The 56,147-nt window shown below is 34.0% G+C and overlaps 5 protein-coding genes across 5 annotated transcripts in view; 4 read left to right on the top strand and 1 right to left on the bottom strand.

Moving 5' to 3' along the window:
• LOC111630152 (protein slit-like) overlaps window positions 1-6,844 on the top strand; it is a 13,575-nt gene extending 6,731 nt beyond the window's left edge. Inside the window, exon 2 of the mRNA XM_023374204.1 lies at window positions 4,970-6,844. Within this exon, the coding sequence (XP_023229972.1) occupies window positions 4,970-6,813 (1,844 nt within the window). The 3' untranslated portion in view covers window positions 6,814-6,844. The remainder of the gene's footprint in view (window positions 1-4,969) is intronic.
• Window positions 6,845-14,880: 8,036 nt separating this feature from the next.
• Window positions 14,881-16,829, top strand: LOC111630176 (platelet glycoprotein V-like). The gene has a single exon (XM_023374237.1). It carries the CDS (start codon window positions 15,625-15,627, stop codon window positions 16,684-16,686), a length of 1,062 nt encoding a protein of 353 aa, XP_023230005.1. The 5' UTR covers window positions 14,881-15,624; the 3' UTR covers window positions 16,687-16,829.
• A 6,683-nt stretch (window positions 16,830-23,512) lies between these two features.
• On the top strand, window positions 23,513-25,240 carry LOC111630151 (leucine-rich repeat-containing protein 15-like; the record flags this gene model as incomplete). The annotated part of the gene is made up of 1 exon (XM_023374203.1): window positions 23,513-25,240. A coding segment is annotated over exon 1 (1,632 nt), but the record flags the coding sequence as incomplete, so codon positions are not given.
• Window positions 25,241-25,242: 2 nt separating this feature from the next.
• LOC111630150 lies at window positions 25,243-39,395 on the bottom strand (the record flags this gene model as incomplete). The annotated part of the gene is made up of 2 exons (XM_023374201.1): window positions 36,821-39,395; window positions 25,243-27,024 (listed from the first exon to the last, which is right to left on the bottom strand). Coding segments are annotated over exons 1-2 (4,140 nt in total), but the record flags the coding sequence as incomplete, so codon positions are not given.
• A 6,254-nt stretch (window positions 39,396-45,649) lies between these two features.
• Window positions 45,650-55,551, top strand: LOC111630149 (slit homolog 2 protein-like). Its single transcript, XM_023374200.1, has 2 exons — window positions 45,650-47,931; window positions 53,095-55,551. Exons 1-2 carry the CDS (start codon window positions 45,751-45,753, stop codon window positions 55,369-55,371), a joined length of 4,458 nt encoding a protein of 1,485 aa, XP_023229968.1. The 5' UTR covers window positions 45,650-45,750; the 3' UTR covers window positions 55,372-55,551.
• Window positions 55,552-56,147: the final 596 nt, after the last annotated feature.

Raw genomic sequence — 56,147 nt, 5'->3', positions numbered from 1 at the left:
GCTTTCCTTTTCTTGGTGGTAACCGAACCATGGGACTTGGCCGGGATGGCCGCCATAATCTCTTCCAAACTGGAGTTAATAAGTTCGAGAAGGCTCTTTTCTGGTTCATCCATGATAGGAGCACAAATAATAAGAACAAAGTTAACCCGACAATAGTAAATACACCGAAAAACAAGACACGCGACCACGCAAGCCCGACGCCGAACGGCTACAGACACGCCGAACGGCTAACAACAGTACCACGTGGCGCAGAGCAGTTCTTTGTTAACGGCAAAAACTTTAAGTAAAATTATCTCGAAAACCGTTAAAGATAACTTAACAAAATTTTTACACGACAAAAGGAACAACAAAAGACGTCGGAAAACGACAAGAATAATAACAAATGGCTCGTATAAAGCCCGATTGGCCCGAACAATACACAAAGTGCTGACGCCCGTAACACAAAATCTACCGAACGAAAAATGAAATTGTTTACACTTACAGAGTCCTTTCTTAATGCCCTGTCCAACGGTATCTAAATTTCAGCAATCTACACAAAAATTCCGAAGTTACCGCGAACTGAAAACGGAGCGCAGAACCAAGCATACCAACACGTCCGACTTTCCGAGTCGACTCTAGGTTTAAGTACCTGAACAATCCTGGCGACTTTCCAGGGATCTGGGTACCATAAAGAAGGGATGCGTTATAAAGGTTAATTAACAATGTCCAAGTTTGCGTCGTCATCAGGGCAGAATGATTCGAGTTTTTTAGAGAAGACGTCAAGAAAAATAGCAGCGATGCGTGGACTGGTAGGCTTCGATACAGAATCTCCATCCTTCTACGTTTGTTAGTATAAAGCTTCGTAACAAAACCACGGGGATTTCTCGACGCGCCGGTGAAGTAATCGCGCTAACTTTTGACTTTTCCATTTTTAATAGCGTGTTTGCACGACTGAAAATTTACATTCAGTTTTGAAACAATACTTAAAAATTACAGAAGCTTCCTAAGTGATTGGCAAGCAAACATAATATATTTACAACACCCGTTGTACTTGCAATGGGAAAACCGACAAAGTTCCTTATGACAAGACAATACACAATATGTACAAACAGAATAGATGCCCATGTTACTGAAGTGTCATAAGCGAGGGACACTCACGAACATTGATACTCGCAATGGGAGACCGACAACACCGACAAATATACGAAAAGGAGTGCATTAACATAAAACACTGAAATTTAATAAAACTATTTCATTTTACAGAAAATAAATCATGTATTCTACATCAAAGAAAAAACAGAATCCAATGCCAAAATATGCAAAGGGTAAACCAAATTATGTAAATGAAGTTGAAAAAAAGATATTCAAGACACTGATTCCTTCTTCACATCAGTTGAAGGAAATTAATTTATATTTAAATGAAAAAAATAAAAAAAGAATGGAAAGCTTAGAGAAACTGATTTCTACATCATCAACTGTAGATATAAAAAATGTTTTAAAACATCAATATAAACTACTAGGTGAGAAGAAGAGAANATTATCTATATATATAAAAATGAATGTATGTGTGTCTGTGTGTCTGTCTTATGTCCTTCATGCATTACCACACCGTTTATCCGATTGCCGTGAAACTTCGGGAAGTTTTTTTAATTTTTTAATACACTCCCGCGAAGTACATTTATCCTACGATAGATGACGCGCGTTTACACGATCATTCGCGCACAGCGTGTTCGATCGATTTAAAATTGTGAGGACCATTTCCCCCTTCAAAAAATATCTCTACATATGCATTTGTGAACTGTTATTTACGATATTTATAATAATTTTTGTTTAATCACTTTATTTCAACTTTCTTTTGCTAATTACGTATTCGCTCAAGCTTCGTTAAACCTTAACTGTACCCCGAACAACAACCGAAGTTGTAGAAAGAAATTCGCGTATTTTACCGATCTAGGTATCCCCTCTTTTCCAAATTTTAATATCGACTCAAAATAATTTAAAAAGACAAATTACAATAAAACGGTTTATTATCCAACTATCAGAAATTTTACAACGCGCCAAGGAAGAGAGAAAGGAGCAATTAAATAATTAAAATTATAAAGGATTAAAAAATATATATATATAAATGGGGAATATCGCACTTCTGACAATCGCTGCCAGTGTGTGAGGTAAATTTGGAGAATCCGTGCTTCTCGCATGGACAACTGAATGTGGCCGGTTCACGCGTTGGAAAACCTTCTGATTTATTCGTGTACGCACCAGACGGAAAAACAAAAAGTATCGTGTATCCACAAGCACTCCAATAAATAAATAGAATTGAAACGACACTTTGAAATGTTTTCCCGATGAAAACGAATAATAATAATAAGTTTCAATAAAAATGATAAAATGTAAATTGAATTCTTCCGCTTCCGCTTTACACAAGTTCGACTTAAGCCTGGACTCCACATTACCGGAATCCGCGACGTAATCGTAAAACTGAAAGCCAAACTGACGAAACTTTCAGTTTTATAACGTTCAGTTGAACAGAAACCAGACTGAAAGCAGAGTTAAAGATTATTTAACTTTTCCGTTTTCGTTCCGCGCTTCTGTCGTACTCCAACCAATAAAAACGCAAGGATTTGTGACGCGTAGTCACGCGCATTAGTCACGCGTAGTTTGATTGTCGTAATGGCGGAAGCTGTAGCGAAAACGATGAAAAAACAAATAGATTTGCAATTCTTCATCGAAGAAGTTAGAAAATACACACATCTGTACGGCAAAAAATGTAAATAATTCAAAGATTATTAACAATGAAATTCAAAGATTATTAACAATGAAATTGTTAATAATCTTTGAATTATAGCAAAATCAGTAGCGTCGTCCATGTTTGACTCTACGACAATTACAGAACTGATCAACAGATGGCGCATTTCTAGTGGTGTCGAGTTAAAACGAAAACATAACTGAAACGAAAACTCTATATGTTTCAGTTCTGTTTTTGAGTTTATGTTTTAAAGTAATGTGGAGTCCAGGTTTTACACTAGAAGATGAACTGAACATGAACTGGTTTACATTCTTCTTCCTAAACATTCATTTATAAACATTTCTACTTTAAATAATAAAATAACAGAATTGTCGTTTTCTAATTTGAGCGTTACGTCACAGGTACCGAAGAAACTCGTCGGCAGTGACGTTCCTTCCGCTTTCACTATTGTCGTTCGAATGTCGGGTGCTAATGTACGTCACTCGACGCAATTTGATACGTTCTGTTTGGGATGATGACGTTTGAATTTCTTAAGAGATTGAAATTTTCTCGTTATTTAACAATGTTTAGGTCTCGTCTGTGATGATGTACAATACACATACCAAATAACACTTCTACGCAATAAAGACAATCACTACTTATTGAAAGATCAGTCGTAAGATGAAGAATTATCTATTTATTTATTTAAACGCAAACGATCGAAAAAATAATTACCGATAGAAACTACAGTTAGCATTTAAGTCTGTAAATAACCGCATCTACTACAATTATTTCCTCATCTTTTAAATTACTTTCGTTTTCGGTTTTATTTTAAAGTTTGTTTCTCCGTATTCCTTTATCAAACTTCAACATCCTTCCTTTCGTTCGTAAAATTAATTAATTTTAGATGCAAACTGCCTGAATTTATATCAGTTTCTTACTCGAAGATGAATTTATTTTTATTTTTCAAATATAAATTATTTGCCAGAGTTTCGCATTTATATTGTACTTTAATTAACTTTATTAAATGCTTTAAATATTAAAAATGGTCGGAGTTTCCTTCACACGGGAAATCATTTCTGTTTTTTTTTAATTATTGCATTTTCTGTCTTCTTTACGTATCAAAAAAGGCATTTTTATTTTCTCTTAAGTTTGAGAAAAAAATAAGAATAATCCGCACGAAATATTTTACACTTGGTCATAAAATGAATGAAATTTCATTCAAAGAAATAATTTCCATTCGTACGAATATAAAACGAATAGAATTCATACATATTAATTTCATATTCGGTGATGAAACTTTTATTAAAGTAATTTAACTGCAGTCAGACAGAGACATTTTTTGTCACAAAACACGATTTATTAACACCATCCAGAAACGTCTTGCACACAGAAAATAAATATTATTTTATTTACAATATCGATTTGTTTAAAAGAATACCTCCCGTGTAATAAATGTGCGAACAGATTTTTTGTTTGTAAAACATTCATTTAATGTTAATCCGATATTGTTCCTTTCAAAGAAAGGAAAATAAACGAGGAAATTGAAATCCGTACACGTAATATTTCTGTCGGAAATGACGATTCGATGTCACTCATGTAATAATTTATAATGTTTTCAGTCAGTCAGAAGAAAATACTAACAGTAAGTTATTCGTAAATCGCGGTTTCGCTATTGTGTATTTTCCTCGACTGTTTTTGCACCTTTTCGTGTCGAATGAATTAGAATTTTCGTCGGACGAAATGAGGTTTGTTATCGTTTTTCAATCGCTATTTTTAGTGGTAAATTCTTGCCAAGAGTTTTGGCAACAATGGAAAAATTTTTCTTGTTCGTCATCGGCAAACAGCTGCCACTGATCAAATAACTTTTCCTCCGTTGAAATATTAGGTCAATCCTTATTAATCAAATGCGGCGAGGAAACGATTGACTCTCGTTTGATGCGATGCTTGAACGTTAAAAATGTACAAATGATAACATTTATAAATTGTTTTCTGTCGGGGATTGACTTTGGAATCTTCACTTTCGGATATGAAATCGAAAACATCCAGATATTGAACGAAACAAACCAGTATAACAGAAACTTCGAGAGCGCCTCGTTTATTAACATGTCCTCTCTGCGATCTGTCCAAATACGAGGCGTGAAGACGTCGGAACTTCTAAATTTAACATTTCGCAATGTTCCGTCTTTGACTTCATTGACAATCGAATACTATAACTTCACTTTATTTCCCAACAAACCTTTCCGAGAGTTAATTAATCTTTCCGAATTGTACTGTACATCAAGCGCGGTCTGTTAAGAGTTTTACCCGAAGATCTATTTTATAATCTTTACGGTTTGACAAAACTGGACTTAAGTTACAACAACATTGAATCGATTCACCCACTTGTCTTTAGATATCTCACTCCATTGGAATATTTGGATTTAAATTGGAATCGGATAAAAGATTTATCCAGTGACATGTTGAAAGGTCTTTCCAACTTAACGACATTTTCTATTACTAACAACCGAGAATTATCAGAAATTCCGTCTGGATTCTTTAAGAAACTGTTTAACTTGACTAAAATTAATGCAGAGTCTTGTTCTATTTCTTCACTCGAAGAAGATGTATTTTTTGACTTGATTAATTTGAAACTCGTCTATTTAGCTTACAACCAAATTGAACATCTCCCGCTAAATCTTCTGAGAAATAACAAACGACTGACACGATTTTCTTGTTGGCGTAATAAACTATCGTCGATTCCAACAGGAATTTTTCATGGGCTTTCTGAACTGCAATGGTTGAATTTGCGGAGAAACCGTTTAGAAATTCTTCCCGTAGACGTTTTTCAGAATTTGTCGTCATTGCAGATTCTCGATTTATCATTCAATCGTCTGACATTTCTACACGAAAACCTCTTCCTTCCATTGAGTAAGTTAACGCATCTCGATCTATTTCACAACAATTTCACTAAAATTTCTGGTAAGCATCCTTTTGGAAGCAGCAAGCATCTAACTTTTGTCCGTTTAATTAATGCGGGTTTGAAACAATGGCCAATGATAAATTGGACAGAATACAACTTAACTAGAGTCGATTTCTCAAATAATCGTTTTGAAACCGTCAAATTGCTAATTTACACGCCAAATCGCGTAACAATTCGTCTGTCTAATTGTAAAATCAGAACAATTTACATGGATGAGAGGAAATATGGATTTCAAATGCCAACTTATGATTTAAGTAATAACGAAATTACTTGCGACTACGAATTGCAGCAATTTATTTTTGCCCTTATGTCAAATATAAAAGTGGCAAAGAGGATGTTTCCAAATATAGAGAAGACGAAATGTTACGGAGAAGAAAGAAATTTGCTGGATAATACATCTCTCGTAGTCATAGGAAAGTATTGTCCGTTGAATTGCGAATGTTCTGCACATGATAATCACGTGATGGTGAATTGTTCCGGAAAGGGAATCGACAGAGTTCCCGAAGTTCTCGTCCCGAATGCCACGATTGTCGATTTGAGTAATAATTACATAAACGACTTGTCAGATGTCGATTGTGTGACGTGGAGAAACGTCACCCATCTGCATCTGAGTAATAACTCAATAAGTAACATTTCGGATTATGTTATTTTGCTAAACCTGAAATTTCTGTGGTTGGACGGAAACCGGTTAACCGAATTACCTTCCGGAGTAATGAATCTGATCGACGTTTCTTCGGAATTTAAGATTTATTTATCCAGAAACAATTTGAGTTGTAATTCTCATTCTCTGTTTACTAAAGAATGGTTGCTTAAAAACAGGAAGAAGATTGTAGATTTCTCCGATGTATTCTGCACCAGAAATTCGTCTTCTGTGTCTTTCGCCGAAATTGTTTTTAATGATCGTTGTAAACAAATTCCAGAAGATAATTTGACGTCGTCGGTAAATGTTTCGTGTACAAAATGCGTGTCTTCCGACGAAGTAAGTTCTGTTTTAGGATGGAAACTCGCAGTTTCTGTTCTTACTTCGTTGTTGTTATTAGGTGTGATTATTGTTGTTTCCATCGTTTATTATCGCAGAAGAAGAAATGACGAGAAAGAGCCAAAGACTGATCGAGACGAAGTGATTTTCTACAATGTTTACACTTGACGAATTCTGTAATTACGACAATTCAAATATATCTACTTTCATTAATTTAAGCATTCTGTTGCAATAAATTGTTATTATTTTGCATTTGTTATTACGGAAATGTATTACGTTTGTTTCAATAAATCTGTTTCAAATCTTAATTTTGTGTACTTTTGTGGTGAATTTTGACTACGAATTATTTTTAGAAACATAATTAGAAATAAAGCATCAGATTAAACACAAAGTTAGTTTTGAAATTAATTAATCAGGCACTGCTTATAGAAAATACAGAGATGAAAGCAATACTGTGACCACAGGGTCGGCACCTTTTCGGTTGCCTTGTCTTTAAGGACAGACACAGAAATCGGATTGGCCGCTAATTTCTTGCGCGCGAGCGGTCGCGTTGTAGGTTTTCGGACTCGGAATGGAGGCGGATGAAGACCGGAAGAAGTACACTCCACAAGTTATCATTTAACAAAAATATATCCGTTTATTAATCTATACTATTTACAATGTTCTACGATAATGTTACAGATGCTAAGCGGATACTAATAATAAGATATAAAATAAAAATATAGGAACCTTATTATTATTATCATCACGACCCTGACTGCGAGAAAGTGTTTAGAATCGTTAGCGCGTAGATAAATACCTTAAGAGTTCATAGAGAGGCGAAGGCTAAGATCGGGACTCTTACAGTTGAAGAAGACACCGGATGACGGCGAACTGACGTGACGACGAACTCTCTCCCTTTTTATTTCGGCTCTCTCGTGAGTTTTCCCATGATTTATTAGGAATTATTCTGACCGGCCCAATAATTAAATTTCAATCGCTGAAAGGAAGCGAGTCAGTGGGAAAAGTTTCAATCATTCAATCAAAAATTCTTCGTCAGACCCGGGCTCACAATATTGTACAATGCAAAGAAATTATTATTAACGTTCGAATCTTCTGTAACAGATCGTTGACGTTTCGACAAGAATGAAATTTTCCGATGAAGAATCTCTCGCAATTCGTTTTGTCATCTGCTGCTTCGAATTTGTTGCAATCAAATACAACAAAAACAAATGTGAGGTTTCAATTACACGTAACAATTGGAGGAAAATTGGGCGGAGGGCCGTCTTTTGTGTCTTTCGAAGTCTCGCTAACAGTAAAAAAACCTTTAGTAGAGTGTGATTGGTTTGTTTCTTCCCCCGGTGTTTTTCGAACGGAGGTATAAGCTTAAGGTGGAAATTTTATGCAGATATTTCACTCGTAATTAACCCGAAGGACTGTTATCGAACTCGTTCTATTCTCAATAATAGTGAAATCTGTCATTTGAAATGTGAATAATCGTAAAGGTCATCGGCGGCGATTTTTAAAGGCCCGTGACAAGTGAAAAGCATTTGTTTTAGATCGGAAATTTTGCCGTTACGGATAGAATGTTTATGAGGACGGCGCCGATGCACACCAAAATTAATTAGGTGAGAAATGTCCACGATAAACCCGATAGGCGGAGAAAATCGCCGGTATTTGATTTCATGGCGGACTGTAGTTAAATTGTGTTAATTTTCTTATCGGAGATCGGTATAAGAAAATTAATTCATCGCTTGTTCTCGAATAATTAGTGCTTCTGTTTCATTTATACAGCGAAATTGTCTTTGTCTATGACATTTGTTTTGGTTTAGGTTAGTTAAAACGTTTCGATCACAAAGACTTGGAGAGAATTAAGAGTAAATAGAAGTTACCAGAAAAAAAAGCTCTAGATAGATACTAAGAAAAAGTTGACACTTTTAAAAACATACGCCAGGAAGAAACCAATAAAAAAATAATTACAGACTAATAAATGTCAATTTACTAAATCAAGAAGCAGATATTAACGGTGATATTTGGTAGCGTAGAAGAGATTTAGCTAATAATCTGAATTTAGAACATGGCGACAAACAAGCTCAATTGTGAGTTCGCCAATTGGGGGGGGTATTTCCTACCGTCGGGATAAACTAAGATCAATTAGTGTGTGGGTGGCGGTCTTCAGAAAGAGACAAGTGTTTCACATAGACTACCTGAAAAAGAATATGCGAAGCAGGGTTAATTAAAAGAGGAGTGCCTGAAGCCAGTAGCATTTAATGCTACAGGTCAGAGAGAGTGCTCCACTAAATGTAAAAATGTAAATGTTTCACATAGAAACCGTTTATTTAGGAGATAATGCTTACATAGTTAGGTCAAGGTCCGGAAGTCCAGAGGTTGGTTCACGTTGTCTTCGAAAGTTGTTTCCTTTCTCTTTTCGTGTTGGCGGAGCGCCTGGGCGTTGGCGAGTCGGTCTTCGTTGGTGTTGAGATTAACGGCACAAAATGCCGAAGGATTCGCAAGGAACTGGGGACGTTGCGTGCACCCGAAGATCTGGCGAGGATAATGCTCTTCTGTCCTATTCAACCGGGATCTGCTTTATTCTGTGCAGTTTTACTTTGGCTAATTGTAAAGGGCATATATATGTTCAACCCGCTCTATAGTGTAATTTCTGTTTAATTGTGCTATGTACTGTACTTCTGATTATTGTATCTACTATGTCATATCTGGACTGCTGTGTCAGTCTAGCTATTGTGATTGTTACCTCTATTATTCGGTTCCCAACCATCCTCATATAATCCCTTTTCCTCTTCCTTCTCTTCCCCCATTCCTCTCCTCTTCCTCCTCCCTTCCCCCCTTCTTCCCCGGGCTATACGTATTGATAAGGCCGTCTCTTTCACAATTGTCAACTGTCCTATTCAACCTAATTCTCATCAAAAACTCCTGACTCGATTCAGCGCTTATTGGCTACACCTTTTTCTCCACGCTCCTCAATTGGTTTCCCACCTGTCTCTAGGTGAAAATGGAGCTCCGTTCAGAATGCGAGAAAAGTCAGCTACGGATGGTCTATCCGACACAATCTATTACATTTTGTCGATGACTGACACCCACGCTCATTCTAATATTTTTCTAGTTACGTTTAACTTTATAAACTGCGTTTTAAGTTTTAAATATTTTCCTTTTAATTTTCTTTATCTAAAATTTTGTTTTCTTGGTATTCTTTATGAGCGACGATGTCAAAGTCCGGTGTCGCCTACTCGACACTTATATAATTTGTTATCGGAAAATTTTATTATTATTTCTCACGTTGTCTAGTTTATCTATTTCGAATTTCAACGTAGCTTTTACTTGGCAGTTATTGTTGAATATCTCCTCTAATTCTTCTACTTTTCCAGACAATTTTGACAACTCTCCATGAAAATATTTATTTCCTTCTTTCAAAGCAACGACTCCTGCTTTAATTCCTTGTAGCTTCGTATGAAGTAGTGAGAATTTATCTTGTCTTAACTCGTATATTGATTTCAATGTAAAATGTGACTCTTCCTGTGGCTCAATCTGGTGAAGTTCGAAGTAATCGTAAATTTTCGTAGCTCTCGAGGTCACGGAACTACTTTTAGTAAAAACATTCCCTGATTGATTATAATCTTCGCTACTTGTATCGCTCAACTGCTTTTCCTTTTTCTTTTCCTTGAGATTACGAGGCACGGGGAGATTATCTGTTAATAGGAGAAAAACTTCTACAGAGTGCTAGGATAATGGGAGCTCAAATAGAATACGAACAATTCATCACCGCGCTATTGAGAGGATTAGCGCAAAAATACAACCTAATAGCCGTGCAATTCGACAACCTAAAAGACCCCGAGCACTCCAACGTGAGAAAAACCTTCGAACCAGAGTTTTATTCACTGGGAGTTTCACGGTCGGAGTTTCATTCACTGGGGCCCTTAGTCTCAAGTTTTTCGTATTACAACTCCCAACGTGTTGAATTTGTCACGTGGTACCATCTGACGTCAAATTGGTAGTCTCGAGTTATAAATCACGTGTTTTTCCATTTCACCTTGTGAGATCGTTACACGAAAGTGAAAATGGCAGACGGAAACGCTATTCTGATCGCAATCGAAGCATTAGAAAGAGCCAAAAGACGTTGTTTAAGAAGACAACGAATTTTTCGACTGCGAGTAGATGCCATTTCTTTACGTGTCGAGTCAACACTAATAAAAGAAATTTAATTCATAATTGATAAAATTATACAGCAAATTTTTCCAAAAATAAAAAGAAGTATTTAATTCGTAGAAAAAAAATATTAAAATGTAGTTTAACAACACGACTGCTGCAGCAGTAAAGATGGCGGCCATTTGGAGTGGAGGAGGAGGAAATTCTTACGGTAATAAATGAATCTTCAACAAAAAAGGTAAAAATCATGGATTATGTGGAAGAAACCATTCCAAGGTACAACGATATCGACTTCAAAGCACATTTTCGTCTTAAACGAAAAACTGTAGAATTTATTTCACTAAATATAAACCTCCACAAGAAGTCAGACACCGGTAGGCCATCTTTATATTATTCTGATATAGAAAAAGTGATACTATTATCGTTGCGGGCGCTGGAAAACCAAGAATCGTTTCGTGGTATCGCGGACACATTTGGATTAGAAAGCCCTTTATACAGACATATTTCAAATGGTGCCGTTTCTATTCCCGAGAACTGCCATCTTCTTGGAAACTTTCATATTTAATGGTGCCATACAAGGATAATGGATACGATTAAAACTTTTGCGTGTGACACAGCGGTCCAACATCCCAAAAATGATCATTTTAGCCCGCGTTCTTCATAACTTTTGTGTTTTACAGAATAACGAAGCACCCGAAAGGGACGACAATTACATACAAAATGGGAACAACTTGGCTGATTATGAGAGTAATGGAGATGGAAGATCTAAGAGAAATATTATTGCAGATAATTTGTATCAACTGTTAGAATAATATTGTGATATTTGTTTTTTAATCTGCTGTAGTAGTAATTAATCAAAGCCAGCAAAGATAACCGGCATTGTTTATGTAACAACCGATTAATATTTTTCAAGATAGTTCATTTCAAACATGTCTGTTTCAATGTAATTTAGTTAGATGATGTTTCTGCAAAGAATATAAGGTGTCCTGTATAGTAGTTTTTTATACAAATTTTTCTAATAATAGACATTTATAAATGATTTCATGACTTCTCTCATATATAAGACTTCATTCTCTTTCTCAATCTTTTCGCGCTTTTCTAGGTTCTGTGAAAACCACAGTGGTGGTTTGTTTGCTTTCCTTTTTTGGTGCTTTTTTAATATTTTCTAAACTACAAAGAAGAAGACTAGATGCGCTGCTGCTTGTTAAAGACAAATCTACTGGAGGAGGGAAAGGAGTGCTCGAAGTAGCACTGTAAATTTTTTCTGGCAGTGAACTCATTAAAGTTTCTGGAGGAGTAACGTCAGACCTACGACCTATTGCTGCATTGAAAAGATCAAAGTAGGGCCAGGTTATAGCCCTTTCCCCAGTTTTATGTTTCACTTTATCTTTGTTTCTTCTGTATGTGGATAACAGGTTTTGCCACTTTTTATCACACACTGTAGATTTATATCCCTGTTTTGCTAAGTGATCGGAAACCTTCACCCACGGTTTATTTTTTTCTATTGGTTTTCGAAATTCCAACCTGATACTTATTAAGAGTCTGGTCATAGCATTAGTCCAATTGACATTCGACGTAAGTGTGAGAATTCAGACTCTCTTATGAGAATTTTGAATAATAATAAGTCGAATAGAATTTTTTCTTCATCATTATTTCCGTTATTTCTCCCGTTCTCACCCCGTTGCCCGAGGAATAGACCCCGGACAGCGCTAGAAACGACGCAATTCAATGACCTTCTTGACGGACGAAGTCGTCCGGGTCGACCGCGGAAGCTCCCCGGAGACCTGCGGTGTGCAGATTAGCTACAAAAGGTCACCTACAAAGGTCAACCGTACGGTGAGAAACATTACCAAAAATGGTCAGTCATCTCCCCAGATGATGACGAATTCAATAGACTACTAATTGGTCGAGAGATGTTTATAATGTCGTCACCTATGACGGGGGAGACGTCAACGAAATCCCAGATTTTTCCCACGCTAAAAAGGATATAAAAGGAAAACAATCCGACACCTCGAGAGCGATCGTCACGGAAGAGATAAAGAAGCGGACTTTTCCAGCCCTCTCCACCTCAGGATCTACGAAGCTCATAATCGCCGCTCCATACAAGGTATAGACTTAGAATATTTCCCATTTTCTCCATATACGCCGGAATTACTCGTCGCAGAGGTTAACCGAAGAACTTTCCGAGCGAGCATCACCAGGAAGAACTCTACAGTCGAGGAGCGACGGAGCAAACACCTTATACGGACATAGCCGAGCAGACAGAAGGGGACATCGGTTCCATACCGCCATCGCTCCATATCGCCTTCCAAGGGCACTTCGATTAGAATACGACGATCCCAGAGCGTCCTATCAACGCCCTATACGACGAGATCGTATCCTACGAGATAAACCCTTGCCATAATTGTCTCTCTCTCCAACGAGAGGTCTTTCTTGATCTTTAGCTTAGGTTAGGTAGAATATAGAATAGATATTTATATTTTGGTACGCGTGTGTTATATTTATTGTCTTTATGTATAATCTATTATTTGTTTATTAAATGTGTTAGTATTGTTAAACCCGTGTAGTTATTTGGACACCTTGTCACGACTTCCGACCCCTCTCCACTCACTTTTTTTTGCCCTCCTATAGCCATTCTCTGACAACGAAGCCGGTAAGTGGGGAGAAGCTCTCGCTCTATCCCCTCGGTTCGCACATAAGTAAATCTGAAAAACAATATATCAAATTAGAGTCTTTATCTTTAGGAACATTTTGAAACTTTTTTAATCAAGTCCAATCATTGTGTAACTATTATCCAACAATTGTAAAGACTGTCCATTTAACTATAAAATTTTGCAATAATTTCTTACATTTATACAGTATGATATTTTCTCGTAATGATAAATTATTTATATGTATTTATAAAACTAAGTAGAATTAAAAGTATATTTTAATTAAACATAACATCTGAAAGACTTCTCTTTTCACCCCTAATGCCCGAAGTTTTAAAATAAAAATTATGTAAATTTCACTGTAAATTAACAATGAAAGTAATTCTGACAGTCACATTTCTTTTAATACCTGAATTTGTATTACTTTCTAAATTTATCTCAGATAATTCAAAAATCGTAAATGCTGTCTTCTCTTCCACAAAAACTTTAAATTTATTGTTTTCGATAATAAATTCGAATTCTTCCGCCATTTTGCTGCAGCAGAAAAACCAGCTCCTTCGAGTGCCGTAAAAATATCCTCGAACTCGAGCGTTTGCTTTACGTGAAGCGGTGCGCAGCCACGAGTTGAACAACAGTTTAGTTGCAGCGATAGCGAAGCGCCGAATTTAACAACAACCCGCATGCTTAACGACATACGTAACCGAGTGAGTATGACGTACTTCCGCTCGCCTTTCGAGTTCACTCGATGGCTCTAACTCGAGACTACAATTTTATGAGTGAGTGCGATGACGTCAATTCGAGTACAATAAGGAAAACTCGAGTCTAAGGGCCTTGGATAGTTTATTCGACACCATCCTCTCCATTTTGTTGCTTTGTCGGTCCCATTCTTTACATTCTCGCTTCGTTTTACTTTATTGCGACTTAAATTTTAAATATTTCCCTCTTTAATGTTCTTTTAATCTAACATTTTGTTTTTCTTTGTATTCCTTTTAGATCGACGATGTCGAAGTCCGGTGTTGCCGAATCGACGTTTACGTAACTTGTTTTCTTGACGGTTTAATTCAATAAATTTTACGTTTTCTTTTTATTGACTATTTCCTTTGCCTCACAAGTACAAAAAGAAAACATTTTATATTTATTTCATACTTAGTTAAAAAAATTTTATTATTATAATTCTTACAATATCAATTTGTTTAAACGAACAATTCACTTGTAATAAATGGGCGAAATTAATCTTTTATTCGTAAGACATTCGTTTAACGTTAATCCGATATTGTTCTTTTTAATGTAACGGAAATAAACCAGGATATAAATTGGACACTGTATACGTGATACTTCTGTTGGAAATGACGATTCAACGTCATGACGTCATAATTAATCGTGTTGTCAATGTATCATGTTTTATTGTTGATTCATTTCTAAGGATCGTACTTCTCAGATTCGTCTATCGATGTAATTATAAGACTCGTTTGACGAGATGAGGTGAGTTGTCTTTTTGCAATTCCTATTTCTAGTGGTTAATTCTTGTCAAGAGTTTTGGCAACATTGGGAAAATGTTTCTTGTCCGTCATCGGCAAACAACTGCTACGAATCAAAGAACTTTTCTCGCGTTGAAATACTCAATCAATTCTTATCCATCGAGTGAGAAGAGGAAACGATTGATTTTGGTTTGATGCAATGTTTGGACGTTAAAAATGTACGAGAGATAACATTTACAGATTGTTTTCTGTCGGGGATTGACTTTGGAATATTCACTTTCGCATATGAAATCGAACACGTCGAGGTATTAAACCCACCCTCGTATAAAAGAAACTTCGAGAGCGCCTCGTTTAATAACATGACATGTCTTCGATCTGTCGAAATACGAAACGTGAAGACGTCGGAACTTCTAAATTTAACATTTCGCGACGTTCCGTCGCTGACTTCATTGAGAATTATACAATATAACTTCACTTTATTTCCGAACAAACCTTTCCGAGAGTTAATTAATCTTTCCGAATTATACATTGCTCTTGGTAAGTTAAAAGCTTTACCCGAAGATGTATTTTAAAATCTTTACACTTTGGCGAAACTGGTCTTACGTCACAATTACATTGAATCGATTCATCCACTTGTGTTTAGAAATCTCTCCAAACTCGAATATTTGGATTTAGGATTTAATCGAATAAAGAATTTACCAGGTGACATGTTAAGAGGTCTTTCTAATTTGAAGAAACTTTATATTTATGAAAATCGTAGATTATCAGAAATTCCGTCTGGAATCTTAAAAAAACTGCAAAATTTGACTACATTTTTTGCATCGAGTTGTTCCTTTTCTTCACTCGAAGAAGATGTATTTTCTGACTTAATTAATTCGAAAACCGTTACTTTAAAATCCAACAAAATTGAACGTCTTCCGCCAAATCTGCTGAGAAATAATATACTGCTGACAGTATTTTCCTGTTCGAATAATAAAATATCGACACTCCCAACAAGAATATTTCACGAACTTTCTGAACTGCGGTGGTTGTTCTTAAAATTCAACCGGTTAGAAAATCTTCCCGAAGATGTCTTTCAGAATTTGTCGTCATTGCAAAGTCTCGATTTATCAGAAAATCGCTTGACATTTTTACACGAAAACATTTTCTTCCCATTGACTAATTTAACGTTTCTCGATCTATCTAAGAACAATTTAACTAAAATTATTGGCAAGCTTCCTTTTGGCAGAGGCAAACATCTAAATTATCTCCGTTTAAAGAATGTCGGTTTGACAGAATGGCTAGTGATAAATTGGTCAGAATACAACTTAACTTACGTCGATTTCTCAAATAATCATTTTGACACCGTCAAATTGCCAATTTACACACCAAATCGAATGCAAATGAATTTGTCTAACTGTAAAATCAGAACAATTTATTTGGATGATTGGAAATATGGATTTCGAATGCCGATTTATTATTTAAGTAATAACGAAATTACTTGTGACTACGAACAGCAGCAATTCATTTCTGTCTTTAAGTCAAATACACAATTAGCAAAGAAAATGTTTCTAAATATAGAGAACACGAAATTTTACGGAGAAGAAAGAAATTTGCTCGATAATACATCTTTCGTAATCATAGGAAATTATTGTCCGATTAATTTCGATTGTTCAGCGCAACAAGATCACGTGATGGTCAATTGTTCCGGAAAGGGAACAATTGACCATCATGACCAATCGACCAAATTCCAGAAGTTCTCCTCCCGAATGCGACGAGTGTCGATATGAGTAATAATTATATACAAGAGTGGTCAAATGTCGATTGTGTGACGTGGAGAAACGTCACCTATCTGCGTCTGAGTAATAATTCAATAAGTAACATTTCTGATTATGTTATTTTGTCAAACGTCAAGTTTTTGTGGTTGGACGGAAACCGGTTAACCGAATTACCTTCCGGATTAATGAACTTGATCGACGTTTCTACGGAATTTCAGATTTACTTGTCCAGAAACAATTGGAATTGCCATTGTCATTCGCTTTTTACTAAGGACTGGTTGCTTAGAAACCGTCAGAAAATTGCAGATTTCTTCGATGTTTTCTGCGCCAGAAATTCGTCTTTTCTGTCTTTTACCGAAATTGTTTTTAATGATCGATGCACACAAATTGCAAAAGATAATTTGGCGTCGTCAGTAAATGTTTCGAATACAAAATGCTTGTCTTCCGTTGAAGTTAGTTCTGTTTTTGGATGGAAAATCGCAGTTGCTGTTCTTACTTNAGATTGGGTTATCTATTGTTACAAGTTTTTCCGTGTTAGATAAAGTATATAGTAGAGGAGAAGGTGGTATTATGGAACCCAATTACATTTTAGTGAATTGTAAACAAGGTATTATAACTACACCCACATTTTTCGTGCAAAAAGTACTGGTAACTAGTAAACTAAATGTTCCTAATTGGATTTTTTGCTAGTGTAATTATAAGTATGGTTTTTGAAGGCTTTTGTACAAAAAGTCAGAAAGTAGGCTTAGAGAAAATCGGGGTCGTCAGTAAATGTTTCGAATACAAAATGCTTGTCTTCCGTTGAAGTTAGTTCTGTTTTTGGATGGAAAATCGCAGTTGCTGTTCTTACTTTGCTAATGTTATTCAGTTGGATTGTGTTTGCTTACTTTGTTTATTGTCGCAGAAAAGGAAATGTAGAGCCCGATGATAAAGAAGTGATTTATTACAATGCTTACACTTGACGAATTCTGTAATTACGACAATTCAAATGTATCTGCTTTGGTCAATTTAACCAATTTGTTGTAATAAACTGTTATTGTTTTACATTTGTTTCTATTGAAATTAATTTTGTTTATTTTAAATGTGATGTAACAAATGTTACTTTTTCTGGTAAATTCTGATTAAGTATTATATAAAATGTGTTATAATTAAAATAATAAAGCTGTAAATAAATCGCAAAGTCAATACTGAAATTCGACAATAAAACAATACTTTATATACCGAAAGTAAAGAAGTGAAAGCAACAATTTATAATTAAGAAAAATTATTATTAAAATTTGTATCTTCTGTAACACATCGTTGATATTTCGATAAGAATTAATATTTAATAGAAGTAAAAGAAGAAATAATTAATACAAGTAAAAGAAGGAAGAATGCACTCACTTTACATGATAGTGTAAATATATTTAACAGTGCAAAATATTTTTCTACATAATTTTAATGGTTTTCCCGAAGGAAATTACGTTGAAATATTTGATTATCCGGTGTTCATTATACAATGTTTGGAGATTCTATCAGTTTTTGATCTCAGATGCGGCTTAACTTTTGCTGCTTCCACACAATTAACGTTCAGTTACTTTCGGATTGACTTTTTCGTTTAGATAAAATATCTCAATCGCAGAGACTTGGGGAAAATATAAGAGTGGAAATGAAAAGAGAAAATAGATGCTGCCATTAACCCGTACATTGTTGCGAATTACGAAAGTGGCAACTGCCAGAAAAGGCGATAAATTCTGTTTGCGGGCAAAATAAAAAAAAGTATCAAATTTCAAAACTATAATTATAATTTAAAGCCGATTATAATTTCTCTGCTTATGTACGGATCTCTAGCCTGTGGTTATAAAAATATCATCGTTAATCTATGAGATAATCCTTTTCAAAAATTTCGAGACGAGAATAAAGTCGTGTTACATACAGTAAAACGCCCACACATCCATAGATACAGAAATTACTTTCCCCCGTAATGTTTTTTATTTCTCGACCTGTCAAAATCCCGTGAGCCCATAAATGTAAAAATTTGGAGAGGGATCATTTTAATGCGGATAATAATCGGGAAAGTATTAAATAAACAGTAAGACAAACATAAAACTAAAGAACCCGCAAAAATATCCCAAATCGGGCTTGGGATTGGCTAGGATTTCGGCCGACTACCGGTGCTAGCCAGGTATTTACTAGTGAGGAGTAACGAGACAAAAACCCGGCTCTTGGTTCTTCACCACATCGATTGCCTTCTAAGACATTGGCGAAACAATGAAATAAAAGTGAAATTTTTAGGGGTACGTTCAGAAAAATTGTGACATCGTCAGAATGCCAAGCCTGCAACTTTTCGTCACAACGTTCTCGATCTTTCAGTGGTTGTCTTTCCTCTGCACATCATACTTTTCGTGTCAGCAATTGTGAAGCGATTGTAAATAAATTTAATTCCTTCCGGAATTTTTTGCGTACTTTTAAAATAATTTTTTTAATGCAGACGTGTTGGGATAATAAGATTGCAATTCCCGATTTTCCTAATATAGATAACTTTTCTGTTAATCGACCCCTATCAGTCTCTCTATCGAGAGACTGATAGGGGTCGTGCTATTGGTGGCTGGATATTATTGATAGTCAATTCTTTGGAAGTGAATATTTTGAAAAAAAATAGGCATTGAATTGTTATGGAATTAACAATAGGACACCGAGTAATTTGTTTTGGTTTTATGTATATAAAACCTGTTCTATGGAATGCTACTGTATTTGGACGGAAATAGTTAGATTTGCTGTTTTTTGATTGGTGATTTCAATGCTCGCATTTGTGCCGAGCTACAGGAATGGATTTACGATTGTAATGAGAATCTTGTTTAGGGTTGGATGTCGAAGTTATCGCAAGATACATTGATAAATAATAGCGAAAGATTGGTGTCAAATTTTCGTTAAGATGCGGGATATATAGTTTTAAATGGTAGAGGATCATCCGTGTCTAAAGATGGGTGAAATAGGATGTTCTGTAATTGATTTAGGTTTATTTAAGCAGATTGGGTTATCTATTGTTACAAGTTTTTCCGTGTTAGATAAAGTATATAGTAGAGGAGAAGGTGGTATTATGGAACCCAATTACATTTTAGTGAATTGTAAACAAGGTATTATAACTACACCCACATTTTTCGTGCAAAAAGTACTGGTAACTAGTAAGCTAAATGTTCCTAATTGGATTTTTTGCTAGTGTAACTATAAGTATGGTTTCTGAAGGCTTTTGTACAAAAAGTCAGAAAGTAGGCTTAGAGAAAATCGGGTGGTAATACGAAACCTTACTGTATATTTTTAAAAAATGCCTTAATGCAGCCAAAAACAAATAGGAAAGGACAAAAAATGTTAAATAATTACAAAATTATTTAGTCCAATGTATTTTATTGCAAAAATGCTTTTATAATAGAGAAATATGACTTCCGTCAACAATATATATTCCAGCAGCTCTTTTTCGATATTCTCAGGAAGAATTGACTTTCTACCTAGTGTCTTTTTCACAAATTGCTCCGGACGAATGTCTGCTCGCAAAGAGAGTTTGGAGAAGTTGAGTTCCATATTACTGTAAAAGCACCAATGGGGTTTGTATTTCACGCATCGCCATCTTAAATTAACTTATGTCTGTCGAGACTAAAATTTAAAAAAACGTGAACATCACACAGATTAATATGTACCCCTAAGTCTCTCGAACGGAATACATGCACCAGTGAACCTACAACTACACAATTTATATTTTAAAAATAATTAAATTCAATTAACATTCAAAATTTTCGAATTTTGAAAAAAAAACAAATTTGCTAATTAAATACGGACAACTGCCTAGTTCAGCTCAGCCACAATCCGCTACAGTTCGCCTTTATTATCAGTTCGAAATGGGGGAGGTTCCATAATACCGCCTTTTCCTCTAATAATTTCCCAGTTAGTGTAGTTTTAGATTGAAACTTAAAAAGAATATACTAGAACCGTTTAAAGGCCTATGGATAATACAGTAGAACGTCGTTTATGCGAATGAATTGGGGACTGAGGTAGTTCGGATAACTTATTTTTCGGATAACCGATTTTCGGATAAACGACGCTATACTGTAAAGAGAAATTTTTTGGAAAAAAGAAAGCGGTGAGATGGTTAATCATAAATATGGTGCGATTCGAAGTCAGTTGGAGTTAACGTTCGATGTCCCGAGCTGTTTAAATAAATCCTCATTTTCGGATTGGAGCCGAAGGTCGGTTGGAACTTCCAAATTTGTGGGTTGAGTATTACAAGAAGAAATCGGGCGTCGAACAGGATGATACGAGCGAAGATTGGGAACACGTGTAGTGTAGCAGTAAGTAATTTTGTTAAAGAACGTAATGTTACTGGCAATTTATGTAGATCTAAGAAAAAGTTTTTTACAGAGGATTAATAAATGTTTGGNAGTGCCAGAGTAGCCGAAGATATAGCCAAAGATTGCAGCGCCACAGCACTAGAGGAAATTAAAATTTGCTGACTGGAATGCTTTCGGATAACCGATTTTCGGATAAACGACGCTATACTGTAAAGAGAAATTTTTTGGAAAAAAGAAAGCGGTGAGATGGTTAATCATAAATATGGTGCGATTCGAAGTCAGTTGGAGTTAACGTTCGATGTCCCGAGCTGTTTAAATAAATCCTCATTTTCGGATTGGAGCCGAAGGTCGGTTGGAACTTCCAAATTTGTGGGTTGAGTATTACAAGAAGAAATCGGGCGTCGAACAGGATGATACGAGCGAAGATTGGGAACACGTGTAGTGTAGCAGTAAGTAATTTTGTTAAAGAACGTAATGTTACTGGCAATTTATGTAGATCTAAGAAAAAGTTTTTTACAGAGGATTAATAAATGTTTGGCGTCTGGTTACAATTGTTTAACAATGTATGTCAATTAGGAAATATCTCATTAAATTGGCGTATATGTTAGATCATTCCTATATATAAGAAGGGGCTTAAAAATTTACCTGTTAATTATAGAGCAGTTTCGTTACCACCGACAATGTTTACAGTTTTTTGTAAAATTTTATATACGCGACTGCTAACTTTGTTGAATAAATACGAGGTACTTTCGGATTTCCGGGTTGGTTTCCGGTCCGGTTTCTCTACATTAGATAATATTTTTGTTCTATATGCTTTAATTCAAAAATCTTTAAAGAAGAAACGAGGTAAATTGTACGCTTTTTTCGTTGGCTTTACTCTGCTATTCGGAGTCGAGCCAAGAAATTGTAACTTTAAAATATTTTTAACTGTAAATAAGTAATTTTCGGCACGATGTATACCAGTTAACACCTCCTTACAAGATATCACAAAAGAAATTCCGATAAAAAAGGGTTTTATGCCCGAAACGCGTCTCGGTCGACAAGATATTCCCGAATAAAGATTAATGTCAGAAATGCTCACTGTCTATCTGTGCATCTAGTTGTGACAGTAAAAACAAATGTTTTTTTTCTGTTGTAAAATGCCTGTACAAACAGGGTTTCCCTTGTACTATTAAATAAATAAATAAATATTTGAAAGTAATTTTTCCTACTTGTTGACAAGAAGGAACTTTTTTTTTGTTGCTTTCTCCAAAGTCTTCCGTTTCCGCGTTACACAGGTTCGACTTACAATAAAATTTAGAATACACAATCGCGCCGGAGAGCAGGTTCGAAATTCCATCGGTAGTTAAGAGATAACTGGTTGAATACGATTGTATTAATTTGGCACTTTAAGGATGAATCAGCCTACCAAAACTTTTTATATTCGGAGTGAGCAGAAGCGGTTTATACTTTTCCTCGTAAACATTCACTCGTAAATCTTTCGATTTTAAACAATGAAAAACAAAATTGTGGTTCCATAACTGGTATGTACGTCAGAGCTTTCGAACGAACCCGGTGCAGTACCTTCCGCTTTCATTAATTAATATCGTTCGAATCCGATGTCGTAACGTACGGTAAACGATGTAATTCGTTCACGTGATGTTTCGGATAACGACGTAATTTTTGTTACCGATTCAAATGTTTTCGTTGTCTAACAACATTTGACAACGTACAATACACATTTCAAAATCACTTCTACATAATAAAGACAATCACTACTTATCGAAGGATCACGCGTAAGGTGAAAAATTACGTATTTATTTCTTTAAATACAGACGATAGATGAAGAAATTATCAATAGACATTAAAGTAATAAATAAAATTTGTGAATAACAGTATTCACTATAATCACTTCTACATCCGTAAAGCAGTTGACCGTCATTTCTAATGTTTATTTCTCCGTATTTTCCTTTATCAAACTTCAACATCCTTCCTTTATGATTTCGTTCGTAAAGTTAATTAATTTTAGATAAAAACTACCTCAATTTATTTAAGTTTCTTACTCAAAGATTAGTTTATTTTTATTTTTCAAATATTCACAAATTATTTGCCAGAGTTTCGCATTTATCTTGTACTTTAATTAACTCGATTAAATGATTTAAATATTACAAATGATCGAAGTTTCATTCACACGGGAAATCATTTCTGTGCCTTTTAATTATTAATTAGAATCAGACAGAAACATTCTTTTGTGTCACGAAACACAATTGATTAACAACAATCAGAAACGACTTAGAGAAGAAAAACAAATAAAATTTTATTTAAAATATCAATTTATTTACACAAAATAATTCTTGATCAATAAATGTGCAGAACAAATTTTGTATTCGTAAAACATTTATTTAATTAACGTTAATCCGATATTGTTCCTTCGAATGCAACGGAAATAAACGAGGAAATTAAAAACTGTTTACGTCATATTTCTGTCGGAAATCGACGTCACTGACGTCATAATTTATCGTGTTTTTATTCAGAAAACAGTTGTAAGAGTATATAATTCTTAGGTACACGGTTTCACTATTGTGTTTTTGCCGTTCTTCGTGTAGGATGAATTAGAAGTGTCGTCGGACGAGATGAGGTTGGTTGTCTTTTTGCAATTCCTATTTCTAGTGGTAAATTCCTGTCGAGAGTTTTGGAAAAGTTGGGGAAATGTTTCTTGTAAGTCAAGGGAAGACAGATGCTACGAATCAAAGAACTTTTCCTTCGTTGAAATATTTAATCACTCCTTATTTATCAGGTGCGGCAAGGAAACGATTGACTCTCGTTTAATGCGATGTTTGGACGTTCAAAATGTACAAGAGATAGAATTTACACATTGTTCTCTGTCGGGAATTGACTTTGGGATATTCACGTTTGGGTATGGAATCGAACACGTCAAAATATTTTACGTATCAAACGTGTATGAAAGAAAGTTCGAGAACAATTCGTTTAATAACATGTCTTCTCTGCGATCTGTCGAAATAATAGGCGTGAAATCCTCGGAACTTTTAAATTTAACATTTCGCAACGTTCCCTCGCTGACTTCATTGAAAATTAAATTCTACAATTTCACTTTATTTCCCAACAAACCTTTCCGAGAGTTAATTAATCTTTCTGAATTATACATCAAAAATGGTATGTTAGAAATTTTACCCGAAGATCTATTTTATAACCTTTACAATTTAACAAAACTGGACATAAGTAACAATAAAATTGAATCGATTCACCCACTTGTCTTTAGAAATCTCACTCGATTGGAATATTTGGATTTAGAACATAATCGGATAAAAGATTTCCCCAGTGACATGTTAAAAGGTCTTTATAATTTAAGGACATTTAATATTAGTTGGAACCATGAATTATCAAAAATTCCGTCCGGATTCTTTAAGAAACTGCCTAACTTGACAGAAGTTAATGCAATGTTTTGTTCCTTTACTTCCCTCGAAGATGATGTATTTTCTGACTTAATTAATTTGAAAACTGTCTATTTAGGTTTCAACAGAATTGAACATATACCGCCAAATCTTCTGAAAAATATTAAACTGCTGACACGATTTTCCTGTCCGTATAATAAATTATCGAAACTTCCAACAGGAATTTTTCATGGACTTTCTGAACTGCAAACGTTGAACTTGCACACAAATCGTTTAGAAAATCTTCCCGAAGATGTTTTTCAAAGTTTGTCTTCATTGCAGAGACTCGATTTATCATTCAATCGTCTGACATTTTTACACGAAAACATTTTCCTTCCATTGGCTAATTTAACGTTTCTCGATCTGTCTAACAACAGTTTAAGTAAAATTATCGGTAAGCATCCTTTTGGCAGCAGCAAGCATCTAACTTATGTCTTTTTAAATAATGCGGGTTTGACACAATGGCCGGTGATAAATTGGACACAATACAACTTGACTTACGTCTCTTTCTCATATAATCGTTTTGAAACCGTCAAATTGCCAATTTACACACCAAATCGAATGCAAATGGATTTGTCTAACTGTAAAATCAGAACAATTTATTTAGATGAGAGGAAATATGGATTTCAAATGCCGACTTATAATTTAAGTAATAACGAAATTACTTGTGACCACAAACTGCAGATATTCGTTTCTTTCGTTAAGTCAAATATAGAAGTAGCAAAGAAAATGTTTCCAAATATAGAGAAGACGAAATGTTACGGAGAAGAAAGAAATTTGTTGGATAATACATCTCTCGTAGTCATAGGAAATNAATTATTACTCAAATCGACAAACGTCGCATTCGGGACGAGAACTTCGGGAATTCGGTCGATTCCCTTTCCGGAACAATTGACTATCACGTGATTTTGTTCGAAAAAACATTCGCAATTCATCGGACAATAATTTCCTATGACTACGAAAGATGTATTATCCAGCAAATTTCTTTCTTCTCCGTAACATTTCGTCTTCTTTATATTTGGGAACATTTTCTTTGCTAATTCTATATTTGACTTAAGGGCAGAAACGAATTGCTGCAGTTTGTTGTCACAAGTAATTTCATTATTACTTAAATTATAAGTCGGCATTTGAAATCCATATCTCGTATCATCGATGTAAATTGTTCTGATTTTACAGTTAGACAGATTAATTTTCATGCGATTTGGAGTGTAAATTGGCAATTTGACGGTTTCGAAACGATTATTTGAGAAAACCACTGTAGTTAGGTTGTATTCTGTCCAATTTATCATCGGCCATTGAGTCAAACCTACATCAATTAAATAGAGAGTACGGAGATGCTTGCAGCTGTCAAAAGGAAGCTTGCCAATAATTTCGGTTAAATTGTTGATAGATAAATCGAGAAGCGTTAAGTTAGTCAATGGGAGGAAGATGTTTTCGTGTAAAAATGTCAGGCGATTTACTGATAAATCGAGTCTTTGCAATGAGGACAAATTCTGAAAAACATCTTCTGGAAGATTTTCTAAACGGTTTATCCCTAAGTCTAACTCTCGCAGTTCAGAAAGTCCATGAAATATTCCTGTTGGAAGTGTCGATATTTTATTATTCCAACAGTAGAATTCTGTCAGTTGTTTGCTATTTCTCAGAAGATTTGGCGGGAGATGTTCAATATGGTTGTATGCTAAATCGACGTATTTCAAATTAATTAAGTCAGAAAATACATCTTCTTCAAGTGAAGACAAGGAACAACGATACGCAGAAAAATGAGTCAAGTTGTGCAGTTTTTTAAAGAATCCAAGCGGAATTTCTGATAATCTGCCATTTCCATGAATATAAAATGTCCTTAAGTTAAAAAGTCCTTTCAACATGTCATTTGGTAAATCCTTTATGTTATTATATTGTAATTCCAAATATTCGAGTTTGATGAGATTTCGAAAGACAAGTGGGTGAATCCATTGAATGTCATTGTAACTTAAGTCAAGTTTTGTCAAATTGTAAAGATTATAAAATAGATCTTCTGGTAAAACTTTTAACTTACCATACTTGATGTATAATTCGGAAAGATTAATTAACTCTCGGAAAGGTTTGTTGGGAAATAAAGTGAAGTTATAGTATTCGATTGTCAATGAAGTCAAAGACGGAACATTGCGAAATGTTAAATTTAGAAGTTCCGACGTCTTTGCGTGTCGTATTTCGACAGATCGCAGAGAGGACATGTTATTAAACGAGGCGCTCTCGAAGTTTCTGTTATGCCGGTATGTTTCGTACAATATTTGGACTCGTTCGATTGCGTACCCGAAAGTGAATATTCCAAAGTCAATCCCCGACAGATAACAATCTGTAAATATTATCTGTTGTACGTTTTTAACATTAAGGCATCGCATCAAACGAGAGTCAATCGTTCGGTTGCCGCAATATAGCCATAAGGATGGATCGAATATTTGAACAGAGGAAAAGTTCTTTGATTCGTGGCAGCTGTTAGCCGGTGACGGACAAGAAACATTTCCCCAATGTTGCCAAAACTCTCGACAAGAGTTTACCGCTAAAAATAGCAATTGAAAAACGATAACAAACCTCATCTCGTTCGAAGAAGCTTCTAATTATTTCGACGCGAAGAGCTGCAAAAACAGTCGACGAAAAATTCACAATAGCCAAACGGATTGAAAACACGATAAATTACGACGTCGATGACTTCGATTCGTCATTCTGAATATGACGTATGTAGTGTTTAATTTCCTCGTTTATTTCCGCTGCATTGAAAGGAGCAAGATTTGATTAATGTTAAATGAATTTTTTACGAACCAAAACTTTGTTTTACACATTTATTTCACGGGAATTGTTCGATTAAAGAAATTGATATTTTAAATATAATGTTACTTGTTTTCTTTCTCTAAGATGTTTCTGGATGGTGTTAATCAATCGTGTTTTGTGACACAAAGGAATGTTTCTGTGTGACTCCAGTTAAATTATTATAATTAAAATTTTATCATTGAATGTGAAATAAATATAAAATGTATTCGTTTCATATTCGTTCGATTGGGAATTTTTTCAATTCGTGAAAATGCAATCATATTATGAGAAAATGTAAAATATTTCTAGCGATTATTTTTAGTTTTTTCTCCAACTTATAATCGAAAATAAAAATTCCTATTTTTAAGTAGAGAAAATAGCAAAAAATTATTAAAAGACGCAGAAATGATTTCTTATGTGAACGAAACTGTGGCCATTTGTAATATTTAAAGCATTGAATCAAGTTAATAAAAGTACAAGATAAATGCGAAACTCTGGCCAATAATTTTTGTAAAATAAACAAATTAATCTTCGAATAAGGAACTTAAACAAATTGATGATGTATGCATTTAAAATTAATTAATACGAACGAAAGTACAAAGGAAACATGTTGAAGTTCGATAAAGAAAAATGCAGAGTAACAAACTTTAAAACAAAACCGAAACCGAAAACGAAAGTTGTTTAAAGACGAGGAAATAATTTAAACAAATGTCTGTAAATCTTTTACAGACTTAAATGTTCACTTTAGTTACTATCGGTAATTACTTTTTCTATCGTTGACATTTAAAGAAATAAATAGATAATTCTTCATCTTACGACTGATTTTTCGATAAGTAGTGGTCGTCATTACTACGTAGAAGTGTTTTTTAGAATGTGTATCGTACGTCATCACAAACGAGAAGTAAACATTGTTAGACAACGACGAGAAAATTTGCAACGCTAAGAGAAACATACGTCATCATGTTAAAAAAAAACCTCGGTGCTGACAATACTGTACTTATCACGAAGTCTGCATTTCGTCCCGATAATTCGTCAGATTTTATGAATAGTTTAAAGTTTTTACGGACTTTTTTCCCCACCAAGTATACAATATAACGAACCGCTGAGAGTATCGGTATAAAAATTAAATATCTTTGTTTTCGAGTAGATTCGTAAGAATTTTTTCATAAATAAATTAATTAATTTTTATAGTACGAGGTAACAGAAGAGAAAACTTCGTAGTCAAATCGCCGACAAAATTCACTTCCACTTTTATAACACTTTAAATATCCTGGTGGATAAACAAACAAAATAAATAAATTTATTAAATGTCAGCAATAAACTGCCCTAAACGGTTTCACAAACTGTATGTATGTCGACATGCCCCAATCAATTATTAAATTAGAATTCCACTTATTAAATCTGTACTTTAAAGCTTTATTTTTAAAACGAGTTAAATAATTATTTCTCGTTCTTACCAACGTATCAGACGTGGCTGTCGAATTTAACAAAGACACACGATTTTCGTAACCGTAACTTTCCAACAATGCCGACAATCGATTATCCCATACCGATTTGTGCGATAGTTAATACGACTTTGCTTTAACCGTAAGCTCACTAACGGGACATTTACCTGTCTATCTTAAGATACATTTATTATATTACATTTTATCAAAATTCTTTGATATTATAAATAGATTGTATAGAAGGGAACCCATCTCTATGAAAAATGGCTTTTAATAAACTTCGGTCGAATGGCATTTTTTCTTTCTGCCCGGGTAAAATCCAAATTTCCGAACCATAAAATATTGGCAATTCATTGAAAGCTTATCCGACCACGCTATTAATCTGCCAGATTTACACACTCGAGTAATCTTTTCTGTACCGATATACACTTAACAACTTGATTTAAATGTTAGAAAATCTTCCGCTCGATTGGAAAACTACTCTCGAATATTTATATTCATCTACTACTTTGATCAAATTATGCTAAATATACCACTTTTATCTTCAGAACGAACCCCTCCGTTACGAATCTCCATTAGATTTGTTAACATTAATACTAAGACATAATTTATGCGTGGCTTCTACACTGAAATTAATCATTTTTGTAGTCTTATTGGAGAATCTGCCGATATTACCAAATCATCCGCGTAAGTAAGAATCTTAACGTCACAACCTTCCGGATCACGTCCCGGTACTTCTAAAGACTTAATTCCTTAATAAATGCGTTATTATAGAAATTAAACAGAATTGGTCTTAATACTCATCCCCGTTTAACAGTACAAGTCTTCGAATTAGTATATAATTGGATTTGCCAATTAACGAATCTGTAACTTCTTCATAAATGTTGCCGTAAAATATCTCTGTTTAGACAATCAAATGCCTATTTCAAATCTACGAAAAAAGCGACAATTTTTCCACGTTTTCTCCTCAAAAGTTTTTGAATACAAGCGTACAATATAAAAATATTATCCAAGGTCGAGAATCCGGAGCGCAAACCACTCTGAAAATCTAAAAAAAAAAACCCGTAACTACCCAGCCACGTACCTAATCTCCTATACAGAATCCTATACAACGAGTAAGATAGAGACCACGTATAAAAAGCGTAGGGTTTAAAAGCTTCGATCTCCTATACTCGATTTTTCAAACTGCACCAGAAGTCGTTTGATGTTTTAAATAAGAATTGTGTAAAAACGAAAGACCGGCACAGCGAAGAGAATCGCTTGTATCGACTGTATCTAAAAGTAAACAAAGCCTGATGCAAGTCACGTGATTCAACGTTCTTCAACTTTCTGTACAACGTCAAAATTTGTGTTGTGGGTGTCGTAAATAGTCAATGCCAACTGATATTGCTAAAATACATTAATAGAGTTTTGTAAGTTGAACAATAGACAAACTCTTCATATTAAAAAATACAATAGAAGTAGCGATAATCGTTTTTTTTTTTTATTTATTATTTGATGAGCACGTATTGCGTGACAAGTAAACCGCGTGTAGAAAATTCCTATGTATAGAATTTTATAAAGGGAAAAGCAACATACAAAAATGTTGAAAAATAATTTAATTAAACTTTAAATAATTCGATTTTCGTAAGTATATTTTTGAATGTAACGTGTTTCACGTCTCAAGATTCCGTCTGACGACAATAAAAACTGATGCCGAAAGAAACTCGATTTTATACATTATAAAAAAATAAAGAAAAAAAATCTCTTTTACACCACAATAACTTTAATTAAAGATCTTTTATTACAAGCGATGTACTGTACTGTTACGTTATTTTGCACCCTATCTTACTTCAATCACTCACGACTTATTAACTAAAGTAATAAATGTAATTTATGTATTGATGAAAGTATATAAATCTATTGTATACATTGTATACAAAAATGATTGCTTGGAGGTTATAATTTTGTTTATAAAATGTATCTAAGATTTGTACTTTTAGATGATTTTAAATAAATTTCTAACTATAATTTGGAATAATTTAATCGAGTTTTACCCCAATTGAGTAGCGATACAATAAACAATTATTACAATATCAAATTATATATAGTCTCATCTGTGTAAAATTGCTTCTACTTATATGCAGAAATAGAAATACGTTGCAACAACCTTATACAAGGATTTTTTTAAGTAATTCTAACTTAAATTTATTACTTTAAAGCTAATATATTTGATTAAAGTGTACATGTATACTGTACAATAGTGTATCGAAGATATAAACAAGCAATATGGCTTCTTTCAGGGGTATAAATTTTCTTATATTTGAATGACATTAAGGTTTTTACAGTAAATATTACTTTAAACGAGGTAACAGAAGAGAAAACTTCGTAGTCAAATCGCCGACAAAATTCACTTCCACTTTTATAACACTTTAAATATCCTGGTGGATAAACAAACNTGTTGCAATTGTTTCTGTAGAAATTAATTCTGTTTATTTCAAATGTGCTGTAACAAATTTACTTTTATATGCTTTTGTGGTGAATTTTGTTCAAGTATTATATTCGAAAATGTGTAATAATCTAAATATATAAAATTACTTCTTCTGAATGACTGACTGAGTGATTGATTAATCATCGCCCAGAGCAAAAGTTGTGGGGTGTGGAGTGGGAAATCAATTGATGACCTTATACGTGACCTTACAAAATAAGGACAAAAAACTTAATCTTAGTAAACAAACATGTTTTAATTTCTCGCAACGACCAATAAAAGCCCGAACGAAGAGATGGCGGAACAAAGTCTCACAAAAAATAACAAATTGACAGTTGAACGGTAGACGTAAAGTAATAGAAAATCCAGCAATCTCATCTGAAAGGGTTAAACAACACGTAGAGACTTTCTAGTGTCTTTATTCCGCCTAAAATTATTTCAGATTTCTTTTGAAAAGCAGATACAAAACGTTTATCAGAAGTTGATTGAAATAAAAGCTTACAAATAAACTGATATTCTCAAAAATAACTATTTAAAACGTCTGTTGGCGTGTTTTGATCTGGAGTTGCTCTCATCATGGCTGTCTTGAAAATTGGTCTTTATTGGTCAAATCAAAGGAGTTTGCAAATCGACATAGTGCTAAACAAAAGTGTTTTGTTATCAAGAACACCTCTAGGTAAACGTTTGCGTTCTTGGTCTACCAGAAGTGCTGTTAAATTGAGAAACACCACGAAGAACTTGGATGAAGAATTATTTTTAGAAGAAATAAGAGGTATATTGAGCGAAATGAAGGATGCTATAGAATTAAAAATAGAGACGGAATTGCGTTTAATAAAAGACAATTTCGTGCAAATGAATGATAAGATGAATATATCGACAAAGAGAATCAACAAATTAGAGTCCGTTTATGTGTGCGGACCTGACTGTAACAATATGCAGGTTTTTACTGGTCTATCTAAAAGAGTCAATCTAATATAAGGAAAAGAAATTTCGTAGATATGATGAAGAAAATTAGAATTGTGGTAAATAATAATGTCAGGAGTTCAAGTGCCAAATCAAAAACACAGTACGTCCGTTTCCGATAGTGAGTCGACCATGATCACAATACACAAGAATATATGAGTACGCCGAGTACTGAAACTGTCCAACGTAGGAAGACGAAAGTGTTCGAGTAAATAAAAAACAAATAAAGAAGTATGTAAGAAAAAGAGGACAAAAAGCGCGAAATTTGGAAACAACGATTGCATTATTAGACAAAACAGTACAATGAGATGATAGGTTAAACGTGCGTGGAATTCGGTACAAGACGTAAAAACATAAAAAGAAAACGCTTGAACCGAATGCTTGGATGATCGATCCAGGTATTGTGATTTACGCAAAAAAATTACTATACATAAAAGTTTATTTGCGTAATTATGTAAAGGGTTTGCGGCTCGTTTATGCGACATAAGACCCAATAAAAACAGCTGTACTCCAAGTAAAGAAGTAGCCCAATGCGTTCTCAGAATAGCTATACAGTCTAACCGTCACACCAGTAAAATTATTTTTTTGAATACGAGAAAAATTCGTTGATTACACGTACACGACATACGTTTTATGTAAGCATACACGGGTATGCTTACATAAAACTATCAAGCTCCTGGGATTCGGAGTCAGGGCCGTGCGGTAGATTTTCTCAGTATGATGCGAGTCTTCGAAATGCCGCCCAGTTATTGTAGTCACATTGTCACGTGCAGTTCAGAAACTAGTTGAGACGTGTTCGCATACCTCGAATATAGCACTATTGCGCATCAAAACCAAAACCAGAAATCGCTTAAATGCATCCTATGACTTACGCGTGGCTCTTTCAAAAAAAGAGCATTGTTTTAATAGAATTATTATTAATAAACAACAACAACCTAGCGATTAAAATTTAAATATTGCTTTTTATGTTATATAGTAATATATATTGTAAATAAACACGTCATTTGTTTATGCAATAAATGTTTTTTCTTAAATACACACATTTTTAAGTGGCTGAGAGAGCTTATTTTCAGATTCGAGGATGTGCCGACCACTAAAAAGGTTAAGAATCACACTGCTTTAGAAGCCGACGTTGCATCGTTCACAACTAGGTTTAAAGAATGACAAGCGCGGGGCACGTAAAGCGCCCTTGGATATTTTTCAAGTTTCTATTTTGTACACCCTTTCGTATTAGTTCCGTTGTCCTCTAAGCCACTTTAACTCGAAACCGAACTTTTCCAAATGTGTCAGAATAAGTTCTGTCAAACCCTCTCACAACTCTTATTGTTAATGACAGCTATTCGATATGACTTGCGTCTAAAATACAATCGACGATTATCGAAAAATATTTAGCGAATTCTGTTATTTCGACAATTTTGCTTAAAATTTCATTTCCTATCAAATTTATCAATTCATCTTGTATATTATTGCTTAGATAAGTCACAGACTTGCGTTGAACTCGTATTTTATCTGCCCTATTTTAATAGGTTAGATAAAATACGATAGAAATGAGTTGCAAAGCTAGTAACAGTTGTATATAACAGAATATAATCTTTATATATATAATCGAGATAGGTTAATAATAATAATCGCAGGGTCAAAACGGTTAAAAACTGTATACGTAATATTTCAGTTCGAAATGACGATTCAATGTCACTGACGTCTTAATTTATCGAGTTGTCACGTAGCAACAGTACAGATATCGACTATTACAAGTTCAGAATTCTGTTCTGTTGTTGATTCATTTCTAAGAATCTTACTTCTGAGAATCGCCTGTCGACGTAATTACAAGACTCATTGGACGAAATGAGGTGGATTATCTTTTTGCAATTCCTATTTCTAGGAGTTAATTCCTGTCAAGAATTTTGGCAACATTGGAAAAAAGTTTCCTGTCATGGGCAAACAGATGCTACGAATTAAAGAGCTTTTCCTCTGTTAAAATATTTGGTCAATCCTTATTAGTTACATGCGGCGAGAAAGCGATTGGCTTTAATTTGATGCGATGTTTGGATGTTAGAAATGTAAAAGAGATAAAATTCATTGACTGTTATCTGTCGGAGATTGACTTTGGAGTCTTCGCTTTCGGGTATGCAATCGAACACGTCGAGATATTCTACGAAACATACCGGCATAACAAAAAGTTCGAGAGCGCCTCGTTTAATAACATGTCCTCTGCGATCTGTCCAAATACGAGGCGTGAAGACGTCTGAACTTCTAAATGTAACATTTCGCAATGTTCGGTCGCTGACTTTATTGAAAATTACATTATATAACTTCACTTTATTTCCGAACAGGCCTTTTCGAGGGTTAATTAATCTTTCCGAATTATACATCTGGTATAGAAAATTAAGTTTCATCCGAAGATCTGTTTTATAATCTTTACAGTTTGAAAAAACTAGACTTAAGTGACAATAAACTTGAATCGATTCATCCACTCCTCTTTAGAAATCTCACTCGATTGGAATATTTGTATTTAAGTTGGAATGCGATAAAAGATTGACATGTTGAAAGGTCTTTCGAACTTAAGGACATTTTATATTACTAACAATCGAGAATTATCAGAAATTCCGTCTGGATTTTTTAAGAAACTGCATAACTTGACTAGAATTAATGCAGAATCTTGTTTTATTTCTTCACTCGAAGAACATGTATTTTTTTACAGAATTCTCTTGTTGGGAAAATAAAATATCGACACTTCATACAGAAATATTTCACGAACTTTCTGAACTACGACAGTTACATTTGTGGGGAAAACGGTTAGAAAATCTTCCCGAAGATGTTTTTCTGAATTTCTCGTCACTGCAAAGTCTCGATTTATTATTAAATCGCCTGACATTTTTACACGAAAACATTTTCCTCCCATTGAGTAATTTAACGTTTCTCAATCTATTTAACAACAATTTAAGTAAAATTATCGGTGAGCATCCTTTTGGCAGCAGCAAGCATCTAAATTATCTCCGTTTAAAGTACGTCGGTTTGACTCAATGGCCGGTGATAAATTGGACAGAATACAACTTGACTGAAGTCGATTTCTCATATAATCGTTTTGAAACCGTCAAATTGAAAATTTACACAACAAATCGCGTGCAAATTGATCTGTCAAATTCTGAAATCCGAACAATTTACATTTACATCGATGACAGGCAATATGGATTTGAAATGCAGACTTATAATTTAAGTAATAATGAAATCACTTGCGACCACAAATGCAACAATTTATTTTTGCCCTTAAGTCTAATATAGAAGTAGCAAGGAAAATGTTCCAAAATATAGAGAAGACGAAATGTTACGGAAAAGAAATAAATTTGCTGGATAATACATCTTTCGTAATCATAGGAAATAATTGTCCAATTAATTGCGACTGTTCTGCACAAGATAATCTCGTGATGGTCAATTGTTCCGGAAAGGGAATCGAGAAAATTCACGAAGTTCTCGTCCCCAATGCCACGATTGTCCATTTGAGTAATAATTATATAAATGACTTCTCAGATGTCGATTGTGTCGTGGAAAAACGTCACCCATCTGCGTCTGAGTAATAATTCGATAAGTAATATTTTTGATTATATTCTTTTGCTGAACCTGAAATTCCTGTGATTGGACGGAAACCGGTTAACCGAATTACCTTCCGGTTTAATGAACCTGATCGACGTTTCGTCGGAATTTAAGATTTACTTGTCTAGAAACTATTTTTCTTGCCATTGTGATTCTCTCATTACTAAGGACTGGTTGCTTAGAAACTGGCAGAAGATTGCAGATTTCTCCAATATTTTCTGCGCGAGAAATTCGTCTCTTGTGTCTTTCACCGAAATTGTTTCTAATTATCTATCGGCTGTTCGAACGAAATATCCGGTCAGCCCAGTCAACTCCGTCCATTTTTCCCTATTGTGCCACGTCTAATCTTCACCCACCTTTCTTCAATTCTCTTCGCCTACCTCTAGGTCTTGTTCTTGTTTATTATAACGATCGATGCTTCGCTCGAAGAAATTGGAAGTAGCGAGGAAACAGCTACATTTGAGGAAGATGTTCTTAAATGCTCTCGCGGTAAGTTGAAAAGTTAGATAAATGAACTAACTGTATTTCTAGAAAACACGGATTTAAAATTAAAAATGAGAAAAGTGAAATCGTGGACACGAGTAGGGATATACAAAGAACAACCGAAAAAAATGAAACCATTTTGAAACGAGTAGAATATTTTAAATATTTTGAAATTACGCTATGAAAAAAGGGGGCAGAGGAACAAGAAATAACTAGAATAATAAGACAAATCCAAATATTTTATCGAAGTTGCATCAGGCCTTTTATGAAATAACGAAGTCTTTTTAAAATGCAATAGACTTTTACATGAGATCTATTTTGTGCGGTATTATCACTTGCTTCGAAGACATGGATATTAAACAAATAAGAAACAATTAGAATTCAAACAATAGAAACGAAATTCCTGAAGTGAAAATTATGCTACACAAAACTATAAACTTTCCGAACTTTCTGTACAGAAAATATTGTTTAATTGTTAATGTCTAATATTTACTCGTGCTTAATTGACTGCTTTATTATGCAATAATTATACATTTTATAATATAATTCGTAATAAAACTGGACAAAAAGTATACAAAATTAATTTCAATGAAAGCAAAACAATTTATGAACAATTATTCATTACAGCGATCGAACACGGAATAACAAAATTTGTCAGGTGTAAACATTATAATAAATCACTTTTTCTTCCTTTGGCTTTGGAACTTCGTCGACGTTTCCTTTTTTGCCACAATAAACAAAATAAGCAAACACAATCCAACCGAATAACAATAGCGAAGTAAAAACAGAAACTGCGATTTTCCATCCAAAAACAGAACTAACTTCACCGAAACAATCTTCGTTCGAAGAAGAATCATTTGCTGAAAATGTCAAATTTATCTGTGGAATTTGTGTGCATCGATAATTAGAAACAATTTCGGTGAAAGACACAGAAGACGAATTACTCGCGCAGAAAACATCGGAGAAATCTGCAATTTTCTGCCGGTTTCTAAGCAACCAGCCTTTGGTAAATTGCGAATAACAATCGCAATTCCAATTGTTTCTAGATAAGTATAGTGTAAAATCCGCAGAAACGTCGATCAGGTTCATTAAACCGGCAGGCAATTCGGTTAACCGGTTTCCGTCCAACCACAGAGATTTGACGCTTGGCAAAAGAACACAATCCGGAATAATACTTATTGAATTATTACTCAAACGCAGATGGGTGACGTTTCTCCACGTAACACAATCGACATTTGACAAGACGTTTATGTAGTTATTACTCAAATCGACAAACGTCGCATTCGGGACGAGAACTTCGGGAATTCGGTCGATTCCCTTTCCGGAACAATTGACTATCACGTGATTTTGTTCGAAAAAACATTCGCAATTCATCGGACAATAATTTCCTATGACTACGAAAGATGTATTATCCAGCAAATTTCTTTCTTCTCCGTAACATTTCGTCTTCTTTATATTTGGGAACATTTTCTTTGCTAATTCTATATTTGACTTAAGGGCAGAAACGAATTGCTGCAGTTTGTTGTCACAAGTAATTTCATTATTACTTAAATTATAAGTCGGCATTTGAAATCCATATCTCGTATCATCGATGTAAATTGTTCTGATTTTACAGTTAGACAGATTAATTTTCATGCGATTTGGAGTGTAAATTGGCAATTTGACGGTTTCGAAACGATTATTTGAGAAAACCACTGTAGTTAGGTTGTATTCTGTCCAATTTATCATCGGCCATTGAGTCAAACCTACATCAATTAAATAGAGAGTACGGAGATGCTTGCAGCTGTCAAAAGGAAGCTTGCCAATAATTTCGGTTAAATTGTTGATAGATAAATCGAGAAGCGTTAAGTTAGTCAATGGGAGGAAGATGTTTTCGTGTAAAAATGTCAGGCGATTTACTGATAAATCGAGTCTTTGCAATGAGGACAAATTCTGAAAAACATCTTCTGGAAGATTTTCTAAACGGTTTATCCCTAAGTCTAACTCTCGCAGTTCAGAAAGTCCATGAAATATTCCTGTTGGAAGTGTCGATATTTTATTATTCCAACAGTAGAATTCTGTCAGTTGTTTGCTATTTCTCAGAAGATTTGGCGGGAGATGTTCAATATGGTTGTATGCTAAATCGACGTATTTCAAATTAATTAAGTCAGAAAATACATCTTCTTCAAGTGAAGACAAGGAACAACGATACGCAGAAAAATGAGTCAAGTTGTGCAGTTTTTTAAAGAATCCAAGCGGAATTTCTGATAATCTGCCATTTCCATGAATATAAAATGTCCTTAAGTTAAAAAGTCCTTTCAACATGTCATTTGGTAAATCCTTTATGTTATTATATTGTAATTCCAAATATTCGAGTTTGATGAGATTTCGAAAGACAAGTGGGTGAATCCATTGAATGTCATTGTAACTTAAGTCAAGTTTTGTCAAATTGTAAAGATTATAAAATAGATCTTCTGGTAAAACTTTTAACTTACCATACTTGATGTATAATTCGGAAAGATTAATTAACTCTCGGAAAGGTTTGTTGGGAAATAAAGTGAAGTTATAGTATTCGATTGTCAATGAAGTCAAAGACGGAACATTGCGAAATGTTAAATTTAGAAGTTCCGACGTCTTTGCGTGTCGTATTTCGACAGATCGCAGAGAGGACATGTTATTAAACGAGGCGCTCTCGAAGTTTCTGTTATGCCGGTATGTTTCGTACAATATTTGGACTCGTTCGATTGCGTACCCGAAAGTGAATATTCCAAAGTCAATCCCCGACAGATAACAATCTGTAAATATTATCTGTTGTACGTTTTTAACATTAAAGCATCGCATCAAACGAGAGTCAATCGTTCGGTTGCCGCAATATAGCCATAAGGATGGATCGAATATTTGAACAGAGGAAAAGTTCTTTGATTCGTGGCAGCTGTTAGCCGGTGACGGACAAGAAACATTTCCCCAATGTTGCCAAAACTCTCGACAAGAGTTTACCGCTAAAAATAGCAATTGAAAAACGATAACAAACCTCATCTCGTTCGAAGAAGCTTCTAATTATTTCGACGCGAAGAGCTGCAAAAACAGTCGACGAAAAATTCACAATAGCCAAACGGATTGAAAACACGATAAATTACGACGTCGATGACTTCGATTCGTCATTCTGAATATGACGTATGTAGTGTTTAATTTCCTCGTTTATTTCCGCTGCATTGAAAGGAGCAAGATTTGATTAATGTTAAATGAATTTTTTACGAACCAAAACTTTGTTTTACACATTTATTTCACGGGAATTGTTCGATTAAAGAAATTGATATTTTAAATATAATGTTACTTGTTTTCTTTCTCTAAGATGTTTCTGGATGGTGTTAATCAATCGTGTTTTGTGACACAAAGGAATGTTTCTGTGTGACTCCAGTTAAATTATTATAATTAAAATTTTATCATTGAATGTGAAATAAATATAAAATGTATTCGTTTCATATTCGTTCGATTGGGAATTTTTTCAATTCGTGAAAATGCAATCATATTATGAGAAAATGTAAAATATTTCTAGCGATTATTTTTAGTTTTTTCTCCAACTTATAATCGAAAATAAAAATTCCTATTTTTAAGTAGAGAAAATAGCAAAAAATTATTAAAAGACGCAGAAATGATTTCTTATGTGAACGAAACTGTGGCCATTTGTAATATTTAAAGCATTGAATCAAGTTAATAAAAGTACAAGATAAATGCGAAACTCTGGCCAATAATTTTTGTAAAATAAACAAATTAATCTTCGAATAAGGAACTTAAACAAATTGATGATGTATGCATTTAAAATTAATTAATACGAACGAAAGTACAAAGGAAACATGTTGAAGTTCGATAAAGAAAAATGCAGAGTAACAAACTTTAAAACAAAACCGAAACCGAAAACGAAAGTTGTTTAAAGACGAGGAAATAATTTAAACAAATGTCTGTAAATCTTTTACAGACTTAAATGTTCACTTTAGTTACTATCGGTAATTACTTTTTCTATCGTTGACATTTAAAGAAATAAATAGATAATTCTTCATCTTACGACTGATTTTTCGATAAGTAGTGGTCGTCATTACTACGTAGAAGTGTTTTTTAGAATGTGTATCGTACGTCATCACAAACGAGAAGTAAACATTGTTAGACAACGACGAGAAAATTTGCAACGCTAAGAGAAACATACGTCATCATGTTAAAAAAAAACCTCGGTGCTGACAATACTGTACTTATCACGAAGTCTGCATTTCGTCCCGATAATTCGTCAGATTTTATGAATAGTTTAAAGTTTTTACGGACTTTTTTCCCCACCAAGTATACAATATAACGAACCGCTGAGAGTATCGGTATAAAAATTAAATATCTTTGTTTTCGAGTAGATTCGTAAGAATTTTTTCATAAATAAATTAATTAATTTTTATAGTACGAGGTAACAGAAGAGAAAACTTCGTAGTCAAATCGCCGACAAAATTCACTTCCACTTTTATAACACTTTAAATATCCTGGTGGATAAACAAACAAAATAAATAAATTTATTAAATGTCAGCAATAAACTGCCCTAAACGGTTTCACAAACTGTATGTATGTCGACATGCCCCAATCAATTATTAAATTAGAATTCCACTTATTAAATCTGTACTTTAAAGCTTTATTTTTAAAACGAGTTAAATAATTATTTCTCGTTCTTACCAACGTATCAGACGTGGCTGTCGAATTTAACAAAGACACACGATTTTCGTAACCGTAACTTTCCAACAATGCCGACAATCGATTATCCCATACCGATTTGTGCGATAGTTAATACGACTTTGCTTTAACCGTAAGCTCACTAACGGGACATTTACCTGTCTATCTTAAGATACATTTATTATATTACATTTTATCAAAATTCTTTGATATTATAAATAGATTGTATAGAAGGGAACCCATCTCTATGAAAAATGGCTTTTAATAAACTTCGGTCGAATGGCATTTTTTCTTTCTGCCCGGGTAAAATCCAAATTTCCGAACCATAAAATATTGGCAATTCATTGAAAGCTTATCCGACCACGCTATTAATCTGCCAGATTTACACACTCGAGTAATCTTTTCTGTACCGATATACACTTAACAACTTGATTTAAATGTTAGAAAATCTTCCGCTCGATTGAAAAATTACTCTCGAATATTTATATTCATCTACTACTTTGATCAAATTATGCTAAATATACCACTTTTATCTTCAGAACGAACCCCTCCGTTACGAATCTCCATTAGATTTGTTAACATTAATACTAAGACATAATTTATGCGTGGCTTCTACACTGAAATTAATCATTTTTGTAGTCTTATTGGAGAATCTGCCGATATTACCAAATCATCCGCGTAAGTAAGAATCTTAACGTCACAACCTTCCGGATCACGTCCCGGTACTTCTAAAGACTTAATTCCTTAATAAATGCGTTATTATAGAAATTAAACAGAATTGGTCTTAATACTCATCCCCGTTTAACAGTACAAGTCTTCGAATTAGTATATAATTGGATTTGCCAATTAACGAATCTGTAACTTCTTCATAAATGTTGCCGTAAAATATCTCTGTTTAGACAATCAAATGCCTATTTCAAATCTACGAAAAAAGCGACAATTTTTCCACGTTTTCTCCTCAAAAGTTTTTGAATACAAGCGTACAATATAAAAATATTATCCAAGGTCGAGAATCCGGAGCGCAAACCACTCTGAAAATCTAAAAAAAAAAACCCGTAACTACCCAGCCACGTACCTAATCTCCTATACAGAATCCTATACAACGAGTAAGATAGAGACCACGTATAAAAAGCGTAGGGTTTAAAAGCTTCGATCTCCTATACTCGATTTTTCAAACTGCACCAGAAGTCGTTTGATGTTTTAAATAAGAATTGTGTAAAAACGAAAGACCGGCACAGCGAAGAGAATCGCTTGTATCGACTGTATCTAAAAGTAAACAAAGCCTGATGCAAGTCACGTGATTCAACGTTCTTCAACTTTCTGTACAACGTCAAAATTTGTGTTGTGGGTGTCGTAAATAGTCAATGCCAACTGATATTGCTAAAATACATTAATAGAGTTTTGTAAGTTGAACAATAGACAAACTCTTCATATTAAAAAATACAATAGAAGTAGCGATAATCGTTTTTTTTTTTTATTTATTATTTGATGAGCACGTATTGCGTGACAAGTAAACCGCGTGTAGAAAATTCCTATGTATAGAATTTTATAAAGGGAAAAGCAACATACAAAAATGTTGAAAAATAATTTAATTAAACTTTAAATAATTCGATTTTCGTAAGTATATTTTTGAATGTAACGTGTTTCACGTCTCAAGATTCCGTCTGACGACAATAAAAACTGATGCCGAAAGAAACTCGATTTTATACATTATAAAAAAATAAAGAAAAAAAATCTCTTTTACACCACAATAACTTTAATTAAAGATCTTTTATTACAAGCGATGTACTGTACTGTTACGTTATTTTGCACCCTATCTTACTTCAATCACTCACGACTTATTAACTAAAGTAATAAATGTAATTTATGTATTGATGAAAGTATATAAATCTATTGTATACATTGTATACAAAAATGATTGCTTGGAGGTTATAATTTTGTTTATAAAATGTATCTAAGATTTGTACTTTTAGATGATTTTAAATAAATTTCTAACTATAATTTGGAATAATTTAATCGAGTTTTACCCCAATTGAGTAGCGATACAATAAACAATTATTACAATATCAAATTATATATAGTCTCATCTGTGTAAAATTGCTTCTACTTATATGCAGAAATAGAAATACGTTGCAACAACCTTATACAAGGATTTTTTTAAGTAATTCTAACTTAAATTTATTACTTTAAAGCTAATATATTTGATTAAAGTGTACATGTATACTGTACAATAGTGTATCGAAGATATAAACAAGCAATATGGCTTCTTTCAGGGGTATAAATTTTCTTATATTTGAATGACATTAAGGTTTTTACAGTAAATATTACTTTAAAACAGTATTATATTTAAATTAAAATTAATGAGAAAGACACTTTCATTTTGTTTTTTATTAAAATTAATTTTTTAGGAGCAGTAATCCTATTTTTGGCCAGCCATTCGCTGCCTAATTTTCTACAACCATTTAAAGTTTAATTAAATTATTTTTTAACATTTTTATAAGTTTTTCCCCCTTTATAAAATTGTATACATAGAATCTCTTTAGACAATAGGCTATATATACAAAATATATTTCAAAATTATTTTGTATGGAGCATTATCTTCATATTAAAACCCTGTGAAAAATTTTAAAAAATCGAAAATATTTAATTTAAATATAAATAAGAGTTTTTTTGCGTAATTGTAGACACTTCTGAATAATATTGAGTAAACAAAGCGAAGTACCTTCAATATAAATTTTATTAGATCTTCACACGTATTAATTTGCTGAATTTTCACGCAAAGTGTGAGAAAAAATTGAATTTAATGAAGTAAATTCTTTATAAACGTAATAATTTATAAACTTAAGTGACTATTATCGTTGTGATTATATAGAACAGAAAACTTTAATTATTTCTAATTGGTCTCAAATACATGAATATTTATTTCCTTCAGACATTCCGGTTATTATAATAAAAACTCTTATCTCTCGCACACATTTAACATTCATTTCCTCCCGCTTTTATATATAAAAAATAACAAACAAGTTTTCCAGTTTATTAACAATCGAATTGTTAATAAACTTTGTGTAATTTCTGTTTCTATATTCGACACAGGTGCTTTCTCACAAGAGGGAATTGGTGTTAATGTTAGAATTACGACAATTCGACACTAAGACGATCTGTTTCCCAGAATAGTTTCTATGGAAATCTGATCCTTATTCACACGACACTAAAGCCCCAAAAATCTTACGCATTCCGCCTATCGAAGACACTCGGCCGGCAACCGTTAGCCTGTGTTCGATGGCTTTTATATACTAAACCATAGGTGGGTCATTGTTATGGAATTAAAAGACCGTTGCGAATTACATAGAACATTCACGCGATTACTTCGTCTATTCTCGAGCTTTGATTTTCGCACCCCTTCAAAATTTTGTTTTAAATTGTAGCATCGGCCGATCTTTCTTTCTTACCCCATCGGTACGTACTGTACCGGTGCCTGAGAACTGATTTTCTACGCTTTAGAGCAGGGGTGTCCAACCCGCGGCCCAAGGCAGATTCTAATGAGGCCCAATAAACGTGTAAAAAACCGACAAACTTTTTAATTTAATTTAATTTATTTATTTCAATGGCATAAACTATAAAAATGTTTCACAAATCCGTAAACCTTTATATTTTATTTTTAGTGAAAAGAAAATATTTTCAAATACTTGGAAATGTGTGAATGAGGAAGGAATACTAAATAAAGCTAAAGTTGAGACTCAAAGAATCATAGACCAAATTCGGTATAAGGAGAGAAAGGCCAAAAGATAAAAAGTAGTGAAAAAAATTAAATATACTTTCTGTTATGCAAATATGGATCCATAATTTTCCAACTTTCCTCACTTTCTTATCTTTTGTGTTTTCTCTTTTTCCCCGAATTTGGGTCTATTATCCTTTGAGTCCCAACTCCAGCTTTATTTAGTAAATAGAGCTCATACAGTTAGGAGTTGAAAGTTGAAATTTTGTACACAGGGTACTGTACGTCACCAGAATGCACACTAAAAAGGAATTTTTCGAAATTTCTCCCTGCAGAAGAGAAAAAAACGGTTAATTAAACTTAATTATGTTTCTCTGCAATCTGACTCATTTAATTTCAGTTTCTTATTCGAAAATTACTTTATTATTATTTTTCAAATATTTATAAATTATTTGCCAGAGTTTCGTATTTATTTTGTATTTTTATTAACTTGATTGAATGCTTCAAATGTTATAAATGGTGGCAGTTTCATTCACACAGGAAATAACTTCTGTGCGTTTTAACTATTTTTTGCTGTCTCAAATAAGAGAAACTAACCAATAAATCGCAAAAAGTATTTTATATTTTGTCATAATATGATTGAAATTTCACCGAATGAAAAACTCCCATCGAACGAATATAAAACGATTACAATTTATTTCATATTTATTTCATATTTAGTAATGAAATATTCCTTTGTGTCACAAAGCAATATTTCATCACTAAATATGAAACATATCGGTCAGAAACATTCCTTTGTGTTGCAAAACACAATTAATTAACACCATCCAGAAACATCATAGAGAAAGAAAATAAATAATATTGTATTTACAATATCAATTTGTTTAAACGAACAACTCACTTGTAATAAATGTGTGAAACAAATTTTGTATTCGTAAAATATTCATTTAACGTTAATCTTGTAGACTATTATTTATTTCACGGCAACGGAAATAAACCGGGAAATTTAAATCCGTATATGTCATATTTGTGTAGGAAATGACGATTCAATGTAACTGATGATATAATTTATCGTGTTGTCGTCGTAGAAACAGTAAGGATATCGACTATTCTGTTTTATTGTTGATTCTTTTCTAAGGATCGTACTTGTGAGATTCGCCTGTCGATGTAATTACAAGACTCATTGGACGAGATGAGGTTGGTTATCTTTTCGCAATTCCTATTTCTAGTGGTTAATTCATGTCAAGAGTTTTGGCAACATTGGGGGAATGTTTCTTGTACGTCATGGGCAGACAGCTGCCACGAATCAAAGAACTTTTCGTCCGTTCAAATATTTGATCAATCCTTATCTGTCAAGTGCGGCGCGGAAACGATTGACTCTGATTTGATGCGATGTTTGGACGTTAAAAATATACAAGAGATAACATTTACAGATTGTTTTCTGTCGGGGATTGACTTTGGAGTATTCACTTTCGGGTATAAAATCGAACACGTCAAGATAGAATACACACTCTTCGTGCACGAAAGAGACTTCGAGAGCGCCTCGTTTAATAACATGTCCTCTCTGCGATCTGTTGAAATAATAGACGTGAAGACGTCGGAACTTCTAAATTTAACATTTAGCAATGTTCCGTCGCTGACTTCATTGACCATCAAAAACTACAACTTCACTTTATTTCCGAACAAACCTTTCCGAGAGTTAATTAATCTTTCCGAATTATACATCACGAAAGGCAAGTTAAGAGTTTTACCAGAAGATCTATTTTATAATCTTCACAATTTGGAAAAACTGCGGTTAATTCTGAATAAAATTGAATCGATTCATCCACTTGTCTTTAAAAATCTCGTCAAACTCAAATATATGGAGTTAGATTTGAATAAAATAAAAGATTTACCCAGTGATATGTTGAATGGTCTATCTCACTTAAGGACATTTAATATTAGTTGGAACCGACAATTATCAGAAATTCCGTCCAGATTATTTAATAAACTGTACAACTTGACTGAAATTAATGCACATTATTGTTCTATTTCTACACTCGAAGAAGATGTGTTTTCTGACTTGATTAATTTGAAAATCGTCACTTTAAATTCCAACCGAATTGAACATCTCCCACCAAATCTTCTGAGAAATAACAAACAGCTGACACGATTTTCCTGTTCGTATAATAAAGTAGCGAAACTTCCGACAAAAATTTTTCACGGACTTTCTGAACTGCGAGAGTTAGACTTGCGGGAAAATCAGTTAGAAAATCTTCCCGAAGATGTTTTTCAGAATTTGTCGTCATTGCGAAGACTCGATTTATCATTGAATCGCCTAACTTTTTTACACGAAAAGATCTTCCTCCCATTGACTAGATTAACGGATCTCGATCTATCTTACAACAATTTAACTAAACTTACTGGTAAGATTTCTCTTGGTAGCAGCAAGTATCTAACTTATCTGAATTTATATAATACAGGTTTGAGACGATGGCCGGTGATAAATTGGACACAATACAACTTGACTGACGTGATTCTCTCAAATAATAATTTTGAAACCGTCAAATTGCCAATTTACACTCCAAATCGCGTAAAAATTTATCTTTTTAATTGTAAAATAAGAACAATTTACATCGATGACAGGCGATATGGATTTCAAATGCCGATTTATGATTTAAATAATAATAAAATCACTTGTGATCACAAACTGCAGCAATTCAATTTTGCCGTTAAATCAAATATAGAAGTGGCAAAAAAAATATTTCCAGATATAAAAGACACGAAATGTTTCGGAGAAGAAAGAAATTTGCTTGACAATACATCGCTCGTAGTCATAGGAAATTATTGTCCGATAAATTGCGAATGTTCTGCACAAGATCATCACGTGATGGTGAATTGTTCCGGAAAAGGAATCGAGCGAATTCCCGAAGTTCTCCTTCCGAATGCCACGATTGTCGACTTGAGTAATAACTACATAAAGGAGTTGTCAAATGTCGATTGCGTGACGTGGAGAAACGTCACACATCTTCGTCTGAGTAATAACTCGATAAGTAACATTTCGGATTATGTTATTTTACCAAACCTGAAATGTCTCTTGTTGGACGGAAACCAATTAACCCAATTACCTTCCGGACTAATGAACCTGATCGACGTTTCTACGGAATTTAAGATTCACTTGTCCAGAAACAATTGGACTTGCCATTGTCATTCGCGAATTACTAAAGACTGGTTGCTTAGAAACAGTCAGAAGATTGCAGATTTCTCCGATGTTTTCTGCACGAGAAATTCGTCTTTTGTGTCTTTCACCGAAATTATTTCCAATGAAGAATGCACAGAAATTGCAGAAATAAGTTTGACATCTTCAGTAAATGATTCGTCTTCGATCGAATATTGATTGGATGAAGTTAACTCTGTTTCTGGATAGAAAATCGCAGTCTCTGTTCTTACTTCGCTAATGTTAATAAGTGTAATTATTGTTTCTTTCTTTGTTTATTGTCGCAGAAAAGGAAGTGACGAGAAAGTGCCGAACACTAAGCAAGAAGAAGTGATTTATTATAATGTTTACACCTGCCTTAAATAGTATAATTAAAATGTTTCGTGTTTGAACGCTTTAATTAATAAATAATTTTTCGTAAATTGCCGTCATTTTTCATTTGCATCTATTGAAATTAATTTTCTATATTTTAAAAAATTATAATGTTTTATATAGTTTTTTGTTCATTTTCACTACGAATTATATTAAAAAATGTATAATTATTGCATGATAAAGCAGTAAATTGAGCATAGATCAATATTGTACTTGTATAATCAAATAATGTTTTCTGTACAAAAAATTCGAAAATGGAAGTAACATTTTTTCATTCAGAAATATTATCATTAAATTTTTAATTTATACAAAATATCGTTGACGGTTCTGTGGTTTTCTGTGGCATTAAACAGACTTCAAGAGTTTTATTTTCATTGTTTAAATTCTAAATTTTTCATATTTGTTTAATATTTATGTCTGGAAAGCATAGGATAAAATAGGGACAAAATAGATTTCGTTGTCCCATAAAAGGTCCCGAGCCAAAAGAGATTAGAAACCCATGTCCAACTATCTGATAGAAGACAAGAATGAAAGTTGTAGATACAAAAATTATCTCTCAAAATTTCTTGCATTTATCGACGTTCGAGGTTCCCCGAGCCAAAAAATGTAAAACGGAGTCATTTTTCTTCAATCGCCATACTTTCGCTCAGTTATAACAACCGGGAAATTGATAAATAAACAGTAAGACACGAATCAAAGTAATGGCTTGCAAAAATATCCCAAATCAGGCTTAGGATTGGCTATGATTTCGGACGACAACCGGAGCTGGCAAAGTAGTTACTTAGCGAGGAGTAACTAAACAGAACCCGGCTTCTGGCTCTTGACCAGGTTAAATGTCTTTTCACCTATTGGCAAAATACAAAATAAAAGTGAAATTTTTAGAGCTACGTCCAGGAAATCAGATCCCATAGGACCTGTGGGATACATAAAGAGGATAAGGACAGAGCACTTATTTCTACTTTTGTCTGTTTCTGCTTTGTGAGCAATAAGAGAGCCTTCTTTCTACATCCGTCATACAGGAAATGTTTTTGATTTGTTCTAATTTAAACTATTTGAATATGCTACATTTATGCTTAATTAGTTCGGTGATTAGTGTCGAGATTGAAAATCGCGAGATTTACTTCACACCATACGGAAACTGATTACGACCCTTTCGACCCGCCTTGGGGTAAAATAGTTTGTTTGACAATGTCAGTCCAAAAACTTTACAATAATTTCACTTCGTCACAAAGTGCCAACCCTTAAATGACAATTTAAGGATTGAATATTTCTAATTGGCCTGGGTTAGATAACGATAAACGGGACTTCTCCGTTGCAACCGAAAAGCCGACATTGTACCTCATCAGTCTAACGGTCGTTGTCCGACCTACTTTCTTCGAAATCAACATTAGAGTCTAACCTAGTATGACGTAGTAATTTATAGTAAAACGGTCTTGTATAATATTCGTAGTACTTTGTGAAGTTCTAATTACAATTTAATAAGTATTATTTTGTTCGGAATGATTAAAAGTGCATCATTAAGTAGAAGAATAACGTAAAACTTTATTTTTTAGTTTAATACAATTTACAAAATCAAAAGTCCGTACACCTTAATATTACAAACCTAGACCGACACATACAAAGTTAATTAATTTACTTAAATTTAATTCATTACACAACTGTCGATAGGCTCGCCTTCATCCGTTTCCTCATAGAAGACTCGTACACTTCAATTAATCCTGTAAATATTTCGAGTGCCGTTATTATTCGAATGATACATTATATCGAGCCTGAATTATACATTATTTGTAACTGTGATTACAAATATAACTGAGAAATATTTTCGATATAAACACTAGGCCATAATAATCAAAACGAAATTGTTAAAGCATTAATTTTTCTAATATTTATGATCGAGAAAGACGTAATAATACTTTTTTAATATAAATCTTGCCAATTTCTACGTATACTTTTTATATTCACCTTAATTTACATTCGTCTAATTATGCTTAATATGTATAAAAATATACCGAAAAATTAATTTTCTAATAAAGGGACTACTTGCTAATTGAACTTGGGAAAAAAATATCTTCCCACTAAATGGGAAGATATTAGACGTGTCTAAATAGCACGCTTATAAACACTAAAGAACATACATCGAAATTAGTACTTGTAGAATGCATTGTCAAAGGCAAGAAATTGTAAATATGATAACTTTCTTATGTTGGTCTCCGGTCGAAAAGAAGGATTATCGTTGAACTCGTCTCAATCCCGTGTTCAAATATATACTCAAAGTCCCGAAATTCCGTAGGAATTAATCTATAGTACAGCCGAAAATTAAGTCACGCGTGAGATTGTTGACGCAGACTGTCGGCTTTTCCGGAGTGCAGCGGATTCTCTCAAAAAAGTGTCATTCACAAAGGTTATGCTGCTTTTTCTAACGCGTGCCAATGATGAATATTGTTTTTAAAATTAAATGTAATGAATCTGAAGATGAGTATAAAAAGTAAGCAATCCTTTCATGATCAATCCTCTCACGAAGCAATCCTTTCCAATTTAATGAATTTACGTTTTCTCAATTTGTTTTAATTATTTGGGTGTTGTGGATATATTGGAAAATCTTTTACTATATTTGTAAAATGGCCACCGTCTCACGGACTACTCCGGTAGCTTTGCATTTTAACTGTTGTTGCTACCAACACCCCTTTGGAATTGGTGACTAGGCTCTCGGTGTTTCTCAACTAATAGTTACTCTTACACTACCGTGTTTCCCTGAAAATAAGACAGTGTCTTATATTAATTTTTACTCTGAAAAATGCGCTAGGTCATATTTTCAGGGAATGTCTTATTTTTTCCAGGAAGAAGAATTCACATTTATTATTGAACAAAAAAATTCCCAAGTCGAACTTAGACGAGAGTGACGTATATCCGGTGTGCAGTGGCGTACCGTAGTGGGGGCGGCAGGGGCGGCCCGTCCCGGGCGGCACTTTTTAGGGGGCGGCAAAATTTCACAATAAATAATAATAATATGTTGTAAAAATTTGAAACATCCTAATCCATGCTTGCATCGCGCCTACAATAGTGCTATCGTCCGGACAGTCCGGGAATCGGCTCGCCGGGTGAACTAGTAACTTTTTCATCCGAGGAGTTTTCATCCGAGGAGTTCCTGCGATACCTGTTGACCCCCTTTTTTTTGCTTGTACGATTCATTCGCGTTCATATACACCATTAATATCCAATAGAACTATCTTAATTAAACAGGTCGCTGCACTACAACCGAATTTTTCATTGCTTGTTCTGTGACAAAACTGAATTTTGTTCTTTTAAATTGAAATACCTAAATAAGGGGGACCGAAATTTTCCTCCGCCCCGGGCGGCTGACACCCACGGTACGCCACTGCCGGTGTGTCGAACTGTCGCCTTTTTATAATGTCAACATCGGACTCGATGACCAATTAATGCTTACTGAACCGTAGCACTATGCAAATGTCATGTGGCGTGATTCCCGGTCGATCAATTAACGGCGTATAGAGATTAATCAAATCATTAATATATATATTGAAAAGCGGTGAACCCGAGATCGAACCTCGAGGAACGCCCTTATTTGGCCCGAAAGAGCTACAGATAATCTGTCCAATTTTTACGAAGTAAATTCTGTCTGACAAGTATGATTTTAACCGGCTTAGAGGAGTCCCTCTTAGACAAACAGTTTATACTTGTATATTTAATCTGTGCTCCTTTCTTTTTTTTCTTCTTTGGCAAAGGCTGTCAAATTTTCTTAACTTTTCGTGTCAAAGGAGGTCGGTTATCCATTATACAAATATCAGAACCTTTCGGTTTATACGACATACTTCTAATGTTAAATCGATCGTTATAATCCAAAACTTTACAAAAACTTAATCCATTTCTTCCAGTCTTACGATATCCCAATCCAATGTAAAAAATTATTGATTTGAGTCGAAAAACTAATATTGTATTAATTCGGAATTTCAAAGGAGAATTAGTTTAGGGGTTGTCCGTAAATGACGTCCACGCTGGAAAAAGGGAAGAGTTACGAAAGTCGGTCCTTAACTGGTGTGTAGATTACGTCACACCTGCCGAACGAACCGGTTTCTCGCTTCCATCCTTCCTCTAGTCTCTTTCGTGTCTCGTGTCGTAACGTGTGGCCAACGACTTAATTTCACAAATTGCCATTTCGTAGGATGACGTAACTTCGAATTTTCTGATTGGGTAAAAATATTAAAGTTTTACATACGGTGATTTACGACGTTAAGTCGGTAGACAGAGTATAAGTAACGAACATAATCGATATTTATACAAGACCAAAGACCAATAAATCACTACAGAAGGACGATAAATTATTTATTCAATTATTTAAATGCCAACGACAGACGAAGAGATTACCGGTAGAAATGAAAGTAATGTTTATTCTTTCGGATTTCCCTTTATTCGAGTTCAATACACTTCCCTTGTTATTTAGTACTTAAACACAATTATTTTCGTACGTAAACTGCTCGGATCGATTTTAGTTTAAATTACATTTTGTCGAAACATAAATTAAATTTTTTTGAATAAAAAATTTCGCATTCGAACGAACGTAAAATCAAGAAATTTTATATTTATTTCGTATTTACCAGGGAAATTCTTTTAATAATATAAGTGACGTCACTCAGAAACATTCCTTCGCGTCACATAAAACAGTTTCTTCTATCGTTGACGAAAATATGGCAAAAAAGTTGTCTTCATTTACAATAACAATTATTTTAAACCAGGCAAACTAACAAACTCGCGGCCACTCTTACGAAATATCCAGCCAGGATACACGTTTAACCTTATAACTTGTTTTTGCGACAACTGCACCAGGAAAAAAACGAGAAAATTACAAACGCTTGCGTAATATTTCTGTAGAAATCGACGTCGCCGAGGTCACTTTTTATTGTGTTGTCGACCACCGGCGACGAAGTATCTATAATAGCCGCTTCGTAAATTACGATTCCAGAGTTCTGTACTTTTGTTGATTATTTTTCGACATATTTACCACAGATTCGTGTGTCGAATGGATTAGAACCGTCCTTAGACGAAATGAGGTGGGTGTTCTTTTTTCAATCCCTATTTTTAGCAGTAAATTCTTGTCAAGAGTTTTGGCAACATTGGGGAAAGGTTTCTTGTCTGTCACCGGCAATCAGCTGCTACGAATCGAAAAACTTTTCCTCCGTTGAAATATTAAATCAATCTTTATCCATCAAGTGCGGCAAGGAGACGATTGACTCTCGTTTGATGAGATGTTTGGAAGTTAAAAATGTACAAGAGTTAACATTTAGAGATTGTTTTCTGTCGGGAATTGACTTTGGAATATTCACGTTTGGACATCGAATCGAACACGTTAATATATGGTATCTATCAATCCTGTATGAAAGAAACTTCGAGAGCGCTTCGTTTAATAACATGTCCTCTCTGCGATCTGTGGAAATACGAGGCGTGAAGACGTCGGATCTTCTAAATTTAACATTTCGTAATGTTCCATCACTGACTTCATTGAAAATTGAACGATATAACTTTACTTTATTTCCCAACAAATCTTTCCGAGAGTTAATTAATCTTTCCGAATTATACATCACTTATGGAGAGTTAAAAGCTTTACCCGAAGATCTATTTTATAATCTTCACAAATTGACAAAACTAGACTTAAGTAACAATGAAATTGAATCGATTCATCCACTCGTCTTTAGAAATCTCACCCGATTGGAATATTTATATTTACAATGGAATCGGATAAAGCATTTACCAAATGACATGATGAAAGGTCTCTTTAACTTAAGGACATTTTCTATTACTAAGAACCGAGATTTACCAGAAATCCCATCCGGTTTCTTTAATAAACTGCACAACTTGACTGAATTTTCTGCAGGGGGTTGTTCTATTTATTCACTCGAAGAACACGTGTTTTCTGACTTAATTAATTTGAACATCGTTGATTTAAATTCTAACAAAATTAAAGAACTCCCGCCAAATCTTCTAAGAAATAACAAACTACTGACACGATTTTTCTGCTCGTTTAAAATAATCTCTTCACTACCAACAGGAATTTTTAGTGGACTTTCTGAATTGCGATCGTTAACGTTGCGGGGAAACCGGCTACAAAATCTTCTCGAAGATGTTTTTCAGAATTTGTCGTCATTGGAGACTCTTATTTTATCAGAAAATCGCCTGACGTATTTACACGAAAGCATCTTCCTCCCGTTGACTAAATTAAACGATCTCGATCTATCTGAGAACAATTTAACTAAAATTATTGGTGAACGTCCGTTTGGGATCAGCAAACATCTGAATTATCTGAATTTATATAAGACAGGTTTGACACAATGGCCGACGATAAATTGGACAGAATATAACTTGACTGAAGTGATTTTTTCAAATAATCGTTTCGAAACCGTCAACTTGCCAATTTACACTCCAAATCGCCTGAAATTTTATCTGTCTAATTGTAAAATCAAAACAATTTACATCGACGACAGTCAATATGGATTTCAAATGCCGACTTATTATTTAAGTTTTAATGAAATTACTTGTAACTACGAACTACAACAATTCGTTTTTGCCCTTAAATCAAATATAGAAGTGGCAAAGAAAATGTTTCCAGATATAGAGAAGACGAAATGTCACGGAGAAGAAAGAAATTTGCTGGATAATGCACCTTTCGTAGTCATAGGAAATTATTGTCCGGTAAGTTGCGAATGTTTTGGCAAACAAAATCACGTGGTGGTGAATTGTTCCGGAAAGGGAATCGACCGAATTCGCGAAGTTCTTCTCCCGAATGCCACGATTGTCGACTTGAGCAATAATTATATAAACGAGTTGTCAGATGTCGATTGTGTGACGTGGAGAAATGTCACCCATCTACGTTTGAGTAATAATTCTTTAACTAATATTTCTGATTATGTTCTTTTGCCAAACCTGAAATTTTTGTGGTTGGACGGAAACCGGTTAACCGAATTGCCTTCCGGATTAATGAACCTGATCGATGTTTCTCCGGAATTTAAGATTTACTTATCACGAAACTACTTGACTTGCGATTGTCATTCGCAATTTACTAAGGACTGGTTACTTAGAAACAGGCAGAAAATTGCAGATTTCTCCGATGTTTTCTGCGCTAGAAATTCGTCTTCTGTGTCTTTTATCGATATTGTTTCTAATGATGGATGCACAGAAATTTTGGAAGTAAATTTGGCATCTTCAGTAAATGATTCTCCTTCGAACGAATATTGATTGGATGAATTTAGTTCTGTTTCAAGATGGAAAATCGCAGTGGCTATTCTTACTTCTCTAATGTTATTAGGTGTGGTTATTGTCGTTTCTATTGTTTATTGTCGCAAGAAAAAAAAATGTAGAGAAAGTGCAGGAAGAAGAAGTGTTTTATTACAATGTCTACACTTGACGAATTTTCAAATACGACAATTTAAATATATCCAGTTTTATCAATTTAATTACTACTTGCCAATAAATTGTTATTATTTTGCATTTGTTTCTATAGAAATGATTTTGTTTACAGTCGACCCCCGTATAATTACGGTCCCTATAGTTACGATTCCTATAAAACTACGAAAAAATTGCTACCGGTATCCGTAAAAAATAGTAAAAGTTCCCTATAAACAACTCAAACGTCATCGGGAAGCCGAACTACTTTCCCGCCGTCCGTAGCGCCACGCTACGGAGAGATTTCTATCGTCTGGACAGTATTATATAAATTATATATAAATTAGGTACTGTACATATAATTATATATTAATTATATATAAATTAGGTACTGTATATATAATTATATATTAACTTATTGTAACTTTGTTATAATTAAATATATAATTTCCGCCGTCTAGCGTGGCGCCACGCTACGGAGATTTTTACGCTAACTATCGTCTGTCAGTATGTAAATTAGGTACCGTAAGTCTAATACAGTACTGTAATTTTATACATTTCTTGTGAAAGAAACATTTCTTATTCAACGGCGATTAAAATTATTTATATTAATGATGTCTCCGAAGTTC

Source organism: Centruroides sculpturatus, unplaced genomic scaffold (genome assembly GCF_000671375.1).
Source record: "Centruroides sculpturatus isolate CEXI.00-Female unplaced genomic scaffold, Cexi_2.0 scaffold521, whole genome shotgun sequence".
NCBI lineage: Eukaryota > Metazoa > Arthropoda > Arachnida > Scorpiones > Buthidae > Centruroides > Centruroides sculpturatus.
This window is presented reverse-complemented; position numbering and strand designations above follow the sequence as displayed.

Excerpts from the sequence above, each read along its gene's own strand:
- LOC111630149 (XM_023374200.1), top strand. The coding sequence starts at position 45,751 with ATGAGGTTGGTTATCTTTTCGCAATTCCTATTTCTAGTGGTTAATTCA. Across the intron at positions 47,932-53,094 it reads ATTCGTCTTCGATCGAATAT|ACGATTCCAGAGTTCTGTAC; the intron begins TGATTGGATGAA and ends GCTTCGTAAATT.
- LOC111630176 (XM_023374237.1), top strand. The coding sequence starts at position 15,625 with ATGTTAAGAGGTCTTTCTAATTTGAAGAAACTTTATATTTATGAAAAT.